Source organism: Oncorhynchus mykiss, chromosome 24 (genome assembly GCF_057628025.1).
Source record: "Oncorhynchus mykiss isolate SJ-2025 chromosome 24, ASM5762802v1, whole genome shotgun sequence".
In the NCBI taxonomy this organism is placed as follows: Eukaryota; Metazoa; Chordata; class Actinopteri; order Salmoniformes; family Salmonidae; genus Oncorhynchus; species Oncorhynchus mykiss.
Genome location: NC_143045.1, coordinates 38229754 through 38301842, shown reverse-complemented (window position 1 = coordinate 38301842; position 72089 = coordinate 38229754). Strand labels below are relative to the sequence as shown.

The following is a 72089-nucleotide window of genomic DNA, read 5'->3' as shown; positions in this document are numbered from 1 at the left end:
CAGAGTGCGAGAGAGAGAGAGAGAGAGAGAGAGAGAGAGACAGACACACAGACACACAGACAGACAGACAGACAGACAGATAGACAGACAGACAGATAGACAGAGAGAGCCAGGCAGACAGACAGATCGAGAGAGAGAGAGAATAAAAGTGATGCCATGATGCCAAAAGGCGTGCCAAGACAATGCAAGGTTACGTGCTGTTGTTTCTCTCTCTCTCTTTCTCTCTCTCAGTTCATCACTCAGAACTTGACTACAGGGTAGAAGCATACACATGTAACGGATGTGAAACGGCTAGCTTAGTTAGCGGTGCGCGCTAAATAGCGTTTCAATCGGTGACCTCACTTGCTCTGAGACCTTGAAGTAGTAGTTCCCCTTGCTCTGCAAGGGCCGCGGCTTTTGTGGAGCGATGGGTAACGATGCTTCGTGGGTGACTGTTGTTGATGTGTGCAGAGGGTGGTTCGCGCCCGGGTATGGGCGAGGGGACGGTCTAAAATTATACTGTTACACACACACCACGGAAACAGAAAGGAAACACAAAACTCTGGGATGGCACACCCACACGTACACACAAACACACCATAGTCCTGCAGGCCATCGTTTCTGGATGTCTGGTGTGTTTGAGACCCCTGATCTAAACCCGAGGACCCTGTAAAGCAGATCACCTATCATAATGACAACTTGTCAACATCTCTGGCTCCCCCTACAGCTGAGCTTTGGCTCTTTGTATCTGCTCTGTCTGCCTGTCTGTCTGTCTGTGTGTCTGTCTGTCTACCTGTGTGCCTGCTCTGTCTGCCTGTGTGTGTGTGTGAGCCAGATACAGACACTGAGTGGATTGTCCCCTGGGGCCCCATGTAGCAGAAACCTGTTACCCCCTGTAGCAGAAACCTACTACCACCTGTAGCAGAAACCTACTACCACCTGTAGCAGAAACCTACTACCCCCTGTAGCAGAAACCTGTTACCTCCTGTAGCAGAAACCTGTTACCTCCTGTAGCAGAAACCTGTTACCCCCTGTAGCAGAAACCTACTACCCCCTGTAGCAGAAACCTACTACCCCCTGTAGCAGAAACCTGTTACCTCCTGTAGCAGAAACCTGTTACCTCCTGTAGCAGAAACCTGTTACCCCCTGTAGCAGAAACCTACTACCCCCTGTAGCAGAAACCTACTACCCCCTGTAGCAGAAACCTACTACCCCCTGTAGCAGAAACCTGTTACCCCCTGTAGCAGAAACCTGTTACCCCCTGTAGCAGAAACCTGTTACCCCCTGTAGCAGAAACCTACTACCCCCTGTAGCAGAAACCTGTTACCTCCTGTAGCAGAAACCTACTACCCCCTGTAGCAGAAACCTGTTACCTCCTGTAGCAGAAAACTACTACCACCTGTAGCAGAAACCTACTACCCCCTGTAGCAGAAACCTACTACCACCTGTAGCAGAAACCTGTTACCTCCTGTAGCAGAAACCTGTTACCTCCTGTAGCAGAAACCTGTTACCCCCTGTAGCAGAAACCTGTTACCTCCTGTAGCAGAAACCTACTACCCCCTGTAGCAGAAACCTGTTACCTCCTGTAGCAGAAACCTACTACCCCCTGTAGCAGAAACCTGTTACCCCCTGTAGCAGAAACCTGTTACCTCCTGTAGCAGAAACCTACTACCCCCTGTAGCAGAAACCTGTTACCTCCTGTAGCAGAAACCTACTACCCCCTGTAGCAGAAACCTGTTACCTCCTGTAGCAGAAACCTACTACCCCCTGTAGCAGAAACCTGTTACCCCCTGTAGCAGAAACCTGTTACCTCCTGTAGCAGAAACCTACTACCCCCTGTAGCAGAAACCTGTTACCTCCTGTAGCAGAAACCTGTTACCTCCTGTAGCAGAAACCTACTACCACCTGTAGCAGAAACCTACTACCCCTGTAGCAGAAACCTACTACCCCCTGTAGCAGAAACCTGTTACCCCCTGTAGCAGAAACCTGTTACCCCCTGTAGCAGAAACCTACTACCCCCTGTAGCAGAAACCTGTTACCTCCTGTAGCAGAAACCTGTTACCTCCTGTAGCAGAAACCTACTACCCCTGTAGCAGAAACCTGTTACCCCCTGTAGCAGAAACCTACTACCCCCTGTAGCAGAAACCTGTTACCCCCTGTAGCAGAAACCTGTTACCTCCTGTAGCAGAAACCTACTACCCCCTGTAGCAGAAACCTGTTACCTCCTGTAGCAGAAACCTGTTACCTCCTGTAGCAGAAACCTACTACCCCTGTAGCAGAAACCTACTACCCCCTGTAGCAGAAACCTACTACCACCTGTAGCAGAAACCTGTTACTCCCTGTAGCAGAAACCTACTACCTCCTGTAGCAGAAACCTACTACCCCCTGTAGCAGAAACCTGTTACCCCCTGTAGCAGAAACCTACTACCTCCTGTAGCAGAAACCTACTACCACCTGTAGCAGAAACCTGTTACCTCCTGTAGCAGAAACCTACTACCCCCTGTAGCAGAAACCTACTACCTCCTGTAGCAGAAACCTACTACCACCTGTAGCAGAAACCTACTACCTCCTGTAGCAGAAACCTACTACCACCTGTAGCAGAAACCTGGAGTGTTATACCGCATTAAAGAGGTGCACCACAGACAGACAGACAGACAGACAGACAGACAGACAGACACACAGCCACACAGACACACAGACACACAGACACAACACGCACGCGCACACACAGACACACAGACACACAGACACACAAACACACAGACAACTAAACTAGCTCAAAAAGTCTCACTGTTTAGACCATCATCCATGTTTCTCAAAGTTATTGCAAACGTGCAAACATTTACTCTGAATGGTTAAGGTCAGGCATTAACTCTGAATGGTTAAGGTCAGGCATTAACTCTGAATGGTTAAGGTCAGGCATTAACTCTGAATGGTTAAGGTCAGGCATTAACTCTGAATGGTTAAGGTCAGGCATTAACTCTGAATGGTTAAGGTCAGGCATTAACTCTGAATGGTTAACTTCTTCGGGATAGGGGGCAGTATTTGGAAGTTTGGATGAATGAGGACTGTTACTCAGGCCCAAAAAGCTAGGATATGCATATAATTGGTAGTATTGGATAGAAAACACTCTACAGTTTCCAAAACTGTTAAAATAATGTAGAATTTATCGTTTTTGTAAGTCTCTCCCATTTTGGCTGTAGTGTTTGTCTTGTAGCGCATTCCGTCCGCACACTTACTTATTTATCTCAGGTAACAACAATACTATTCTCCATCTTAAATTGTATCATTTATTTACATATTAGGGTACCTGCGGATTGATTAGGAATGCTGCTTGACTTGTTTGGAAGAATTTTATTGGTAACTTACGGGATTCATTTTGTATGCATTTTGAACGAGGGAAACCGTTGGATTACTGAGTCAGCAACAAAACTGACTTTTTGGGGATATAAAGAAGGACTTTATCGAACAAAGCGACCATTTGTGATGTAGCTGGCACCCTTTGGATTGCAAACAGAGGATGATCTTCAAAGGTAAGTGATTTATTTTAGCGCTATTTCTGACTTTCGTGATGCATCTGCTTGGTTGGAAAATGTTTTTAATGCTTTTGAACGTGGGGTGCTGTCCTCAGATAATCGCATGTTATGCTTTTGCCGTAAAGCCTTTTTGAAATCTGACAAAGCGGCTGGATTAACAAGAAGTTAAGCTTTTAACCGATGTATAACACTTGTATTTTCATTAATGTTTAATATTACGAATTCTGTATTTTTGAATTTTGCGCTCTGCAAGTTCACCGGATGTTGGCTAGGCCGGGCGCTAGCAGTACGCCTTTCCCAAATTAAGGTTAGGCATTAAATCTGAATGGTTAAGGTTAGGCATTAAATCTGAATGGTTAAGGCAAGGGTTAAGGTTCGGGATAGGCTTAAAAACAAAAATATCAAAAACAACTTTTTATCGCTGGATTCAAACTCGCAAAAAATATGGTTTCAGAGTCACATGGTTTATGCCAGGTCACTTGTGATACAAGTCAGTATCCGAGGACGACAGGCGATGACTTGTAAACCGACCACTAGGGGCAACAGTGAGCTCTGTTACCTTCAAGTAGGTTTTGCTTTTGCTAGGGTGTGGGAATGGTGGATGGCTGTAAGAGTCTCTGGATAGAAAGGTTGCATGTGTGTGTGTGTGGTGTGTGTGTGTGTGTGTGTGTGTGTGTGTGTGTGTGTGTGTGTGTGTGTGTGTGTGTGTGTGTGTGTGTGTGTGTGTGTGTGTGTGTGTGTGTGTGTGTGTGTGTGTGTGTGTGTGTGTGTGAGAGAGAGAGAGAGAGCTCATTCAGTCAAAGCCGTTTCAGAACAGCAGGGAAGATGGATAAACAAATGTGGTGTGACCACTGTGCAGAGAACAAACAGCACAGCAGGAAACCCTCAAAACAACTACATGTCTGGACCACAGAGAAACACAGAACAACTACATGTCTGGACCACAGAGAAACACAGAACAAGTGACATCAGGGAAGGCCTGCATTTGTGTAAATACTTGGCCAATGAACAGAGACATGTGTTCAACCTGGTCTGTTAACTCAACCTCTTACATAACATCACAGCACAATTAAAACATATATGGCACATGGAATCCAATCAAGTGTTGTCTATGGTGATAGATGGGATGGGCTGAGAGGCTGATGGGTGGTCTATGGTGATAGATGGGATGGGCTGAAAGGCTGAGGGGTGGTCTATGGTGATAGGTGGGATGGGCTGAGTGTTGGTCTATGGTGATAGATGGGATGGGCTGAGATGCTGAGGGGTGGTCTATGGTGATAGGTGGGATGGGCTGAGAGGCTGAGGAGTGGTCTATGGTGATAGGTGGGATGGGCTGAGTGTTGGTCTATGGTGATAGATGGGATGGGCTGAGAGGCTGAGGGGTGGTCTATGGTGATAGGTGGGATGGGCTGAGAGGCTGAGGGGTGGTCTATGGTGATAGGTGGGATGGGCTGAGAGGCTGAGGGGTGGTCTATGGTGATAGGTGGGATGGGCTGAGAGTGGCTGAGGGGTGGTCTATGGTGATAGATGGGATGGGCTGAGGGGTGGTCTATGGTGATAGGTGGGATGGGCTGAGAGGTTGAGGGGTGGTCTATGGTGATAGATGGGATGGGCTGAGAGGTTGAGGGGTGGTCTATGGTGATAGATGGGATGGGCTGAGAGTGAATGAGGGATGGTCTATGGTGATAGGTGGGATGGGCTGAGAGTGGCTGAGGGGTGGTCTATGGTGATAGGTGGGATGGGCTGAGAGTGGCTGAGGGGTGATCTATGGTGATAGGTGTGATGGGCTGAGGGGTGGTCGATGGTGATAGGTGGGATGGGCTGAGGGGTGGTCTATGGTGATAGGTCGGATGGGCTGATAGTGAATGAGGGGTGGTCTATGGTGATAGGTGGGATGGGCTGAGAGTGGCTGAGGGGTGGTCTATGGTGATAGGTGGGATGGGCTGAGAGTGAGTGAGGGGTGGTCTATGGTGATAGGTGGGATGGGCTGAGAGTGGCTGAGGGGTGGTCTATGGTGATAGATGGGATGGGCTGAGGGGTGGTCTATGGTGATAGGTGGGATGGGCTGAGAGGTTGAGGGGTGGTCTATGGTGATAGATGGGATGGGCTGAGAGGTTGAGGGGTAGTCTATGGTGATAGGTGGGATGGGCTGAGAGTGGCTGAGGGGTGGTCTATGGTGATAGATGGGATGGGCTGAGAGTGAATGAGGGGTGGTCTATGCTGATAGGTGGAATGGGCTGAGAGTGGCTGAGGGGTGGTCTATGGTGATAGGTGGGATGGGCTGAGAGTGGCTGAGGGGTGGTCTATGGTGGTAGGTGGGATGGGCTGAGAGTGGCTGAGGGGTGGTCTATGGTGATAGGTGTGATGGGCTGAGGGGTGGTCGATGGTGATAGGCGGGATGGGCTGAGGGGTGGTCTATGGTGATAGGTCGGATGGGCTGATAGTGAATGAGGGGTGGTCTATGGTGATAGGTGGATGGGCTGAGGGGTGGTCTATGGTGATAGGTCGGATGGGCTGATAGTGAATGAGGGGTGGTCTATGGTGATAGGTGGATGGGCTGAGGGGTGGTCTATGGTGATAGGTGGATGGGCTGAGGGGTGGTCTATGGTGATGGGTAGGATGGGCTGAGGGGTGGGATTAGAGAGCTGAGGTCTATGGTGATGGGTAGGATGGGCTGAGAGTTGCTGAGGGGTGGTCTATGGTGATAGGTGGATGGGCTGAGGGGTGGTCTAATGTGATAGGTGGATGGGCTGAGGGGTGGTCTGTGGTGATAGGTGGATGGGCTGAGGGGTGGTCTGTGGTGATAGGTGGATGGGCTGAGGGGTGGGATTAGAGAGCTGAGGTCTATGGTGATGGGTAGGATGGTCTGAGAGTTGCTGAGGGGTGGTCTATGGTGATAGGTGGATGGGCTGAGGGGTGGTCTATGGTGATAGGTGGATGGGCTGAGGGGTGGTCTATGGTGATGGGTAGGATGGGCTGATCTAAGGTGATAGGTGGATGGGCTGAGGGGTTGTCTATGGTGATAGGTGGATGGGCTGAGGGGTGGTCTATGGTGATAGGTGGGATGGGCTGAGGGGTGGTCTATGGTGATAGGTGGGATGGGCTGAGGGGTGGCCTATGGTGATAGGTGGATGGGCTGAGGGGTGGTCTATGGTGATGGGTGGATGGGCTGAGGGGTGGTCTATGGTGATAGGTGGGATGGGCTGAGGGGTGGTCTATGGTGATAGGTGGGATGGGCTGAGGGGTGGCCTATGGTGATAGGTGGATGGGCTGAGGGGTGGTCTATGGTGATGGGTAGGATGGGCTGATCTAAGGTGATAGGTGGATGGGCTGAGGGGTGGTCTATGGTGATAGGTGGGATGGGCTGAGGGGTGGTCTATGGTGATAGGTGGATGGGCTGAGGGGTGGTCTATGGTGATAGGTGGAATGGGCTGAGAGTGGCTGAGGGGTGGTCTATGGTGATAGGTGGGATGGGCTGAGAGTGGCTGAGGGGTGGTCTATGGTGATAGGTGGATGGGCTGAGGGGTGGTCTATGGTGATGGGTAGGATGGGCTGATCTAAGGTGATAGGTGGATGGGCTGAGGGGTGGTCTATGGTGATAGGTGGGATGGGCTGAGGGGTGGTCTATGGTGATAGGTGGGATGGGCTGAGGGGTGGTCTATGGTGATAGGTGGGATGGGCTGAGGGGTGGTCTATGGTGATAGGTGGATGGGCTGAGGGGTGGTCTATGGTGATAGGTGGGATGGGCTGAGGGGTGGTCTATGGTGATAGGTCGGATGGGCTGATAGTGAATGAGGGGTGGTCTATGGTGATAGGTGGATGGGCTGAGGGGTGGTCTATGGTGATAGGTGGGATGGGCTGAGGGGTGGTCTATGGTGATAGGTGGATGGGCTGAGGGGTGGTCTATGGTGATGGGTAGGATGGGCTGAGGGGTGGTCTATGGTGATAGGTGGGATGGGCTGAGGGGTGGTCTATGGTGATAGGTGGGATGGGCTGAGGGGTGGTCTATGGTGATAGGTGGATGGGCTGAGGGGTGGTCTATGGTGATAGGTGGGATGGGCTGAGGGGTGGTCTATGGTGATAGGTCGGATGGGCTGATAGTGAATGAGGGGTGGTCTATGGTGATAGGTGGATGGGCTGAGGGGTGGTCTATGGTGATAGGTGGGATGGGCTGAGGGGTGGTCTATGGTGATAGGTGGATGGGCTGAGGGGTGGTCTATAGTGATAGGTGGATGGGCTGAGGGGTGGTCTATGGTGATAGGTGGATGGGCTGAGGGGTGGTCTATGGTGATAGGTGGATGGGCTGAGGGGTGGTCTATGGTGATAGGTGGATGGGCTGAGGGGTGGTCTATGGTGATAGGTGGATGGGCTGAGGGGTGGTCTATGGTGATAGGTGGATGGGCTGAGGGGTGGTCTATGGTGATAGGTGGATGGGCTGAGGGGTGGTCTATGGTGATAGGTGGATGGGCTGAGGGGTGGTCTATGGTGATAGGTGGATGGGCTGAGGGGTGGTCTATGGTGATAGGTGGATGGGCTGAGGGGTGGACCATTTAAGGACCATGTATGTAAAATGTGTACTCAAAATCTATATACATACAAAATAATACATGTTTTAAGATGTGTGTTCTCCGGGGAGGGGGGGGGGGGGGGGGGGGGGGGATGGGTTAATAAAAAAATAATAATAATAATAACTCTGCTATTTAAAGCAGAGAAAGAAAACAGTACATCTTGACATTTTGGCTAGTCTACCAAAGGTCACTGTGTTTTGGAGCATCAAGTGTGTGTGTGTGTTTGTGTGTGTGAGACAGAGGGAGAGACCTCAACCCAGAGTCTCTCAAAGCGTTCACAGTCAGCCCACTGACACCCCTATCAGATCACAGAAAAATCACAGACTACTTGAACAGAGCAATACTCAAATAATGAGGCATCAAAGCCAAAGGAACTGGATAACATTAAGAAGTGCTACAGATGGAAGGAAAGTAGTGTGGAAACCTTCCAAAAAAAACGTTAAACTGTAATATGATCCTCAATCAGGGACAACCAGGCTACCTAAGTATGATCCTCAATCAGGGACAACCAGGCTACCTAAGTATGATCCTCAATCAGGGACAACCAGGCTACCTAAGTATGATCCCCAATCAGGGACAACTAGGCTACCTAAGTATGATCCTCAATCAGGGACAACCAGGCTACCTAAGTATGATCCTCAATCAGGGACAACCAGGCTACCTAAGTATGATCCTCAATCAGGGACAACCAGGCTACCTAAGTATGATCCTCAATCAGGGACAACCAGGCTACCTAAGTATGATCCTCAATCAGGGACAACCAGGCTACCTAAGTATGATTCTCAATCAGGGACAACCAGGCAACCTAAGTATGATTCTCAATCAGGGACAACCAGGCTACCTAAGTATGATCCTCAATCAGGGACAACCAGGCTACCTAAGTATGATCCTCAATCAGGGACAACCAGGCTACCTAAGTATGATCCTCAATCAGGGACAACCAGGCTACCTAAGTATGATCCTCAATCAGGGACAACCAGGCTACCTAAGTATGGTTCTCAATCAGGGACAAACAAGCTACCTAAGTATGATTCTCAATCAGGGACAACGCTTGACAGCTGCCTCTGATTGAGAACCATACTAGGCCGAACACAGAAATCCCAAATTATAGAAAAACGAACATAGACAACCCACCCAACTCACGCCCTGACCATACTAAAAACAAAGATATAATAACAGAACTAAGGTCAGAACGTGACACCAACCATAAACATAGAGACCCAGAAAACCCAGAAAACCTGAATCACTGAAACAATACAGAAATACACTACGGAAAAAGAAGAAACAGTCAGAAATCAGCTCAATGTAATTGAAGAATCCATACACTCCATTCACCTCTGGGAAAATTGGAAAACACTAAACAAACAACAACATGAAGAGTTATCTACCCAAAACAGAGATGTATGGGTAAACCACTTCCCCAATCTTTTTTGCTCTATAACAAAGAACAAACAGCAAAAACACATACATGATAAAATACAAATCTTAGAATCAACAATTAAAGACTACCTGAAACCACTGGATTCTCCAATTACCTTCAATGAACTACAGGACAAAATAAAAACCCTCCAACCCAGAAAGGCCTGTGGTGTTGATGGTATCCTCATTGAAATGATAAAACATACAGACCACAAATTCCAATTGGCTATACTTAAACTCTTTAACATCATCCTTAGCTCTGACATCTTCCCCAATATTTGGAACCAAGGACGGATCACCCCAATTCACAAAAGTGGAGACAAATTTGACCCCAATAACTACCGTGGGATATGCGTCAACAGTAACCTTGGCAAAATCCTCTGCATTATCATTAACAGCAGACTTCTACACTTCCTCAGTGAAAACAATGTACTGAGCAAATGTCAAAATGGCTTTTTACCAAATTTCACCAACAAACAGCAAATTTAATTACGACTGTCCCAGAATGATACTGCAGATGTATCCGACACCACTTTGTGTGGAGGCATTTAAGGCTGTTATGAAAGGACATATAGTATCATATGAGGCTACCATGATAAAATGTAGGCAGAGAAGATTATTAGAAATCGATGCCCAGCTCCCGGTGCTTGAGAGAGACGACATGGAAGCGCCCTTATCTTCCAAGTTGAATAACATAACGAAAACTAAAATATGAATACAATACTATTCTCTCCAACCAAGTAAACACAATGCTATTAAAGATGAAATAAAAACACTTTGCAATGGGTGATAAACCGGATAAACTACTGGCACGCCAGCTGAGAGGTACACAGGCCAATAGAGCTATTCATAGAATTACACATAGTACTGCAGCTGTTACTGTCACGTTCTGACCTTAGTTCCTTTTTTATGTCTTTGTGTTAGGTTGGTCAGGGCGTGAGTTGGGGTGGGTAGTCTATGTTCTTCTTTCTATGTTGTTATATTTCTATGTGTTTGGCCTAGTATGGTTCTCAATCAGAGGCAGGTGTCGTTCGTTGTCTCTGATTGAGAATCATACTTAGGTAGCCTGGTTGTCTCTGATTGAGAATCATACTTAGGTAGCCTGGTTGTCTCTGATTGAGAATCATACTTAGGTAGCCTGGTTGTCTCTGATTGAGAATCATACTTAGGTAGCCTGGTTGTCTCTGATTGAGAATCATACTTAGGTAGCCTGGTTGTCTCTGATTGAGAATCATACTTAGGTAGCCTGGTTGTCTCTGATTGAGAATCATACTTAGGTAGCCTGGTTGTCTCTGATTGAGAATCATACTTAGGTAGACTTTTCCCCCATTTTGGTTGTGGGTGTTTCATTTATTTTTAGTGTCTGTTCACCTGGCAGAACTGTTTAGTTTTCTCTTCGTTGTTATTTTGTGTAGTGTTCAGTTTGTTCAATTAAAACATGACGAACACTTACCACGCTGCATTTTTGGTCCTCCTCTCCCTTCCACCAACTAGAGTCGTTACAGCTGAGAGGGATACAGGCAAATAGAACAGAATTACATATAGTACAGGAGCTGTTACTACGGACCCCAAAAGTTGGATCAACACCTCTACACCTCATAGACCACTGCAGATACCACAACAAAATGTCTGATTTCCTCCATTCCCTTTCCCTAAATGATGCAGTGCTGCTCAAATGGATCTAAATACAGAGAGAACCTTCGAAGATGTTGTCTCTGCAGTACGAAGCCATCCTGCCGTTGCTATGGAACCCCTAGCTGTCAGTACCAGAAGCCATCCTGCCGTTGCTATGGAACCCCTAGCTGTCAGTACCAGAAGCCATCCTGCCGTTGCTATGGAACCCCTAGCTGTCAGTATCAGAAACCATCCTGCCGTTGCTATGGAACCCCTAGCTGTCAGTATCAGAAGCCATCCTGCCGTTGCTATGGAACCCCTAGCTGTCAGTATCAGAAGCCATCCTGCCGTTGCTATGGAACCCCTAGCTGTCAGTACCAGAAGCCATCCTGCCGTTGCTATGGAACCCCTAGCTGTCAGTACCAGAAGCCATCCTGCCGTTGCTATGGAACCCCTAGCTGTCAGTATCAGAAGCCATCCTGCCGTTGCTATGGAACCCCTAGCTGTCAGTATCAGAAACCATCCTGCCGTTGCTATGGAACCCCTAGCTGTCAGTATCAGAAGCCATCCTGCCGTTGCTATGGAACCCCTAGCTGTCAGTATCAGAAGCCATCCTGCCGTTGCTATGGAACCCCTAGCTGTCAGTATCAGAAACCATCCTGCCGTTGCTATGGAACCCCTAGCTGTCAGTATCAGAAGCCATCCTGCCGTTGCTATGGAACCCCTAGCTATCAGTACCAGAAGCCATCCTGCCGTTGCTATGGAACCCCTAGCTGTCAGTATCAGAAACCATCCTGCCGTTGCTATGGAACCCCTAGCTGTCAGTATCAGAAGCCATCCTGCCGTTGCTATGGAACCCCTAGCTATCAGTACCAGAAGCCGTCCTGTCAATGCCCAACAATTGGCATTGTTGATCACCACATCTCGCTCTATTCAGATGACATCATCCTGTTCGTCTCACGCCCCCAAAGAGTCACTTCCACCACTGTTGAAGCTCATCGAGTGATTTGGAGAACTCGCTGGGTACACCAGAATTCATGCCTCTTAAAAGGTGACTTGAACACAGAGTTATTTAAACGTATACCTTTTAAAAATCACAGGAGACTAAATTAAATGTTTAGGGGTTGTCATCCCCAAGGACCGTAAATTGATTTATAAATTGAACTACCTCGACATGATAGAGAAGTTGAAGCGCAACATTGAGATCTGGAGAGTGTTGCCTCTATCTTTGATAGGCCGTGTTAACGCTATTGAAATGGTTACACTCCCCAGATTCCTTTATCTCTCTCAGAATCTGACTAAGTTTTTAAGTAAAGCTTTTTTTAAAATCCTTGGATTCTATTATCTTGCCTTTGTGTGGGGATACACCGTATCTCTAAAAAAAAACATACAATCAAGCCCAAAGAATTAGTTGGCCTGAGCCTGCCAAATTTTCTGCATTGTTATTGGGCAGCAAAATGCTAGAGCACTGGTTTATAGGCAGGATGCATACCCTAGTGTGGCAGGATGCATACCCTAGTGTGGCAGGATGCATACCCTAGTGTGGTAGATCCCTCCACCCCTTCATTGCTCGCTATTGAACAAGATGTACACAACACCTCTCTTCCAGAACTTCTCTTTTCATCAACTTAATCCCCTACAGATATTACTGGGAATAACTTCATGCCAAGAAAAATCATCAAAAATGTGTTATGAAATAAGGAAAATATTTGGTCTCCCGGAGACCTCTGTCCTTTTTGCCAGAACCATGCTTTCCCCCCTTCACTAACTGACTGTTATTTTGGAGGAGAAAGGGCCTTACTATTATTGCAGACCTTTACATCAATCATATTTTTGCCACATTCACACAGTTGAGGGAAATGTACAATCTCCCCGCATCTAACTTCTTCTGACGTCTTCAGATAAGAAACTACATTCGCTGAAATATACCGCAATTTGAGGCAATTTACACCTGCCGCGAAATGTATATTTTCATGAACCTCGCCCCTGACTCCAAGAGTTTGATCTCCAGATTTGTCGATCACTTTACAACATATTAGTCCGTATCCACACAACATTTGAAGGAGACCTGGGAGGAAGACCTTGGTTTGGAGATTACTGATGACCGTTGGACTGATTGCCTTCCAGGTATTCACTTGTGCTCGATAAACTCCCGACATCAAATTATTCAATACGAAGTGATTCACAGACTACACTATTCCTGTACCACTATTCCTGTACCACTATTCCTGTAAGTGCAAATCTGCCAAGTTTACCCTGGGTCACTTGTTATAGTCATGCCCCAAACTGCACATATTCTGGCAGGACATTTTTTAAGTGTTTCTCAGAAGTATACAGCTGTAACCTCATACCAGCCTCGGATACTGTTGTTTTAAGCAGGTCACAGCACCTAACGACTGTCACGCCCTGACCTTAGAGATCCTTTTTATGTCTCTATTTTGGTTTGGTCAGGGCGTGAGTTGGGGGTGGGCATTCTATGTTTTGTGTTCTATGTTTTCTATTTCTGTGTGTCTGGCCGGGTGTGGTTCTCAATCCGAGGCAGCCGTCTATCGTTGTCTCTGATTGAGAACCATACTTAGGCAGCCTTTTCCCACCTGTGTTTTGTGGGTAGTTGTTTTCTGTTTTTGTGTGTTTCGGCACAAGACAGAACTGTTTCGGTTTCGTTCGTTCTCTTCAGTGGTTTGTTATTCAGTGTTCAGTTCTATTAATAAATCATCAACACTTACCACGCTGCGCTTTGGTCCACTTCTTCATGCAACAATGACAGTTACAACGACTTTAACACACTGGGAACAAAAAAAACATTACAATATGGCATGGTTATTGCAAAAATAAAAAATGTAAGCCTTTGGAATAAGGAGACTGTACCTGTTTTAAAACCTGGTTAGCTGAAGTCACCACCTTGCTACATGTAGAAAGGACATGATATCTCTGGCAGATATAATACATTTGTTAAGATATGGCAGCCCTTTATCGCGTATCTTTGACGTGATGATTGGCAACACAACATGCAACCAACCCTGATCCACAGTAATTATTTTTAATGCCGAGTTTAGTCCTTATACTGTACAGTAGGTCAAATATCAATGAAGCAAGGTGCCAATTCCTTAACCTGTCTTTGTGATTGTCTCCACCACCCTGCAGTTGTCGCCCATCTTCCCCATTATCCCCTGTGTATTTATATCTGTGTTCTCTGTTTGTCTGTTGCCAGTTTGTCTTGTTTGTCAAGTCAACCAGCGTTTTTTTTCCCCTCAGCTCCTGCTTTTCCTCAGTCTCTTTTTCTCGTTCTCCTGGTTTTGACCGTTGCCTGTCCCATCTTTGAGCCCGCCTGCCTGACCACTCTGCCTCCCCCTGAGCCTGCCTGCAGTCCTGTACATTTGCCCCACCTCTGGATTACCGACCTCTGACTGATCCTGAGCCTGCCTGCCACCCTGTACCTTTCCCCTACTACTCTGGTTATCGACCCCTGCCTGACCCTTGACCTGTCGTTTGTCTGCCCTGTACCTTTCCCCTACTACTCTGGATATCAACCCCTGCCTGACCCCTGCCTGACCCTTGACCTGTCGTTTGTCTGCCCTGTTGCCGAAATAAACATTGTTACTCTGACACAGTCTGCATCTGGGTCTCGCCTTCAAACCTGGTACTTGCTGCCAAGGTATACTTATTTTCCACCATAATTTGCAAATAAATTCATAAAAAATCCTACAATGTGATTTTCTGGATTCTTTTCCCTCATTTTGTCTGTCATGGTTGAAGTGTACCTATGATGAAAATTACAGGCCTCTCTCATCTTTTTCAAGTGGGAGAACTTGCACAATTGGTGGCTGACTAAATACTTTTTTTTACCCCACTGTATGTTTAATAAATGTATCGTATAGTGTGTGTGTGTGGCAGGCTTACAAGGATGGCAAAAAAACAACATTTGAGAGTGTGCTGACCCTGGTGCTAGAGGGGGTACAGCTGACCCTGGGGCTAGAGGGGGTACAGCTGACCCTGGGGCTAGAGGGGGTACAGCTGACCCTGGTGCTAGAGGGGGTACAGCTGACCCTGGTGCTAGAGGGGGTACGTAGCTGGAGGTTGAATGTTTGAAGGGGTACGGGACTATAAAAAGTTTGGTAACCACTGCCCTAGAGCACACAAAAAACTATACCTTGGCCTAAACATCAGCGCCACAGGTAACTTCCACAAAGTTGTAAACGAGCTGAGACAAGGCCATAAGGGCACTCTATGCCATCAAAAGAAACATAAAAGTCAATATACCAATAAGGATCTGGCTAAAAATACTTGAATCAGTTATAGAACCTATTGCCCTTTATGGTTGTGAGGTTTGGGGTCCGCTCATCAACCAATCATTCACAAGGTGGGACAAACACCAAATTGAGACTCTGCATGCAGAATTAGGCCGATACCCACTAATGATAAAAATCCAGAAAAGAGCCGTTAAATTCTACAACCACCTAAAAGGAAGCGATTCCCAAACCTTCTATAACAAAGCCATCACCTACAGAGAGGTGAACCTGGAGAAGAGTCCCCTAAGCAAGCTGGTCCTGTGGCTCTGTTCACAAACACAAACAGACCCCACAGAGCCCCAGGACAGCAGCACAATTAGACCCAACCAAATCATGAGAAAACAAAAAAGATAATTACTTGACACATTGGAAAGAATGAACAAAATAACTGAGAAAACTAGAAGGCTATTTGTCCCTAAACAGAGAGTACACAGTGGCAGAATACCTGACCACGGTGACTGACCCAAAATGACTACGTACAGACTCAGTGAGCATAGCCTTGCTATCAAGAGAGGCCATAAAGTGCCAGCAGGTGGGGCTATTGTTTGCTTATTGGGCCTCTTCTCTTAATAATTAAGGACGAGGTAGACACGGTGTTCTGTTGAAATGACCAATGCAGTAACACAGGAGGTTGTGTGCTTCCCCATTAACACCAAGGCCACTGGTTTAAGTTTCGCTCTAAAACCACTACATACGTATAACCCATTTATTAAGCCTCATCTTCTAGAGTTACCATTCTGTTATTACATAACTGCCGAGGTTCCCTTATAAAGCACTCCTTTTCCCACCAACTATCCTGCTTCCCCTTGTTCTACTCATCATTATGGGGTTCTGTGTTCCAGAAGGAGTGTTGCCCATATTTATTTTGTCTACCCCTCCCTCCCTTCCTCCTTCCCTCCCTCACCTTCAGCTTTTCTCTCTCTTTTCTCTGATTATACCTGTTATCTATAAACTCATCCACCCCTTCTCTCTCTCTCTCTCTCTCTCTCTCTCTCTCTCTCTCTCTCTCTCTCTCTCTCTCTCTCTCTCTCTCTCTCTCTCTCTCTCTCTCTCTCTCTCTCTCTCTCCCTACTTTCCTTTAGAGGGAAACCTTGTAAACTTGACAGACACCTGTTCTCTTTGTCTCTCCTTCCTTTGAGGTTGATGTGGCAACAGCTATAAATTAGAACAAAGAAACAGAGAGAAACCAAGAAATAGAAAGAGAAGAGTCAGACAGACAGTCAGACAGACAGTCAGACAGACAGACAGTCAGTCAGTCAGACAGACAGTCAGACAGTCAGACAGACAGACAGACAGACAGACAGACAGTCAGACAGACAGACAGACAGACAGACAGACAGACAGACGAGTCTAACAGGTTGTCAGAGAGAGAGAGAGAGAGAGAGAGAGAGAGAGAGAGAGAGAGAGAGACAGTTTGATGATAACATGTACTGAATATGCAACATTTTCCTAGAAATGAAGGGCAACTTTTATTTCCTTCTCGGGAGTGTGCTTCCTGTGAAACTCAATTTCCTGCTCACTTAAAGGTCCTAAGACAAGGGCCAGAGTCTGTCTCCATAGTGAGGATGTCATCCCGCCCTTCCCTTTCATGATTAACCCCACAGTGAACAGCCACATATCTGTAACATACAGGAAGTAGGGTGGCAGCCTGTAGCTCTTTTCCTCCATGGTTGAATAAAATCCTGGTCTGTGGTGGTGTAATAACCCTCTGACTACCTCCACTAGTGCTTTTCTAAACATTTTTTTTAACCTTTATTTAACCTGGCAAGTCAGTTGCCATGATAGGTTGGATTGAACCAGAGGGTTGCAGGCAGACTTGTCCCCTGATCAGCTGTGAGGTAACAAAGAGAGAGAGAGAGACTTGAACTATTTGTACATCATTACAACACTGTATATAGACATAATATGACATTTGTAATGTCTTTATTATTTTAGAATTTCTGTGAGTGTAAATGTTTACTGTTAATTTTTATTGTTTATTTCACTTACTTACTATTTCACTTCACTATTTCGCTTACCTTTGCAATGCTAACATACGTTTTCCATGACAATAAAGCCCTTGAATTGAACTGAGAGAGAGAAAAAACACAAAAACAAACACACCCCACAGAGCCCCAGGACAGTAGCACAATTAGACCCAACCAAATCATGAGAAAACAAAAAGATAATTACTTGACACATTGGAAAGAATTTACAAAAAACAGAGCAAACTAGAATGCTATTTGGCCCTAAACAGAGAGTACACAGCGGCAGAATACCTGACCACTGTGACTGACCCAAACTTAAGGAAATCTTTGATTATGTACAGACTCAGTGAGCATTGCTATTGAGAAAGGCCGCCTTAGGCAGACATGGCTCTCAAGAGAAGACAGGCTATGTGCTCACTGCCCACAAAATGAGGTGGAAACTGAGCTGCACTTCCTAACCTCCTGCCAAATGTATGACCATATTACACAGACCACAAAAAAAATTGAAAACAAATCCAATTTGGATAAACTCCCATATCTATTTGGGGAAATACCACAGTGTGCAATTACAGCGGCAATATTTGTGACCTGTTGCCACAAGAAAAGGGCAACCAGTGAAGAACAAACACCATTGTAAATACAACCCATATTTATGTTGATTTATTTTCCCTTTTGTACTTTAACTATTTACACATGGTTAAAAAACTGTAGCCATTTGTACATTGTACATTGTTACGACACTGTATATATATATAGAGAGAGAGAGAAAGATGTATATATACATAATATGACATTTGTAATGTCTTTATTCTTTTGGAACGTCTGTGAGTGTAATTCTTACTGTTCATTTTTATTGTTTATTTCACTTTTGTATATTATCTACCTCACTTGCTTTGGCAATGTTAACACATGTTTCCCATGCCAATAAAGACCCTTGAATTGAATTGAGTTGAATTTAATTTAATTGAGTTGAATTGAGTTGAATTGAATTGAATTGAGTTGAGTTGAGTTGAATTGAGTTGAGTTGAATTGAGTTGAATTGAGTTGAGTTGAATTGAATTGAGTTGAATTGAGTTGAATTGAGTTGAATTGAATTGAATTGAGTTGAATTGAGTTGAGTTGAATTGAGTTGAATTGAGTTGAGTTGAATTGAATTGAGTTGAATTGAGTTGAATTGAGTTGAATTGAATTGAATTGAGTTGAATTGAGTTGAGTTGAGTTGAATTGAGTTGAGTTGAATTGAGTTGAGTTGAGTTGAATTGAATTGAGTTGAATTGAGTTGAATTGAGTTGAATTGAATTGAGTTGAATTGAGTTGAGTTGAGTTGAACTGAATTGAGTTGAATTGAGTTGAATTGGAGTTGAATTGAGTTGAGTTGAGTTGAACTGAATTGAGTTGAGTTGAATTGAGTTGAGTTGAATTGAGTTGAGTTCAGTTGAATTGAATTGAGTTGAATTGAGTTGAATTGAGTTGAATTGAATTGAGTTGAATTTAGTTGAGTTGAGTTGAACTGAATTGAGTTGAATTGAGTTGAATTGAATTGAGTTGAATTGAGTTGAGTTGAACTGAATTGAGAAAAGAGGGGTGGGGGGGAGGGGGGGGGGGTGTTACAGGGTCTAGCAGGTAAAAGAAAGCTAGCCAGTGGACACTCCCCCTGTAGCAGAGCCGAGGGCAGTAAGGAGAGCTGTGGAGTTGAGTTGAGTTGAGTTGAATTGAATTGAGATAAGGGCTGTGGAAGTCCTGGAGGTCCATATGCTAACGGGGAAAAGGAAAGTTAATGAAAAGGTCACACACTCCAGAAGCGATGGGGACACTATCTATCCCACATGGAGAAATGAAAGCAAAGGTTTCCAATGCGCTGTACATTCACACATATATACAAGCGTATAAACACAAACACACACACACACGCCCAGACGTAAGATACAATTATACAGCTGACCCTGTGCACAAACAAACAGAAAGGAAAGTGAACACCCCTTACCACTTTCCTATGCTGAAGCATGAAGGAGAAGAGACGAGGAGAAAATAACTTGAAAAAGAGGTGCAGAGAAACGGAATGGGGAGAGGGGAGAGGGGAGAGGGGAGAGGGGAAAGTAGAGGGATTTTGAACTCAATCGGGTGCATGTATACAGAGAGAGATAGCTGAGAAAGAGAACTGAGAGAGAGAGATAAAAATCAGAGAAACAGAGAGAGAAGAATGATAGCAGAGAGAGAGAGATAGCAGAGAGAGAGAGAGATAGAACATAGAGAAAAAGAGAGAGAAGAAAGATAGCAGAGAGAGACAGAGAGAACGTAGAGAAAAAGAGAGAGAAGAATGATAGCAGAGAGAGAGGGATAGAACGTAGAGAAAAAGAGAGAGAAGATGTCATGTACTGTCATGTTGTGTCTTGTCTCTGTCCTTTCCCTTCACCCTGTCTCCCTCTGCTGGTCGTTGTTAGGTTACCTTTTCTCCCCCGCTTTCCCCCAGCTGTTCCTTGTCTCCTCTTGACTACCTCGTCACCCCTTCTCCCACCTGTTCCCCTTTTCCCTCTGATTAGGTCCCTATATCTCTCTCTGTTTTTGTTCCTGTCCTTGTCGGATTCTTGTTTGTTGTGTTTCATGCCTGAACCAGACTGTCGTCATGTTTGCTGTAACCATGTCTTGTCCTGTCGGAATCTGCCGGTCCGTCTGAGCCTACCTATGTTTGGTAATTAAAGAAGCTCTGTTTAAGTTAATTCGCTTTTGGGTCCTCATTCACGCACCGTAACAGAAGAATCCGACCAAGAATGGACCCAGCGACTTCGGATCCTCTCCACTCAGCCGTCGGGATCCAGGGAGCGATGCTAGGCAGACACGAGCAGGAAGTGTCTGCTGCTCGACATGCCGTTGAGACCCTGGCCACCCAAGTCTCCAACCTCACAGAACAGGTTCACCATCTCCGCCTCGATCCACCGGCCACTTCCAGGGCTTTCGAATCTCCGGAGCCCAGAATCAATAACCCGCCGTGTTACTCTGGGGAGCCCACTGAATGCCGCTCGTTCCTCACCCAGTGTGATATTGTGTTTTCTCTCCAGCCCAACACTTACTCCAGGAGTACTGCTCGTGTCGCCTACGTCATATCTCTCCTTATTGGACGGGCTCGTGAGTGGGGCACGGCAATCTGGGAGGCAAGGGCTGAGTGTACTAACCAGTATCAGGACTTTAAGGAGGAGATGATACGGGTTTTTGATCGATCTGTTTTTGGGGAGGAGGCTTCCAGGGCCCTGTCTTCCCTATGTCAAGGCAATCGATCCATAACAGACTACTCTATTGAGTTTCGCACTCTTGCTGTCTCCAGTGGCTGGAACGAGCCGGCCTTGCTCGCTCGTCTTCTGGAGGGTCTCCGCGCAGAGGTAAAGGATGAGATTCTCTCCCGGGAGGTTCCTTCCAGCGTGGATTCCTTGATTGAACTCGCTATTCGCATTGAGCGACGGGTTGATCTTCGTCACCGAGCTCGTGGAAAGGAGCTCGCGCTCTCCGTCGCCCCCCTCTCCGCATCACTACCATCTTCCTCTGCCGGCTCGGGTGCTGAGCCCATGCAGCTGGGAGGTATCCGCATCTCGACTAAGGAGAGGGAACGGAGAATCACCAACCGCCTCTGTCTCTATTGCGGTTCCGCTGGTCATTTTGTCACTTCATGTCCAGTAAAAGGCCAGAGCTCGTCAGTAAGCGGAGGGCTACTGGTGAGCGCTACTACTCCTGTCTCTCCTTCAAGATCCTGCACTACCTTGTCGGTCCATCTACGCTGGACCGGTTCGTCAGCTTCCTGCAGTGCCTTAATAGACTCTGGGGCGGAGGGCTGTTTTATGGACGAGACCTGGGCTCGGGAACATGACATTCCTCTCAGACAGTTAAAGGAGCCCACGGCCTTGTTCGCCCTGGATGGTAGTCCTCTCCCCAGGATTCAGCGTGAGACGCTACCTTTAACCCTCACTGTTTCTGGTAATCATAGTGAAACCATTTCTTATTTAATTTTTCGTTCACCTTTTACACCTGTTGTTTTGGGCCATCCCTGGCTAGTTTGTCATAATCCTTCCATTAATTGGTCTAGTAATTCTATCCTCTCCTGGAACGTCTCTTGTCATGTGAAATGTTTAATGTCTGCTATCCCTCCTGTTTCCTCTGTCTCTTCTTCACAGGAGGAGCCTGGTGATTTGACAGGGGTGCCGGAGGAATATCACGATCTGCGCACGGTGTTCAGTCGGTCCAGGGCCACCTCTCTTCCTCCACACCGGTCGTATGATTGTAGTATTGATCTCCTTCCGGGAACCACCCCCCCCCGGGGTAGACTATACTCTCTGTCGGCTCCCGAACGTAAGGCTCTCGAAGATTATTTGTCTGTAGCTCTTGACGCCGGTACCATAGTCCCCTCCTCCTCTCCTGCCGGAGCGGGGTTTTTTTTTGTCAAGAAGAAGGACGGGTCTCTGCGCCCCTGCATAGATTATCGAGGGCTGAATGACATAACAGTGAAGAATCGTTATCCGCTTCCTCTTATGTCTTCAGCCTTCGAGATCCTGCAGGGAGCCAGGTTTTTCACTAAGTTGGACCTTCGTAACGCTTACCATCTCGTGCGCATCAGGGAGGGGGACGAGTGGAAGACGGCGTTTAACACTCCGTTAGGGCACTTTGAATACCGGGTTCTTCCTTTCGGCCTCGCTAACGCTCCAGCTGTCTTTCAGGCATTAGTCAATGATGTCCTGAGAGACATGCTGAACATCTTTGTTTTCGTTTACCTTGACGATATCCTGATTTTTTCACCGTCACTCCAGATTCATGTTCAGCACGTTCGACGTGTCCTCCAGCGCCTTTTAGAGAATTGTCTTTTTGTGAAGGCTGAGAAGTGCACTTTTCATGCCTCCTCCGTCACATTTCTCGGTTCTGTTATTTCCGCTGAAGGCATTAAGATGGATCCCGCTAAGGTCCAAGCTGTCATTGATTGGCCCGTCCCTAAGTCACGCGTCGAGCTGCAGCGCTTTCTCGGCTTCGCAAACTTCTATCGTCGTTTCATCCGTAATTTCGGTCAGGTGGCAGCTCCTCTCACAGCCCTTACTTCTGTCAAGACGTGCTTTAAGTGGTCCGTTTCCGCCCAGGGAGCTTTTGATCTCCTCAAGAATCGTTTTACATCCGCTCCTATCCTTGTTACACCTGACGTCTCTAGACAGTTCGTTGTCGAGGTTGACGCGTCAGAGGTGGGCGTGGGAGCCATTCTTTCTCAGCGCTCCCTCTCTGACGACAAGGTCCACCCATGCGCGTATTTTTCTCATCGCCTGTCGCCGTCGGAACGTAACTATGATGTGGGTAACCGCGAACTGCTCGCCATCCGGTTAGCCCTAGGCGAATGGCGACAGTGGTTGGAGGGGGCGACCGTTCCTTTTGTCGTTTGGACTGACCATAGGAACCTTGAGTACATCCGTTCTGCCAAACGACTTAATGCGCGTCAGGCGCGTTGGGCGCTGTTTTTCGCTCGTTTCGAGTTCGTGATTTCTTATCGTCCGGGCTCTAAGAACACCAAGCCTGATGCTTTGTCTCGTCTCTTCAGTTCTTCAGTAGCCTCCACTGACCCCGAGGGGATTCTCCCTGAGGGGCGTGTTGTCGGGTTGACTGTCTGGGGAATTGAGAGGCAGGTAAAACAAGCGCTCACTCACACTCCGTCGCCGCGCGCTTGTCCTAGGAACCTTCTTTTCGTTCCCGTTCCTACTCGTCTGGCCGTTCTTCAGTGGGCTCACTCTGCCAAGTTAGCCGGCCACCCTGGCGTTCGGGGTACGCTTGCTTCCATTCGCCAGCGTTTTTGGTGGCCCACCCGGGAGCATGACACGCGTCGTTTCGTGGCTGCTTGTTCGGTCTGCGCGCAGACTAAGTCCGGTAACTCTCCTCCTGCCGGCCGTCTCAGGCCGCTTCCTATTCCCTCTCGACCGTGGTCTCACATCGCCTTAGATTTTGTCACCGGACTGCCTTCGTCAGCGGGGAAGACTGTTATTCTTACAGTTGTCGATAGGTTCTCTAAGGCGGCTCATTTCATTCCCCTTGCTAAGCTTCCTTCTGCTAAAGAGACGGCACAAATCATCATCGAGAATGTTTTCAGAATTCATGGCCTTCCGTCAGACGTCGTTTCGGACAGAGGTCCGCAATTCACGTCTCAATTTTGGAGGGAGTTTTGCCGTTTGATTGGGGCTTCAGTCAGTCTCTCTTCCGGCTTTCACCCCCAGTCTAACGGTCAAGCAGAACGGGCCAATCAGACTATTGGTCGCATCTTACGCAGTCTTTCTTTTCGCAACCCTGCGTCTTGGTCAGAACAGCTCCCCTGGGCAGAATACGCCCACAACTCGCTTCCTTCGTCTGCGACCGGGCTATCTCCTTTTCAGAGTAGCCTCGGGTACCAGCCTCCGCTGTTCTCATCTCAGTTCGCCGAGTCCAGCGTCCCCTCCGCTCAGGCTTTTGTCCAACGTTGCGAGCGCACCTGGAAGAGGGTCAGGTCTGCACTTTGCCGTTATAGGACGCAGACTGTGAGGGCTGCTAATAAGCGTAGAACTAAGAGTCCTAGATATTGTCGCGGTCAGAGAGTTTGGCTCTCCACTCAGAACCTTCCCCTTAAGACGGCTTCTCGCAAGTTGACCCCGCGGTTCATTGGTCCGTTCCGTATTTCTCGGGTCATTAATCCTGTCGCAGTTCGACTTCTTCTTCCGCGATACCTTCGTCGCGTCCACCCGGTCTTCCATGTCTCCTGCATCAAGCCCGTCCTTCGCGCCCCCGCTCGTCTTCCCCCCCCCCCCCCATCCTTGTCGAGGGCGCACCCATCTACAGGGTCCGTAGAATTTTGGACATGCGTCCTCGGGGCCGTGGTCACCAGTACCTCGTTGATTGGGAGGGGTACGGTCCTGAGGAGAGGAGTTGGGTTCCCTCTCGGGACGTGCTGGACCGTGCGCTGATCGAGGATTTCCTCCGTTGCCGCCAGGTTTCCTCCTCGAGTGCGCCAGGAGGCGCTCGGTAAGTGGGGGGGTACTGTCATGTACTGTCATGTTGTGTCTTGTCTCTGTCCTTTCCCTTCACCCTGTCTCCCTCTGCTGGTCGTTGTTAGGTTACCTTTTCTCCCCCGCTTTCCCCCAGCTGTTCCTTGTCTCCTCTTGACTACCTCGTCACCCCTTCTCCCACCTGTTCCCCTTTTCCCTCTGATTAGGTCCCTATATCTCTCTCTGTTTTTGTTCCTGTCCTTGTCGGATTCTTGTTTGTTGTGTTTCATGCCTGAACCAGACTGTCGTCATGTTTGCTGTAACCATGTCTTGTCCTGTCGGAATCTGCCGGTCCGTCTGAGCCTACCTATGTTTGGTAATTAAAGAAGCTCTGTTTAAGTTAATTCGCTTTTGGGTCCTCATTCACGCACCGTAACAGAAGAATGATAGCAGAGAGAGAGGGATAGCGAGACAGAAAGAATGAGAGAGGCAGAGGGAGGGAAATACCTCAGTGTGCCATCACTGCAGCTAGATGTGTGACCTGTTGCCACGAGAAAAGGGCAACCAGTGAAGAACAAACACCGTTGTAAATACAACCCATATTTATGTTTATTTATTTTCCTTTTTGTACTTTAACTATTTGCACATCATTACAACACTGTGTATATACACTTAATATGTCATTTGGAACTTTTGTGAATGTAGTGTTTACTGTTAATGTTGTATTATCTATTTCACTTGCTTTGACAATGTCAACATGTGTTTCCCATGCCAATAAATCCCTTACATTGAATTGAGAGAGCGAGCAGAAATCGAGTGAGCTATAATAGAGAGGAAAGAAAGAGAGAGAGAGACAGACAGACAGAAAGGCAGAGGGAGTGAATCTCTTTCCTGGGCCCAGCAGAGCAGAGAGGAGACGAGGTATCTGTGACATTCTGCTGCTCTCTGAGACCTGCTGGGCTGGTTTCTGTGGGGTCATTAAAATTCCAGCTCCCTCCTGCACCTTCACCTTCACCACAGCTACAGCTCACAGCTACATGTTGGCTCTTGTCCACCGGCCTCCTCTCTCTGCTTCTGTCTCTCTCTCGCTCTCCCTCTCCCTCTGTCAAAGCTCAGCTCACTTTCTCTACGTCTATTGTCCCACTCTTTTTCCCTCAAATTCAATTCATTATTGCAATGACAGGAGTAAACAAATGTAAAAATATTGCGAAATATTTCATTTCTCTCTTTCTGCCTTTTTGTTTTTCACTCTCTTTGTGTCCCTTTTCTGTTTGTCTCTCTGTGTGTGTATTCCAGCTCAAGTGCAGGACATTGTTCCTTACTTCCTGCCCTCTTAAGCCTTGGCCTTTTGTTTTGGGTGACCCTCATCCCCCCTCTCCTCCGCTTATCCCCCCACCTCCCCCGCTTATCCCCCCCCACTTATCCCCCCTCTCCTCCACCTCCCCCTCTCATCCCCCTTCTACCCCTCACCTCCCCACCTCCCACTCTCATCCCCTTCTACCCCTCACCTCCCCACCTCCCCCTCTCATCCCCCTTCTACCCTCACCTCCACACCTCCCACTCTCATCCCCTTCTACCCCTCACCTCCCCACCTCCCCCTCTCATCCCCCTCCTACCCTCACCTCCCCACCTCCCACTCTCATCCCCTTCTACCCCTCACCTCCCCACCTCCCACTCTCATCCCCTTCTACACCTCACCTCCCCACCTCCCACTCTCATCCCCTTCTACCCCTCACCTCCCCACCTCCCACTCTCATCCCCTTCTACCCCTCACCTCCCCACCTCCCACTCTCATCCCCTTCTACCCTCACCCCCCACTCTCATCCCCTTCTACCCTCACCTCCCCACCTCCCACTCTCATCCCCTTCTACCCCTCACCTCCCCACCTCCCACTATCATCCCCTTCTACACCTCACCTCCCCACCTCCCACTCTCATCCCCTTCTACCCCTCACCTCCCCACCTCCCACTCTCATCCCCTTCTACCCTCACCCCCCACTCTCATCCCCTTCTACACCTCACCTCCCCACCTCCCACTCTCATCCCCTTCTACCCCTCACCTCCCCACCTCCCACTCTCATCCCCTTCTACCCCTCACCTCCCCACCTCCCACTCTCATCCCCTTCTACCCTCACCCCCCACTCTCATCCCCTTCTACCCTCACCTCCCCACCTCCCACTCTCATCCCCTTCTACCCCTCACCTCCCCACCTCCCACTATCATCCCCTTCTACCCTCACCTCCCACTCTCATCCCCTTCTACCCTCACCTCCCCACCTCCCACTCTCATCCCCTTCTACCCCCACCTCCCCACCTCCCTCTCTCATACTCTCATCCCCTTCTACCCCTCACCTCCCCACCTCCCACTCTCGTCCCCTTCTACCCCTCACCTCCCCACCTCCCACTCTCATCCCCTTCTACCCTCACCTCCCCACTTCCCACTCTCATCCCCTTCTACCTCTCACCTCCCCACCTCCCACTCTCGTCCCCTTCTACCCCTCACCTCCCCACCTCCCACTCTCATCCCCTTCTACCCTCACCTCCCCACTTCCCACTCTCATCCCCTTCTACCCCTCACCTCCCCACCTCCCACTCTCATCCCCTTCTACCCCTCACCTCCCCACCCCCCACTCTCATCCCCTTCTACCCTCACCTCCCCACCTCCCACTCTCTTCCCCTTCTACCCCTCACCTCCCCACCTCCCTCTCTCATACCCTTCTACCCCTCACCTCCCCACCTCCACTCTCATCCCCTTCTACCCTCACCTCCCACTCTCATCCCCTTCTACCCCCACCTCCCCACCTCCCCACCTCCCTCTCTCATACTCTCATCCCCTTCTACCCCCACCTCCCCACCTCCCACTCTCATCCCCTTCTACCCTCACCTCCCCACCTCCCACTCTCATCCCCTTCTACCCTCACCTCCCCACCTCCCACTCTCATCCCCTTCTACCCCTCACCTCCCCACCTCCCACTCTCATACCCTTCTACCCTCACCTGCCCACCCCCCCCTCTCATACCCTTCTACCCCTCACCTCCCCACCTCCCCCTCTCATCCCCCTTCTACCCTCACCTCCCCACCTCCCACTCTCATCCCCTTCTACCCCTACCTCCTCCTCACCCCTTACCTTCCTCTCTCTGGCCTTAACCTCTTACCTTTCTCAGCAGGCCAAAGAAAGCACACCACACTAACACATATGAAATATTACAAAATAAAATGGTTTGCTATGGCCATGATACATTCTGACTGATCTCTGTCTTGATGGTCATGGGAAGATATGGTTTGCTATGGCCATGATACATTCTGACTGATCTCTGTCTTGATGGTCATGGGAAGATATGGTTTGCTATGGCCATGATACATTCTGACTGATCTCTGTCTTGAGGGTCATGGGAAGATATGGTTTGCTATGGTTTGCTATGCTATCACCCCCAAAACCAATTCTTTCTTTGGCCGCCTCTCTTTCCAGTTCTCTGCTGCCAATGACTGGAACGAACTACAAAAATCTCTGAAACTGGAAACACTTATCTCCCTCACTAGCTTTAAGCACCAACTGTCAGAGCAGCTCACAGATTACTGCACCTGTACATAGCCCACCTATAATTTAGCCCTATCAACTACCTCTTTCCCAACTGTATTTAATTTATTTATTTATTTTGCTCCTTTGCACCCCATTATTTTTATTTCTACTTTGCACATTCTTCCATTGCAAAACTACCATTCCAGTGATTTACTTGCTATATTGTATTTACCTTGCCACCAAGGCCTTTTTTGCCTTTACCTCCCTTCTCACCTCATTTGCTCACATTGTATATAGACTTGTTTATACTTTATTATTGACTGTATGTTTGTTTTACTCCATGTGTAACTCTGTGTTGTTGTATCTGTCGAACTGCTTTGCTTTATCTTGGCCAGGTCGCAATTGTAAATGAGAACTTGTTCTCAACTTGCCTACCTGGTTAAATAAAGGTAAAATAAAATAAAAAAAATAAAGATATGGTTTGCTATGGCCATGATACATTCTGACTGATCTCTGTCTTGATGGTCATAGGAAGATATGGTTTGCTATGGCCATGATACATTCTGACTGATCTCTGTCTTGATGGTCATGGGAAGATATGGTTTGCTATGGCCATGATACATTCTGACTGATCTCTGTCTTGATGGTCATAGGAAGATATGGTTTGCTATGGCTATGATACATTCTGACTGATCTCTGTCTTGATGGTCATGGGAAGATATGGTTTGCTATGGCCATGATACATTCTGACTGATCTCTGTCTTGATGGTCATAGGAAGATATGGTTTGCTATGGCCATGATACATTCTGACTGATCTCTGTCTTGATGGTCATGGGAAGATATGTAATGTAGTGATATTACAATCACAAGAGAGTTAAGTATGTTCTGGCTAACCCTAGAACTTCAGAGTAGGTCAGTATCACCTTGGGGCGAAGGAGAGAGACCTAGCTATCCCTAGAACTTCAGAGTAGGTCAGTGTTACCTTGGGACGAAGGAGAGAGACCTAGCTATCCCTAGAACTTCAGAGTAGGTCAGTGTTACCTTGGGGCGAAGGAGAGAGACCTAGCTATCCCTAGAACTTCAGAGTAGGTCAGTGTTACCTTGGGGCGAAGGAGAGAGACCTAGCTATCCCTAGAACTTCAGAGTAGGTCAGTATCACCTTGGGGCGAAGGAGAGAGACCTAGCTATCCCTAGAACTTCAGAGTAGGTCAGTATCACCATGGGGCGAAGGAGAGAGACCTAGCTATCCCTAGAACTTCAGAGTAGGTCAGTGTTACCTTGGGGCGAAGGAGAGAGACCTAGCTATCCCTAGAACTTCAGAGTAGGTCAGTGTTACCTTGGGGCGAAGGAGAGAGACCTGGCTATCCCTAAAACTTCAGAGTAGGTCAGTGTTACCTTGGGGCGAAGGAGAGAGACCTAGCTATCCCTAGAACTTCAGAGTAGGTCAGTGTTACCTTGGGGCGAAGGAGAGAGACCTAGCTATCCCTAGAACTTCAGAGTAGGTCAGTGTTACCTTGGGGCGAAGGAGAGAGACCTGGCTATCCCTAGAACTTCAGAGTAGGTCAGTATCACCTTGAGGCGAGGCAGAGAGAGACCTAGCTATCCCTAGAACTTCAGAGTAGGTCAGTGTTACCTTGGGGCGAAGGAGAGAGACCTGGCTATCCCTAGAACTTCAGAGTAGGTCAGTATCACCTTGAGGCGAGGCAGAGAGAGACCTAGCTATCCCTAGAACTTCAGAGTAGGTCAGTGTTACCTTGGGGCGAAGGAGAGAGACCTAGCTATCCCTAGAACTTCAGAGTAGGTCAGTGTTACCTTGGGGCGAAGGAGAGAGACCTAGCTATCCCTAGAACTTCAGAGTAGGTCAGTGTTACCTTGGGGCGAAGGAGAGAGACTTCCATGAACTGGGATTCTGTAAAGGCGAAGGTTAACAACATACGTATGGCAGACAAAGAGAATTGATGCATATCCAAATGTGGTACAAGATCAAGATAAAAACAAATGTGTAGCAATATATTTACTGTTGAGATAGTGATATGCTGTGTAGATAATACACTGTGCTGGGGAATTCATCATCACAAATCTTATATTTCAGAGCAACAGATAATTTCACATAAGTGTCATAGTTATGTATTTCAATGTAACCTGACTGTCTAGCTCAGTGTGTGTGTGTGTGTGTGTGTGTGTGTGTGTGTGTGTGTGTGTGTGTGTGTGTGTGTGTGTGTGTGCGTGCGTGCGTGCGTGCGTGCGTGCGTGCGTGCGTGCGCGTGCGCGTGCGTGTGTGCGTGTGTGTGTGTGTGTGTGATCCACACAGTCCTAACAGGGTAAATACAGTGCCTTGCAAAAGTATTCGGCCCCCTTGAACTTTGCGACCTTTTGCCACATTTCAGGCTTCAAACATAAAGATATAAAACTGTATTTTTTGTGGGACACAATCAAGTGGGACACAATCATGAAGTGGAACGACATTTAGTGGATATTTCAAACTTTTTTCAAACTTTTTTAACAAATCAAAAACTGAAAAATTGGGCGTGCAAAATTATTCAGCCCCTTTACTTTCAGTGCAGCAAACTCTCTCCAGAAGTTCAGTGAGGATCTCTGAATGATCCAATGTTGACCTAAATGACTAATGATGATAAATACAATCCACCTGTGTGTAATCAAGTCTCCGTATAAATGCAGGTCCGAGATACTGTTGTGAAGAAGTTTAAAGCCGGATTTGGATACAAAAAGATTTCCCAAGCTTTAAACATCCCAAGGAGCACTGTGCAAGCGATAATATTGAAATGGAAGGAGTATCAGACCACTGCAAATCTACCAAGACCTGGCCGTCCCTCTAAACTTTCAGCTCATACAAGGAGAAGACTGATCAGATATGCAGCCAAGAGGCCCATGATCACTCTGGATGAACTGCAGAAATCTACAGCTGAGGTGGGAGACTCTGTCCATAGGACAACAACCAGTCGTATATTGCACAAATCTGGCCTTTATGGAAGAGTGGCAAGAAGAAAGCCATTTCTTAAAGATATCCATAAAAAGTGTTGTTTAAAGTTTGCCACAAGCCACCTGGGAGACACACCAAACATGTGGAAGAAGGTGCTCTGGTCAGATGAAACCAAAATTGAACTTTTTGGCAACAATGCAAAACGTTATGTTTGGCGTAAAAGCAACACAGCTGAACACACCATCCCCACTGTCAAACATGTTGGTGGCAGCATCATGGTTTGGGCCTGCTCTTCTTCAGCAGGGACAGGGAAGATGGTTAAAATTGATGGGAAGATGGATGGAGCCAAATACAGGACCATTCTGGAAGAAAACCTGATGGAGTCTGCAAAAGACCTGAGACTGGGGGACGGAGATTTGTCTTCCAACAAGACAATGATCCAAAACATAAAGCAAAATCTACAATGGAATGGTTCAAAAATAAACATGTCCAGGTGTTAGAATGGCCAAGTCAAAGTCCAGACCTGAATCCAATCGAGAATCTGTGGAAAGAACTGAAAACTGCTGTTCACAAATGCTCTCCATCCAACCTCACTGAGCTCGAGCTGTTTTGCAAGGAGGAATGGGAAAAAATGTCAGTCTCTCGATGTGCAAAACTGATAGAGACATACCCCAAGCGACTTACAGCTGTAATCGCAGCAAAAGGTGGCGCTACAAAGTATTAACTTAAGGGGGCTGAATAATTTTGCACGCCCAATTTTTCAGTTTTGATTTGTTAAAAAAGTTTGAAATATCCAATAAATGTTGTTCCACTTCATGATTGTGTCCCACTTGTTGTTGATTCTTCACAAAAAAATACAGTTTTATATCTTTATGTTTGAAGCCTGAAATGTGGCAAAAGGTCGCAAAGTTCAAGGGGGCCGAATACTTTCGCAAGGCACTGTATACCTGAGGACTGCATGTGCTGGGTAAAAGGAAGCCTCCAACCGGGCCTGTTTACTGGATGATGTCTCCTATAGCACCTTCTGCCATTACTATCAATAACACAGTCTCAGATGTCCCCCCCCCATCCCCCAACACACACACCACCCCTGGGCTCACACATTAAGCGTGGTGAGTGAGGCCTCATCAGGGTTCAAAGGTCAATCTAACCGTCATCTTTGATGTATAGACAGTGACATCTTTTTTCAACCATGGCTTTATCGCTCACAACCTGCGTGACAAAGTTCACACGGACTCAGGTAAGATAACATTTCCACCTGCCGTGACCGTTACTAGTGGATAAAGTCGTTGAAGATGTTCGGCCTTTTTCCGGTTCAGACAAGGGCACCATGGTCCCTTCACCTCATCCACGGATGGCTGATAAGTGGGTGGAACCGTTTTTAGAGGTAAATCACCTGACTAGCAGTGCGTGACATCATTATCTTTTATGTTTTCCATGAATTCACCTGTAACTCCAGCACCTGCAAAAAAAGTACCTTGATGTACTTGCATGTATGTTGTTCAGTTTTTATCCATTCACCTCGTGAGTCATGGACTACCACCACATGAATTTCAAGACTTCCCACTCAACTCAAATCAGATTATATGATTATAATACAACTAAAAGGTAGGGTGTGTGGAGGGAAAATTACAGAACATTATAAAAAATGTTTTTAAAAAGCGTTTCATCCCGAAAAACATTGATCCAATAAAAGTTTATGTGCTCTGGATAATAGCTTCTTGTAAAATATAATTTGGGTGGGAGTTAGATGATCCCAGACCGGAACACAAGTGTGTATCAAATGTGTAGGCCTGTCGATTTTTTATTAATTTTTTTCATTTTCTTCATAAAGCCCCATAGAGAGACATGTCAGAACGCAAACAACAGGATGTTACGCATGTTGGTTTGGCTGGAATGCTGGAAACATGTACACACACACACACACACACACGTACGCACGCACGCACACACACACACACACATACACACATACACACACACACACACACACACACACACACACACACACACACACACACACACACACACACACACACACACACACACATACACACACACACACACACACAGGCCTAGGTGTGTAATCAACCAATAATTCACTTGCGTCAGCTCAACGCGGTTAAAAGGTGAGACAGAGCTGTAATTTATGTGTGATGGAATCTGTTGACAGCATTGAAGGCATCGTTTGTCTGGGCGGTTGTTTTACATGGTCTGTTAACTGCACTTCTGAAATGTACAGCGACAGAATTCAGAACATGGGCCGTTCTTACAGTGTTCTCACTGTACACCAAGTCAGAACCGTAAGATAAATAAAGGGGGCATATAAGCAGACAATGAAAGCTCTTACAATATTCAATGACAACATTTCTCTAAAACAGGCTAAAGGCTACATGTGCACCACCAAGTCAGAACAGTTAAGAGGGGGAAAATTGATAAATTATTAGGGTAAGGCACATGGGCTACTAAACAACATACACTTAGTATTACTTTCTTAGCTACAGTATACATAGCTCCCTGGCATATTGCATAATTTATGCAGCAGCATACAAGACAATTTTGAACTCACCTTTTTGTGCTGTGCTCACTTGAACAGGAAGGTGGCTCTTCGGTTCTTCGTGGGCAAATGTTGTCAACAAACATTTGTCATCAAAGCCTAACATTCTCTGGATTTATGGTGCTTTCAAGACAACCCGGAACTTGGGAAAAAAACAAGGTTGAATCATGATGACGTCAGTGATCTTCAAGTCGGAGCTCTCGACTTCCGAGTTGGATCACTATTCTAAACGTAGTTCCCAGTTGTCTTGAACTCGGTGAAATCAGAATCCTCAGTGCTGAGTTTCCAGTTGTCTTGAACTCGGTGAAATCAGAATCCTCAGTTCTGAGTTCCCAGTTGTCTTGAACTCGGTGAAATCAGAATCCCCAGTTCTGAGTTTCCAGTTGTCTTGAACTCGGTGAAATCAGAATCCTCAGTTCTGAGTTTCCAGTTGTCTTGAACTCGGTGAAATCAGAATCCTCAGTTCTGAGTTTCCAGTTGTCTTGAACTCGGTGAAATCAGAATCCTCAGTTCTGAGTTTCCAGTTGTCTTGAACTCGGTGAAATCAGAATCCTCAGTTCTGAGTTTCCAGTTGTCTTGAACTCGGTGAAATCAGAATTCTCAGTTCTGAGTTTCCAGTTGTTTTAAGCGAGGTAGAAGTCATGCTGGATTGACAGCCAATGTTGAATGTTTATCCTTTTAAGCTTGGAAAAGAGACCCTTAAACCCAGACTTGGGACTACACAGCCACTCCACTGAAAAGCAGGCTAGGGATTGCTTTGCAATGCTTGCAGTTAGCCACTGATTCCTTCCAAACCACTCATTGTGGGGCGGCAGGTAGCCTAGTGGTTAGAGAGTTGTACTAGTAACTGAAAAGTTGCAAGATCGAATCCTTGAGCTGACAAGGTAAAAATAATTTGTTCTGCCCCTGAACAAGGCAGTTAACCCACTGTTCCTAGGCCGTCATTGAAAATAAGAATTTGTTCTTAACCGACTTGCCTAGTTAAATAAAGGTAAAAATAGTTGAATTTGCGATTTCCAACTTGTTGTGTTATGGCTGATGAGCACTGATACATTTTGTCTCTCATTTTTTATCTTCGTTATTTCTCTTCATATGACAAGGATTAAAAAGGTTTAGCCAGTAGACGTTGTTGACGTGATTCATGATGATGACTGCAAGCTTGCTAGCTAAGATCAGTCCAATCAAAGCTACTGTAGATACAACGTGATTTGACCATTTTATCTGTGGCCAATGATCTTGAGCCTTCTTGGATAGGCACTTCTAAATGTAACTCTATGGCTAACAGTCTCACAATCAATTTGTGCATATATGTACAAAATGCATTTCAGCAAATTTTTGTGCGTTTGTGTGTGTTTTTCTGGCTCAATTCGTGAGAAAAGACACACATTTATGTGCTTCTTAATTCGTGAGAAAAGACACACATTTATGTGCTTCTTAATTCTTGCGAAAAGACACAAATTGATTTGTGCGAAAAGACACAAATTTAACCAGTAGGCTACACACAAGCCTTTTCAACAACCATATAGACGCCATAGTTTCTATTTCATTTTTGTTCTTAAACTCGATGTAGGATCAGGCAAAATCCCTTGAGTTGCGCACCTTATGCAGGTTTGGTCCTCGGTTGGTTGCCATGTGTCCATATCGAGTGGTGCGGTCATAATGTCTAGGTCCGCTTGTCAACGGATGTGGGACAGCATAGTGCAACCTAGGAGTTTGGTTTCTAGTTTTGAGTTGGTTGATCCACTTCCATCTCTGACACGTGGAAACCTGAGGGGGGAAGGGAGAGGGTGCACTCCACACATATGCGGGAAGGCCGGAAGGGTCCGGGCACGGGCCGGCCAAAGTTGTGGGCCCCATGGTTGCCCACTTGTAGATTGACCCATTGGTTGGGTTAAAGAGTCCTCTGTCCGTAGGGTGGGGGTTAGGGTTAGGTCCAGTTGGAGTTAGGGTTAGGTATAGTTAGTAGAATGGTTAAGGTTAGGGTTGAGGTTAGGGTAAGGTATAGTCGCGTATATGGTTGTTGCAAAGGCTTGTGTGCCTACTCGTTAAATTTGTGTCTTTTCGCACGAATTAAGTAGCACGTAAATTTTTGTATTTTCGAACGATTTGAACCACACAAAAATGCACAAAAACGCACGAAATCTGCTGAAATACATTTTGTACATGTATGCGCGAATTGGATGTGAGGCTGGGCTGCTATGGCCGCACCAAAAGGGCTTTCATTTTCAAGCTCTACCCTTAGATTTGGCGCACTGTCCCCTTGAGCGACAGAACACCGAGCCAATCACGGTGCAACTAGAGAACATTACCAACCCCTAAGCTCTGTGTTTTCCGCTGACTGCCCAACCACCACAGAAAGCGCTGGGCTAGGCTGAAACACCTGCATTTTGGAGCTGCCGTACTCAAGAAATCAAAAAAGAGACCATGTTTGTATGCAGCTTTATTAACTCAATATAACTCTCTCTCTCTCTCTCTCTCTCTCTCTCTCTCTCTCTATATATATATATATATATATATATATATATATATATATATATATACATGGGAACTTGGGAAAAACAAATATATATATTAGCTAGAAAGGTGGGGCTCTGCCCTGAATAACCGGTCGCCACTGACATTTAGTAATTGCTTGCTTTTCTACCAACCTTGCCAGCAGGCATGCCAGCTAAGATACTGTAGTTAGACAATCTATCTTGATTGGTCACCTGAAATGGCTTCTTGGTAGCTAGTTGTGAGGTTGTGGGGTTGAGAACCTAATTGGGCTAAAGCCGAACTTCATAAAATGACTACAAGGACAATAGTATTACAGACAAAAAAAATAATAATTATGAACCTTTTAGATTTGTTTTCAACCCACAAAATGCCCTATGGGTATGACACCTCCGACTGTCATAAACCTACATCCTGCATGTGTTTGTTTTACCATAATCCACTCATCCTGTAGGCCTACCGGAAATGCTGTTTGAATATGCAAACAACCAGAAACCGTCCCTGTTACTCAATCAGTACGAGAAGAACCTCACTTCTAGTAAAACAAGGACAGGAGGGGTGAGACCACCTATCTCACTGTAAACACACTTAGAACGCCTACTACTACTGATCAGGCGCCTGACGAACACAGCACAACGTTCTGCTTTACCTCCCCCTATGACACACCAGTTTCGTTTTCTCCTCCTCTCTCTCTCTTCTCCTTTGATGCCAAGTCCCGCCCCTCGACCGGGGTGAGGAGCTTCGTGAGTGGCTGAGAGGACTGAGCGTTCCCTGCAACAGCTGCCTCTATCCACAACAGGAGTTGGCGGAACTGAGCCCAGTGGAGAACGACTTTTACAGCCGCTTTGTCACGCATTGCCTCAGCACCGTACCAGCAGGCCAAACGCAGATCACCTAGGACGACATATCTATACATTCATGACCGGACAAGGATTAAGTGGTTTAGAAGACAATTGCAAGGAAGAGATAGAACGGATTTTACACAGGTAGGAATAGGATCTGTGTGTGTTTGGACGCTTTGAATTGTAAACGGGCTCTGTGAAAGCAACGCTATAATAAATCACCTAGCCAGCCGGGGCACCTATGCAGTATGTGTGTTGGAGATCGACTTTATTGCAGTCCTTTTGCGCAGCGCACCAGATCTACATGACTCCTGGAAGGGATTTTTTTTGGTACAATTTAGAAATGATATAGCAGTGTGCTACGTTGCACAGTAATGTATTTGATGTCAAACACCCACCGTGTTTTCTGGATAAAACCTGCTGAAATGCGGGTTTTGCGCATAAACCTAATTTGTATGCGGAATATGTGCGTTATAACACCGTGTTATTCTAGTCGTTGACTAGGCTCAGACCTATAGGTGATTATATAGAGGATGAATGCCTTTTCGTGATCGTTACAACCAGGGAATGCAGTGGCTGGGTCGAGTCTTTGTGCGGTTCGCCGCAGTCCCCCTTCCCTCGGTGCGTGTCTGTGGATCGCTTTAACTGAGACCATAGGCCTACGTGCAAACTTGCTCGAGCAGCGATTTGTAATTTGCACGTATGCGGTAGACCCCCGTTTATCCTTCTCCGCTGATCAAAATACTCTTATCGAGAACGTTAAGGTTGGACACGGGTTGTTTCGCGCTGTAGGCTTATAGCCAACGCAGTGTAGATGCATCATGACGCTCGTCGTTGACTGAAAGTAATAATGTTTCTAAATTTGGGAGACTCCCCCCCCCCAGTTTCTATTCTAGCTTCTAGAAGGCTATATGGTAAGCAGGATACTTCCCGTCTCACTAGTTGTATCATTTTAACATGACCGAGGAAAATAAACGATTGGTTTCCAAAATTACGGTTATTGTTTATCACCCAATGAAACGCAATGGTTATTGACTCTGAATGGGCTGACTAACACCGTTGTTATCTAATGACACATGCCCAGGACTTTCGAAACCTATGAGGCATACATTTTAGGAGTGTTATTTCTCTCTCTCTCTCTCTCTTATCATTTATTTCCGCCTCTTTCAGGACTGTTGGGTTATAGGAGAGCCCCAGGCAACCATGGATACAACTTTGCATAGCCTGCAGAAACCGACAGCCTCAACCGACAAGGTCCTGGACGGTGGAACGGGACTCGCTTTGGATATGAGTATGGGGGACCGGGAATTCACGGAACAATCGATTAGACTTACCGACAAAATCCCGTTAGTGAAGCCCTATTTAAAAAAAAAAAAAGGACAGAGGAAACTAGACTCAAAATGCCTCCGTGCGCTCCAGGACCCGATCCTGACCACATTACTGAGTACAGATGCACTTGTTACCGGAGACGGGGTGTTTGTTCCCCGGAACCCTCCGACAAGGACAGCGGGGAACCTGTGCACTGCGGCGGTGGTCAAACAGGCGCGGATTGGTGGGCCTGTGTGTCTGAAAGATTCGGGAGCTACCGGAGTAACGGCTATGATTACCGGCGACACTGACACAGAAATGGCGGACACCGCCGCCGAGTTGGAGGAGACAGAGAGGGGGGTAACCAAGATACCGGTAGATCTCCAGCGCGTGACAATAGACTCTAACGAACGCAGATTCCAGCTCAAACGTGTCCCCCGGGAGCGCGAGGTGGGGGCGGCAACCCCCACACCAGATACCCCTCTAGTATCCCCTCCAAGCCAGGGGGGCAACACGATGAGTGACCTCTTCGCCTCTAAAGCCTTGCGGGGGCCAGATTGTCTGACCATCAAAGACAGTACGAACACCCCCAGTCTGCAGGCCGACAAAGGCGAGATATTTCAGGATAAAAGCGAAGAGGCCTCCCTGGATCTAGTGTTTGATCTGCTAACCCAGCTCCAGTATCACACGCACCAAGCCGACGCGGTTTCGATCTGCGTGGATTTCCTGCAGGGGTTGTGTGTGTACGGGAGTGACTGCGCTTACCACCATACTGTGCTCCCCTACCACTGGCAGATCCGCAGGAGTGATACTGAAAGCTGGCAAAGCGTGGCGGATGATTCGCAGGAACAGTTGGAGAGGCTTTACTGCAATCCGGACAATGAGCAAGTCAGGCTCAAATATCAGTAAGTGCTTTTCTTTTGTTCTGTGTAAAAGTAGCCTAACAGAGCTGAGATTGTATTTACAGTTTTAAGATAGGAGTGCTTTGATATGAGAAAACTGTGTTGTTTGCTATAGACAAGGAGAGTGGCACTCTCTAGGAGCTTAGACACAGTAATTGAATAACCTAATAGCCAACTGTTTGGACAGACAAACTGTCTCTCATCAGGCTACAATGACAAACACCGTGGGTCACTAGTTTATATAGCGTCATAGGACATACACAGGTGTCTGTAATCATGGCCTGGGTGTGGCCTGATGTCATTGGTTAATTATATTATATTATATAAGAACATACAAAAACATGAATGAACTATAGATTATAGATCATATTATAGATACAATTTCTCTGCATAGCCTGCTGTTTGATATATCTGTTTCTGTAAGTGTGTGTGAGTGTGTGTGTGTGTGTGAGTGTGTGTGTATGGTAATATTTAACTGACTGAGTCGTTTTGGTTCTCTGACTTCCCGTATCTCAGTTCTTCTTCGAGTATCATTTGTTATGGCACTTTTAATTCCTGCAATAGAGTGAGTCTGCGTTTTCTGCTCCCAAACCTAGCTTTCTCATTGGTTGAAACAGCTCAAACCAGGAAGTGCTGTTAGAGCTAGGAACTTGCATGACCTACTGCTGCCTGGTGCGGTCACTGATATACAGGCACTAGCTCTCTCTCTCTCTCTCTCTCTCTCACACACACACAAGCACTTGGCAAGCGATAGCAGACAGGCATACAAAGCGTGCTGTGGTTCAAGCTATACACTGCACAATGACACAGTTAGCTATTTCACCACATACACGCATGTGTGTGACCTGCGTGTGCGTGTTGTTGATTTTTAAGTTCTAAACTGAAACTGCATGCATACCTTCCCACCCACAGGATACTCCCTTTTCTGTGAGAACCCAAATGCAGCCAAGCTTCTATTGAATATGCAAAGCGTATTCTGTGGGTGGGATATTAGGCCTAGCGATATTAGGCTTTCCTGGTAAGAACTTGGTATAGTAGTGTCAGATTCCCAAACATGATTATTTTTAACATTTTTTTTAATTGAACCTTTATTTAACTAGGCAAGTCAGTTCAGAACAAATTCTTATTCACAATGACGGCCTACACCGGGCCAAATCCGGACGACGCTGGGTCAATTGTGCGCCGCCCAATCACGGCCGGATGTGATACAGGCTGGATTCGAACCAGGTACTGCAGTGTCGCCTCTTGCACTGAGATGCAGTGTCTTAGACCACTGCGCCACTCGGGAGCCCCCCATTCCAAAATAACGTAGTAACTACCAGTGTAACAACCTGTATAGTTACTGTGTATCAGACTAGTAAATACAATATAAATAAAATACCGTAGTCATTGGTTACATTTTTAAGAAACATCTTCTTACGTTCTCTCAGAAAACCCAAAGTAGCCATGGTAACTATCGGTATTAGGACAGACCGTAGGACTTTTATTTTAAGTTTAAAATGCTTTCCCAGTTAGTTTACACCTCTCTTTTAAAGGGCATTTCTCTTCTTCTTTATGGGTTTCTTTTGGGAAGTGTTAGACCATCAAAAATCTCCGGGAGAATTTCAAACAACGGCCCCCAACACACCCCCGACATGCTCTGAATTTGAATTCACATATAAGCAAGTAACGTCAGATGTACATTTAGCTATACTGTAACTGCCCCCCCCCCCCGAGATATTGTGTTGCCATAGTAACTGAATACAGTTGATAACAGCTGTTATCTGAAGAGCAGGACAAAACAAGCCCGACCGTCGACATGGCAACAGACTTATTTGGCAGCCGTTGCTGTGTGTGCGTGTGTAAATATGCCAGTGTGTGTGTATATATGCCAGTGTGTGTGCGTGTGTGTGTGAGGGGTGGGGAGGTCCATCATGGTGGTATTAGATTCTAGATGAATCCCATCCATATGACACCTAGGAAATACTAACTAAATACTAAATACTAATCCTCTTCTCTCCGGATCCCTCTGGCCAGCAACAGTTACATAGAGAGAGGAATACTATCACTGTTTACACACACTCACCCCTATCCCGTGACAGGAATATGTTGTGTGTGTGTGAGTGTATATATGCCAGTGTGTGTCTGTGTGTGTGTGTGTGTGTGTGTGTGTATATATATGCCAGTGTGTGTGTGTATATATGCCAGTGTGTGTGTGTGTGTGTGTATATGCCAGTGTGTGTGTGTGTGTGTGTGTGTGTGTGTGTGTATATATATGCCAGTGTGTGTGTGTATATATGCCAGTGTGTGTGTGTGTGTGTGTATATGCCAGTGTGTGTGTGTGTGTGTGTGTGTGTGTGTGTGTGTGTATATATATGCCAGTGTGTGTGTGTGTGTGCGTGTGTGTGTATATGCCAGTGTGTGTGTGTGTGTGTGTGTGTGTGTGTGTGTGTGTGTATATATATGCCAGTGTGTGTGTGTGTGTGCGTGTGTGTGTATATGCCAGTGTGTGTGTGTGTGTGTGTGTGTGTGTGTGTGTGTGTATATATATGCCAGTGTGTGTGTGTGTGTGTGTGTGTATATGCCAGTGTGTGTGTGTGTGTGTGTGTGTGTGTGTGTGTGTGTGTGTGTGTGTGTGTGTGTGTGTGTGTGTGTGTGTGTGTGTGTGTGAGCCTTTTGTTGAACAGGCAGTAAAAACTTCACACGTCATTAACTGACACAGTGTCACTGAGCACCAAGGGCAGAGTGACCAGACACCAAGGTGTGATTTCTGTCCCACGTGCACAACTGCCAGTGTGTGTGTGTGTGTTGTGTCTTTGTACCGTTGTTTGTCAGAGAATATAATTTCTCAGACAATGTGTAGCCTATCTTGTGTGTGTGTGTGTTACCTGTGTTCGTAATTGTTTGTGTACGTGAATGTTTCCTTGCGTGTGAATGTTTCCTTGTTTCCTTGCGTGTGAATGTTTCCTTGCGTGTGAATGTTTCCTTGCGTGTGAATATTTCCTTGCGTGTGAATGTTTCCTTGCGTGTGAATGTTTCCTTGCGTGAGTGTGTTTCCGTGTGTGTGTGTGAGGAGATAACGTGTCAGACCGCTTATGAAATGATTCACTGGGGCGAGGTCTGGGTCGCCCTGCCTTTCATCACTCAGCCTCTACCTTTCTCTCTGTCTCTCTCCCTCTCTCTCTCTCTCTCTCTCTCTCTCTCTCTCTCTCTCTCTCTCTCTCTCTCTCTCTCTCTCTCTGTGTCTATCTGTGTGTGGCCGTGAGTGTTCGTGCTTGCAGGCTTTTTCCTCTCCTCCCTATCGTCAACCTGTGGGAACTGAAGAGGGTGATGTGAGTGTGTGTGTTGGGGTTTCTAAAGCTGAGAACCTGAACCAAAACAGGACACGTCTTTACTCTCCTATATGAGGAAGTGAGAAATACCCAGTGTGTGTGTGTGTGTGTGTGTGTGTGAGAGAGTGTGTGTGTGTGTACACACATTGTCCTCCTCAACTAACCAAAGTGAGTGTGTGTGTGTGTGTGTCGTGGTATACCTTTTGGAACCCGCATCAATTTCATTAGGTTCTGTGTGTGTGTGTGTGTCGTATAGGACTGGATTTAGACCCCTTGTGTATATGTTTTTGCTGTTTGTTCTTTGTCTCTCTCTCTCTCTCTCTCTCTCTCTCTCTCTCTCTCTCTCTCTCTCTCTCTCTCTCTCTCTCTCACACACACACACACACACACACACACACAAACACACACACACACTCTCTCTCCGCACTCAGAGACCGCAAACCACAGCCGCCCCAGAGGTGCTTGTTAGGTGTGTGTGACAGAGTGCTGAAGAAGGAGGAGGCTAATTATCAGAGCGTTTTTCACACCTCCTCTATTTGAAACTCTAGGCTTGAACTCATTACAGCCGTTATTTCAACTGCTGTCTGTGTGTCTGTGTGTGTAAATCCAAATTTCAGTTGACTGTGCCCTGCACTTAAGGAGTGTGTGTGTGTGTGCGTGCGTGCTTGCCCTGATTGTTTCACCTGGCACTATTGTGTCACCATGGTTGGTCAGTTGTTGCCCCTGTTGCCGTGGTGATCCCGGTACTGCTTTGTGATTGGTTCGTTGGGTGTAATGACCATGACCTTCCTCCAAGTTGACTCCACACTCTTAACGTCTGCCTACACTCCTCTTTTCATCCTCCTCTCTCTCTGTTCTTCTCTTCACACACTCTGACACTGTTCTCAGGATATGACCTGAAATGAATTTTAGAGGTGTGTGTGTGTGTGTGTGTGTGTGACTGTTCAGTAAGGGTGTGTCTTTGCACCCCTGGAAAGACCACATTTTAATCCAAGCTTCGAGTTCTGTCTCTCCCAAAAAGGGGTGTGTCTTTGGACTGTGTCTGGCATTTGATTGGCTCTCTTAAATGAACTCCCAGACTTACGCTGTGAACTTCATTTAGCAAGCAGAATTTCATTTTGAAGCTGCTTACCTGGCCCGTAGAGAAAGAGAGACGGGAAAGACTGGAGGGAGAGAGAGGAGGAGAGAGAGGGGGACAGACTGGAGGAGAGAGAGCGGAGAGAGAGAGGGGGACAGACTGGAGGAGAGAGAGCAGAGAGAGAGAGGGGGAAAGACTGGAGGGAGAGGGGAGAGAGAAGGGGAAAGACTGGAGGGAGAGAGGAGAGAGAGAGAGGGAAAGACTGGAGGGAGAGAGGAGAGAGAGAGGGGGAAAGACTGGAGGGAGAGAGGAGAGAGAGAGGGGGAAAGACTGGAGGGAGACAGAGGAGAGAGAGGGGGAAAGACTGGAGGGAGAGAGAGAGGGGGACAGACTGGAGGAGAGAGAGCGGAGAGAGAGAGGGGGACAGACTGGAGGAGAGAGAGCAGAGAGAGAGAGGGGGAAAGACTGGAGGAGAGAGAGAGGAGAGAGAGGGGGAAAGACTGGAGGAGAGAGAGAGGGGGACAGACTGGAGGAGAGAGCAGAGAGAGAGAGGGGGACAGACTGGAGGAGAGAGAGCAGAGAGAGAGAGGGGGGAAGACTGGAGGAGAGAGAGAGGAGAGAGAGGGGGAAAGACTGGAGGAGAGAGAGCGGAGAGAGAGAGGGGGAAAGACTGGAGGAGAGAGAGAGAGGGGGAAAGACTGGAGGAGAGAGAGAGGAGAGAGAGGGGGAAAGACTGGAGGAGAGAGAGAGGGGGAAGGAGAAGGGGGGTAGAGGATTGAAGACTGAAGACCTCATATGAGAGAACAAAGTGGGGAAACTGAAAAAGTGTAATATTCTAAACTTGTATATTATTATTTCTAAAATATTGTAGACTGAATATTCACAGTTAAAATGAACACTTGTTCCCTTTTAAAAATGTGTTGATCTTTTTATTTTCTAGAGCTTGGTTCTGTCTTGTTATAACCCATTATTTTCATCTTGGTTGGCTGCGGCTTCTCTAGGTGTGTTTATATGAACAGAAGGAGAATTCTCTGTAGTGAAAGTTATTGTGATGTCTGTAATGAGAGGAACTAATTGGAGGCCGTGTGTGTGTGTGTGTGTGTGTGTGTGTGTGTGTGTGTGTGTGTGTGTAGTGAGAAAGAGGGTAGCGTGATCGGGGAAAAGACAGTTGGTGAATCTATGGCTGGTGTCTAGTTCTATTCTGCTCATAAATGTGATAGTTCACACATTCCTCATGATTATGGCCTTGTGGCTGTCTGTTCTGACGCACGCACACACACACACACACACACACACACACACACACACACACACACACACACACACACGCACAGTCTTGTTTTACTAACCTTGTGGGGGGACACACATTCAAAATCCTATCCTAACCTCAACCCCCAAAAACCTCACACTAACGCCTAATCATAAACCTGACCTCTAACCCGCACTGATTGTAACCCTAGACGGCCTAGAAATAGCACGTTTCCTTGTGCGGATGGGCCGACTGACTTCTAGTGCCCACAAGTGTAGTTCAATCAAAACAGATCTAATGTTATTTGTCACATGCTTTATAAACAACAGGAGTAGTGTAACAGTGAAATGCTTACTGACGGGCCCCCTTCCCAACAAGGCAAAGAGATGTCCACTCACAGACACACTCAAACACAGAGCCCTGCCAGAGGGCAGAGACCGTTCTGAACAGAGAGAAGAGGGGTGGAATGAGAATAGGGAAGACAGGGTGGGCAGAATACAGAAGAGGAGAGAACCGAGGGTGAGAACGGAACAGACTCTACTTTGACAATGCAGCCTGTTCCCATCGCTCACCCTCTCCTGTTCTCTCTCTACTCTACCTGTTCCTCTCCCTCTCCTGTTCTCTACTCTACTCTACCTGTTTCTCTCCCTCTCCTGTTCTCTCTCTACTCTACCTGTTCCTCTCTCTCTCCTGTTCTCTCTCTACTCTACCTGTTCCTCTCCCTCTCCTGTTCTCTCTCTACTCTACCTGTTCCTCTCCCTCTCCTGTTCTCTCTCTACTCTACCTGTTCTTCTCCCTCTCCTGTTCTCTCTCTACTCTACCTGTTCCTCTCCCTCTCCTGTTCTCTCTCTACTCTACCTGTTCCTCTCCCTCTCCTGTTCTCTCTCTACTCTACCTGTTCTTCTCCCTCTCCTGTTCTCTCTCTACCCTACCTGTTCCTCTCCCTCTCCTGTTCTCTCTCTACTCTACCTGTTCCTCTCCCTCTCCTGTTCTCTCTCTACTCTACCTGTTCCTCTCCCTCTCCTGTTCTCTCTCTACTCTACCTGTTCTTCTCCCTCTCCTGTTCTCTCTCTACTCTACCTGTTCCTCTCCCTCTCCTGTTCTCTCTCTACCTCTCCCTCTCCTGTTCTCTCTCTACCTCTCCCTCTCCTGTTCTCACTCTATCTGTTCCTCTCCCTCTCCTGTTCTCTCTCTACCTGTTCCTCTCCCTCTCCTGTTCTCTCTCTACCTCTCCCTCTCCTGTTCTCACTCTATCTGTTCCTCCTTTGCTTGATAGCTTCTCTCACCTCTGTAATGTATTATTAGGTGTGTTGCTGGTAACCTACTGTCCAATCATTTTTTGGGGAAACCTTACCCAAAAGACCTGCGTCCAACATAGTTTGTGAATGAAATAGTTTTCTTGCAACGTGAACGAAACAATGTATTCTTGACCAAAATCTAAAATGGACCCATATGATATGAATAGATAGCATGACGTTGGTCTCAGGCCGGTGGTTGTTGGTTGTGTTTTCCGCATGAACCATGAAAACCCTATTTTAGTTCATCACACGGACCGCCAGACTCCAATTTACCGGGAACACTAATGTTAATCAATCTGTGTGTGTGTGTGTGTGTGTGTGTGTGTGTGTGTGTGTGTGTGCGTGCGTGTGTGTGAAGACATTAGATGACTTGACTCTATTCCAATTCGAAACCAATGACTGTGTAGCAATCTAGTCTGTGTGTGTGTCACAGAAACCTATGACTGATTTCTTGAATTGGGTGAAACTATGACTTGACACCTTTTTTGGTAAATTAATTTCTATATTGGTCTGTGAGGTTCACTTCTCTCTGCTGTCCTTAGTCAATACAATCCAGTATATCACGTGTGGTGTGTCATCTGCGGTTGGGCTGGAGCTGCACATAGGATGGTGTGTTGGCTCATTTTGACAGATTCATTCCTAGGATTCTCTGTTTTAGGATTCAAACGCACGATTTTGTGGAGGCTAAAATAGGTAACTGAGCTGGGAAAAGAAAACAGGTCCTGGAATAGAGTCTAGTGGGGAGCTGAGCTGTGAAAGGAAAATGTCTCTTGTAAGCTACACATACCACACAAGTCACCAAAACACACACACACACACACACACACACACACACACACACACACACACACACACACACACACACACACACACACACACACACACATGCTGTCACACCTCTCACACACTAACCTCTGAACCCTGCATGTCTCTCTACCTGTCCAGGCTTCTGACCTTTAACCTCAAATCCCATTAGACTCCCAGCCACGAGCAATCAGTCCATTAACACAGCCACAGCTCAGCTAGCCTTGTGTGCATGTGTGCATGACATATTTGTGTGTATGCCTGCATGCGTTGACCATGCATGTGTAAGGGGCATGTCTGACCCAGAAAAGGCCTTTTCAGGGGCCCTGAGGTCAGTGGTAGGGGAGGGGTTGGGGCTCAAACACTGAGTGATCAGAATGAGGATTTGACCAAGACTAGCACAGACAAACAAGGGTCTCTGTCTCTCTGTCTCTCTCGCTCTTTCTCTCTCTCTCTCTGTCTCTCTCTCTCTCTCTCTCTCTCTGTCTCTCTCTGTCTCTCTCTCTCTCTCTCTCTCTCTCTCTCTCTCTCTCTCTCTCTCTCTCTCTCTCTCTCTCTGTCTCTCTCTCTGTCTCTCTCTGTCTCCCTTCAATTCAATTCAATTCGATTCAAGGGCTTTACATTGCCAAAGCAAGTGAGGTAGACAACATACAAAGTGAATATATAAAGTGAAAAACAACCAAAATTAACAGTAAACATTACACATACAGAGGTTTCAAAACAGTAAAGACATTACAAATGTCATATTATATATATATATACAGTGTTTTAACAATGTACAAATGGTTAAAGGACACAATATAAAATAAATAAGCATAAATATGGGTTGTATTTACAATGGGGTTTGTTCTTCACTGGTTGCCCTTTTCTCGTGGCAACATGTCACAAATCTTGCTGCTGTGATGGCACACTGAGGTATTTCACCCAGTAGATATGGGAGTTTATCAAAATTGGATTTGTTTTCTAATTCTTTGTGGATCTGTGTAATCTGAGGGAAATATGTGTCTCTAATATGGTCATACATTTGGCAGGAGGTTAGGAAGTGCAGCTCAGTTTCCACCTCATTTTGTGGGCAGTGAGCACATAGCCTGTCTTCTCTTGAGAGCCATGTCTGCCTACGGCGGCCTTTCTCAATAGCAAGGCTATGCTCACTGAGTCTGTACATAGTCAAAGCTTTCCTTAATTTTGGGTCAGTCACAGTGGTCAGGTATTCTGCCGCTGTGTACTCTCTGTTTAAGGCCAAATAGCATTCTAGCATTCTATGCTCTGTTTTTTTGTTAATTCTTTCCAATGTGTCAATTAATTATCTTTTTGTTTTCTCATGATTTGGTTGGGTCTAATTGTGCTGTTGTCCTGGGGCTCTGTAGGGTGTGTTTGTGTTTGTGAACAGAGCCCCAGGACCAGCTTGCTTAGGGGACTCTTCTCCAGGTTCATCTCTCTGTAGGTGATGGCTTTGTTATGGAAGGTTTGTGAATCGCTTCCTTTTAGGTGGTTGTAGAATCTCTTTCGCTCTGTCTCTCTGTCTTGGTCTCTCGCTCTGTCTCTCTCTCGCTCTGTCTCTGTCTCTCTGTCTGTCTCTCTCTGGCTCTGTCGCTCTCTCGCTCTGTCTCTCTCTCTGTCTCTCTCTCTCTCGCTCTGTCTGTCTCTCTCTGGCTCTGTCGCTCTCTCGCTCTGTCTCTCTCTCTGTCTCTGTCTCTCTGTCTCTCTCTCTCGCTCTGTCTCTCTCTCTCTGTCTCTCTCTCTCTCTGTCTCTCTCTGTCTCTCTGTCTTGGTCTCTCTCGCTCTGTCTCTGTCTCTCTCTCGCTCTGTCTCTCTCTCGCTCTGTCTCTCTGTCTGTCTCTCTCTGGCTCTGTCGCTCTCTGTCTCTCTCGCTCTGTCTGTCTCTCTCTCTCGCTCTGTCTCTCTCTCTCTGTCTCTCTCTCGCTCTGTCGCTCTCTCGCTCTGTCTCTCTATCTCTCTCTGTCTCTCTTTCGCTCTGTCTCTCTCTCTGTCTCTCTCTCTCTCTGTCTCTCTCTGTCTCTCTGGTGATCTGTCTTTATTATGATCATTACATAAGGCTTGTGTTGACAGCACATTCACAGAACTCCAATGACAGTTGACAACAGCGTGTGGTATCTGGTGGTTTTGTGTCAAGTGATACTGACCGTGTTCTCTCGTCTCCTAGGGGTCATGTGTTGTCCTTAGACTTCAGTGATACTGACCGTGTTCTCTCGTCTCCTAGGGGTCGTGTGTTGTCCTTAGACTTCAGTGATACTGACCGTGTTCTCTCCTCTCCTAGGGGTCGTGTGTTTTCCTTAGACTTCAGTGATACTGACCGTGTTCTCTCGTCTCCTAGGGGTCATGTGTTTTCCTTAGACTTCAGTGATACTGACCGTGTTCTCTCCTAGGGGTCTTGTGTTGTCCTTAGACTTCAGTGATACTAACCGTGTTCTCTTGTCTCCTAGGGGTCATGTGTTTTCCTTAGACTTCAGTGATACTGATCGTGTTCTCTCCTAGGGGTCGTGTGTTGTCCTTAGACTTCAGTGATACTGACCGTGTTCTCTTGTCTCCTAGGGGTCGTGTGTTTTCCTTAGACTTCAGTGCCATGCGTGTATGTGACCTGGAGTTCGACCACGTCAGACGGTTGACCACTCCCTCCAGCCCTGCCTCCCCACCCCCAAACACAAACCCCGCCCCTAACTGCCACACAGTGTGGAAATACTACTGCAGAGACAACTTCGGCTGGAGAGAATATTCTGAGGTGAGTGTCTCTGTGTCTGTGTTTGAGTTAGAGGCTATTAAAGGAGACACATTAACCCCCAAGACACATTAACCCCCAAGACACATTAACCCCCAAGACACATTAACCCCCAAGACACATTAACCCCCAAGTCACACCAGATCAGTTGTCTGCCCACTGTCAAGAGATCAATACATCAATGAAGGTTTACACACACACACAACACACACACACGTGCGCACACGCGCACGCACGCGCACACACACACACACACATACACACACACACACACACATGTTATGTTTAGATTACAGGGTCTAGTTCTGTGTGTGTGTATGTGTGTGTGTGTGTGTGTGTGTGTGTGTGATCAAAGCAGGGGTTGGAACCAAAATTATTTTCCAGCAAATTAAAGTACTCTGAACTGGTCCGAACTAGCAAATTACAGTACTCTGAACCGGTCCGAACCAGCAAATTACAGTACTCTGAACTGGTCCGAACCAGCAAATTACAGTTCTCTGAACCGGTCCGAACCAGCAAATTACAGTACTCTCAACTGGTCCGAACCAGAAAATTACAGTACTCTGAACTGGTCCGAACCAGCAAATTACAGTACTCTGAACCGGTCCGAACCAGCAAATTACAGTACTCTGAACTGGTCCTAACCAGCAAATTACAGTACTCTGAACCGGTCCGAACCAGCAAATTACAGTACTCTGAACTGGTCCGAACCAGCAAATTACAGTACTCTGAACCGGTCCGAACCAGCAAATTACAGTACTCTGAACTGGTCCGAACCAGCAAATTACAGTACTCTGAACTGGTCCGAACCAGCAAATTACAGTTCTCTGAACCGGTCCGAACCAGCAAATTACAGTTCTCTGAACCGGTCCGAACCAGCAAATTACAGTACTCTGAACCGGTTCCGAACCAGCAAATTACAGTTCTCTGAACCGGTCCGAACCAGCAAATTACAGTACTCTGAACCGGTCCGAACCAGCAAATTACAGTTCTCTGAACCGGTCCCAACCAGCAAATTACAGTACTCTGAACCGGTCCGAACCAGCAAATTACAGTACTCTGAACCGGTCCGAACCAGCAAATTACAGTTCTCTGAACCGGTCCGAACCAGCAAATTACAGTACTCTGAACCGGTCCGAACCAGCAAATTACAGTACTCTGAACCGGTCCGAACCAGCAAATTACAGTACTCTGAACCGGTCCGAACCAGCAAATTACAGTACTCTGAACCGGTCCGAACCAAAAAATTACAGTACTCTGAACCGGTCCGAACCAGCAAATTACAGTACTCTGAACCGGTCCGAACCAAAAAATTACAGTACTCTGAACCGGTCCGAACCAGCAAATTACAGTACTCTGAACCGGTCCGAACCAAAAAAAAAAGTATCTCTTTATGTCATTCCTTTATATTCCCTTTTAAACTTGTAAAACCAACAGCTTTTTAGGTGTAGCTCATTAAATGACTTCACCAATCAGTGTGGATAGAGCAGTTTGTTACGGAGGACATGGACAGACTAGTGTATAGGGTGGGAGATGCCACAGCGAGAGAGGATTGACGAGGTGCCTTGGCTTGAAGCGTTGGGTATCTTATTATATGATATGCTTTATGTGAATTAGGCAGAATTAAACCTAGGATTTAAAAAACAACGCAACAAAGGGCCTATGTAAAACCCTCTGTCACTCTGAACTTCTTCCAGTGTCTGTCTGCAAGCTGAACGTCTTTTCTCAGTTGGCTTGTGTCGACTACCTGGCCCCCTTGCTTGTGTCGACCACCTGGCCCCCTTGCTTGTGTCGACTACCTGGCCCCCTTGCTTGTGTCGACTACCTGGCCCCCTTGCTTGTGTCGACTACCTGGCCCCCTTGCTTGTGTCGACCACCTGGCCCCCTTGCTTGTGTCGACCACCTGGCCCCCTTGCTTGTGTCGACTACCTGGCCCCCTTGCTTGTGTCGACTACCTGGCCCCCTTGCTTGTGTCGACTACCTGGCCCCCTTGCTTGTGTCGACTACCTGGCCCCCTTGCTTGTGTCGACCACCTGGCCCCCTTGCTTGTGTCGACTACCTGGCCCCCTTGCTTGTGTCGACTACCTGGCCCCCTTGCTTGTGTCGACTACCTGGCCCCCTCCCCCACTCAGAAGTATAAGCTACTGACGTTACGAGCATGATTCAGAGGATGGGGAGAGATTTCTAATGAGAAAAATAATCAATTTCGCTGTTTCAGGTCGAGTTAATTGATATTTTATAGTTATTCAATTTCCCTTTTGATTTAATTAACTACGAAAGGTAAGCCTTGTTTTTAGTCATTTCTTATCAGGTTTTCTGTTCTGTTTCCTGAACCGGTTCCAACTCCTGGTTCAGTGTTCTCTCTCTCAGTGTGTGTGCGTGTTAATTTGTGTATTTCCTGTGCTACAATTCATTTGTATATGTTTTCTTAGAATGAAACCTGTTAAAAGCAGATTCAAGTGTTAGTTTCACAATGTTACACATGATTCAAACGCTCGGGGGGGGGCAGGGTAGCCTAGTGGTTAGAGCGTTGGACTAGTAACCGGAAGGTTGCAAGTTCAAATCCCCGAGCTGACAAGGTAACGACAATCTGTCGTTCTGCCTCTGAACAGGCAATTAACCCAGTTAATTTGTTCTTAACTGACTTGACTAGTAAAGGTAAAATAAATAAAATAAAATAAATAAATAAATCACCACCTATAAGTAATATATCTAACTAAATCTCTCATCCCTCATCCTCCTCTCATCCCTCATCCTCCTCTCATCCCTCATCCTTCCCTCTCCTTCCACCCTCTCTCCCTTTCCCTCCAGCCGGTGGTGCGTCTGATAGAGGAGGCTGGTGGTCGTGGTCTGAAGGAGGTCCGGTTCATCACCCTACAGAACCACTACATCCTCAACATCAGAGAGGGCTTCCAACAGAACGCCGTGTTCGGCTTCAGACGCCAGATCAAGAAACGCCCCCTCTTCCTGTCCTCCGTGGTCCTCACGCCACACCTACAGTGAGTACTGGAGTACAACTACACTGAGTGTATAAAACATTAAGACTGCTCTTTCCAGGACACAGACTGCTCTTTCCATGACATAGACTGCTCTTTCCAGGACACAGACTGCTCTTTCCATGACACAGACTGCTCTTTCCAGGACATAGACTGACCAGATGAATCCAGGTGAAACTATGATTCCTTATTGATGTCACTTGTTAAATCCACTTCAATCAGTGTAGATGACGGGGTTAAAGAAGGATTTGAGACAATTGAGACATGGATTGTGTATTTGTGCCACTCAGAGGGTGAATGGGGCAAGACAACATATTTAAGCGTCTTTGAATGGGGTATGGTAGTAGGTAACAACCAACCGTACACTGGAGACTGCTGCTACCATAACAACCATAGTACACTGGAGACTGCTGCTACCATAACAACCATAGTACACTGGAGACTGCTGCTACCATAACAACCATAGTACACTGGAGAATGCTGCTACCATAACAACCATAGTACACTGGAGACTGCTGCTACCATAACAACCATAGTACACTGGAGACTGCTGCTACCATAACAACCATAGTACACTGGACACTGCTGCTACCATAACAACCATAGTACACTGGAGAATGCTGCTACCATAACAACCATAGTACACTGGACACTGCTGCTACCATAACAACCATAGTACACTGGAGAATGCTGCTACCATAACAACCATAGTACACTGGACACTGCTGCTACCATAACAACCATAGTACACTGGAGACTGCTGCTACCATAACAACCATAGTACACTGGAGACTGCTGCTACCATAACAACCATAGTACACTGGAGACTGCTGCTACCATAACAACCATAGTACACTGGAGACTGCTGCTACCATAACAACCATAGTACACTGGAGACTGCTGCTACCATAACAACCATAGTACACTGGAGACTGCTGCTACCATAACAACCATAGTACACTGGAGACTGCTGCTACCATAACAACCATAGTACACTGGAGACTGCTGCTACCATAACAACCATAGTACACTGGAGACTGCTGCTACCATAACAACCATAGTACACTGGACACTGCTGCTACCATAACAACCATAGTACACTGGAGAATGCTGCTACCATAACAACCATAGTACACTGGAGACTGCTGCTACCATAACAACCATAGTACACTGGAGACTGCTGCTACCATAACAACCATAGTACACTGGAGACTGCTGCTACCATAACAACCATAGTACACTGGAGACTGCTGCTACCATAACAACCATAGTACACTGGAGACTGCTGCTACCATAACAACCATAGTACACTGGAGACTGCTGCTACCATAACTACCATAGTACACTGGAGACTGCTGCTACCATAACAACCATAGTACACTGGAGACTGCTGCTACCATAACTACCATAGTACACTGGAGACTGCTGCTACCATAACAACCATAGTACACTGGAGACTGCTGCTACCATAACAACCATAGTACACTGGAGACTGCTGCTACCATAACAACCATAGTACACTGGAGACTGCTGCTACCATAACTACCATAGTACACTGGAGACTGCTGCTACCATAACTACCATAGTACACTGGAGACTTCTGCTACCATAACAACCATAGTACACTGGAGACTGCTGCTACCATAACAACCATAGTACACTGAAGACTGCTGCTACCATAACTTGTCTTGTATGGATGGTACCATAACACACTGTGGTTGGACATGAAAGGCCAGCACGGTGACCACACCAAACACTCACTTCTGTCCTGACTTAGTGTCAGTATTCAACAGTTCTATAGAGACAGTCATTCCTCCCTGGAAGTAGCAGACAGACAGTCAGTCAATCATTCTCTCCCTGGAAGTAGCAGACAGTCAGTCAATCATTCCTCCCTGGAAGTAGCAGACAGACAGTCAGTCAATCATTCTCTCCCTGGAAGTAGCAGACAGACAGTCAGTCAATCATTCTCTCCCTGGAAGTAGCAGACAGACAGTCAGTCAATCATTCTCTCCCTGGAAGTAGCAGACAGTCAGTCAGTCAATCATTCTCTCCCTGGAAGTAGAAGACAGTCAGTCAGTCAATCATTCTCTCCCTGGAAGTAGCAGACAGACAGTCAGTCAATCGTTCTCTCCCTGGAAGTAGCAGACAGACAGTCAGTCAATCATTCTCTCCCTGGAAGTAGCAGACAGACAGTCAGTCAATCTTTCTCTCCCTGGAAGTAGCAGACAGACAGTCAGTCAATCATTCTCTCCCTGGAAGTAGCAGACAGACAGTCAGTCAATCGTTCTCTCCCTGGAAGTAGCAGACAGACAGTCAGTCAATCGTTCTCTCCCTGGAAGTAGCAGACAGACAGTCAGTCAATCATTCTCTCCCTGGAAGTAGCAGACAGACAGTCAGTCAATCATTCTCTCCCTGGAAGTAGCAGACAGACAGTCAGTCAATCATTCTCTCCCTGGAAGTAGCAGACAGACAGTCAGTCAATCATTCTCTCCCTGGAAGTAGCAGACAGACAGTCAGTCAATCGTTCTCTCCCTGGAAGTAGCAGACAGTCAGTCAATCATTCTCTCCCTGGAAGTAGCAGACAGACAGTCAGTCAATCGTTCTCTCCCTGGAAGTAGCAGACAGACAGTCAGTCAATCGTTCTCTCCCTGGAAGTAGCAGACAGACAGTCAGTCAATCGTTCTCTCCCTGGAAGTAGCAGATAGTCATTCCTCCCTGGAAGTAGCAGACAGTCAGGACCTAGTGTAGTGTAGCACATAATGCTAACTACCAGAACACAGTGCTGCCCTGTCCCTGCCCCTGCCCCTGTCCCTGTCCCTGTCCCTGCCCCTGCCCCTGCCCCTGCCCCTGCCCCTGCCCCTGCCCCTGCCCCTGCCCCTGCCCCTATCCCTGTCCCTGCCCCTGTCCCTGCCCCTGTCCCTGTCCCTGCCCCTGTCAGTCCTATCAGTCCAGTACTACTGCTACTGGGGGCAGCTAGACTGTCCTTCTCCAACCAGGCCTGGAACAAACAGATGGAAAGCGAGCGCGAGAAAGGGAGACAAAGGAAAGAGAGATAAAGAGAGAGATAAAGAACAAGGAAGAAGGAGGGGCAGAAGGGAACGGATGGAAAAGGAGGAGAGGGGGTCTAGAGGTCTTCCAGACAGCAGCATGACTGAACGCGTGTGAAACGGGACTGTGGGGAGTTGGAATGTGAGCAAGGGATTTGTCCCCGGGACTTTTTCATTTGTTTTCTTCTTTCCATCTACGGCTGATGCTTGACTGTTGTATTCTCCTCTGCTCCTGAGTCTCCTCTGCTCCTGAGTCTCCTCTGCTCTAGTCACCGAGTCATGAGTCTCCTCTGCTCTAGTCACCGAGTCATGAGTCCTCTGCTCTAGTCACCGAGTCATGAGTCTCCTCTGCTCTAGTCACCGAGTCATGAGTCTCCTCTGCTCTAGTCACCGAGTCATGAGTCTCCTCTGCTCTAGTCACCGAGTCATGAGTCTCCTCTGCTCTAGTCACCGAGTCATGAGTCCTCTGCTCTAGTCACGGAGTCATGAGTCCTCTGCTCTAGTCACCGAGTCATGAGTCTCCTCTGCTCTAGTCACCGAGTCATGAGTCCTCTGCTCTAGTCACCGAGTCATGAGTCCTCTGCTCTAGTCACCGAGTCATGAGTCTCCTCTGCTCTAGTCACCGAGTCATGAGTCTCCTCTGCTCTAGTCACCGAGTCATGAGTCCTCTGCTCTAGTCACCGAGTCATGAGTCCTCTGCTCTAGTCACCGAGTCATGAGTCTCCTCTGCTCCTGAGTCTCCTCTGCTCTAGTCACCGAGTCATGAGTCTCCTCTGCTCTAGTCACCGAGTCATGAGTCCTCTGCTCTAGTCACCGAGTCATGAGTGTCCTCTGCTCTAGTCACCGAGTCATGAGTCTCCTCTGCTCTAGTCACCGAGTCATGAGTGTCCTCTGCTCTAGTCACCGAGTCATGAGTGTCCTCTGCTCTAGTCACGGAGTCATGAGACTCCTCTGCTCTAGTCACCGAGTCATGAGTCTCCTCTGCTCCTGAGTCTCCTATGCTCTAGTCACAGAGTCATGAGACTCCTCTGCTCTAGTCACCGAGTCATGAGTCCTCTGTGGGTGCGTGTCTGTGTGGGTGCGTGTCTGTGTGGGTGCGTGTCTGTGTGGATGCGTGTCTGTGTGGGTGTGTGTATGTGTGGGTGCGTGTCTGTGTGGATACGTGTCTGTGTGGATGCGTGTGTGTGTATGTGTGGGTGCGTGTATGTGTGTATGTGTGGGTGCGTGTCTGTGTGTATACGTGTCTGTGTGGGTGTGTGTATGTGTGGGTGCGTGTATGTGTGTATGTGTGGGTGCGTGTCTGTGTGCTTTAGGAATGTCCTGCTGACCACACGGGTGGAAGTCATTAGCTTGATTGGCTCTGTAGCTGCTTGGGAGATAGTTCTCACTTGGGCAAACACAAACACAAACACACGTGTCCGTTCACCTTGCTGAAACACATCCCCCCTCCTTCACGCTTTCCCCTTTTCCTCTCTTCCTCTCCTCCTGCATCTATCCATCTCTTTATCTTCCCCCTTCCCTTGTGCTATCTGGTTCTTTCATTACAGTCTCTCTCTCTCTCTCTCACTCTTCCCTTGTGCTATCTGGTTCTTTCATTACAGTCTCTCTCTCTCTCTCTCACTCTTCCCTTGTGCTATCTGGTTCTTTCATTACAGTCTCTCTCTCTCTCTCTCTCTCTCTCTCTCTCTCTCTCTTCCCTCGTGCTATCTGGTTCTTTCATTACAGTCTCTCTCTCTGTCTCTTCCCTGTGATCTTCTCAGAAGACATGGGAGAATTAAGTACCTGATTGTGGGGACAGATTTCAGCGTGACACTCAAACAAAGCAAGACAGAACTGAGATGAAAGATGAGACTGTCAGGGGAGAGAGAGGGAGGGAGAGTGAAAGAGAAACTGTCACAGTGAAGCAGAGAATCACACACACAGACACGGAGATGAGGCCAATACCATTAAGACGTGGAGTCTGAGCCAGAGAGAACATGTCAGTGATCTTACTGTTGGTGACTCAAATGACAGATGGGCCATCAGACAGCCTCCTGCTTTGTGTTTTTCTCATCCTGTGTCAGCTCCTCATTTCTGTGAATGTCATAGTCTTCTCCTTGGCTGCTGCTGCTGCTGTAGTAGTGTATCGCTCTGCTTCTAGCACTATGACACCATCGTGGGTGACAGGAACTATGACACCATCGCAGGTGACAGGAACTATGACATGATCGTGGGTGACAGGGACTAGGACACCATCGTGGGTGACAGGGACTAGGACACCATCGTGGGTGACAGGAACTATGACACCATCGCAGGTGACAGGAACTATGACACCATCGCGGGTGACAGGAACTAGGACTTTGTGGGTGACAGGGATCATTTTGGTTATAATGCAGGATGTGGTGGAGATGCAGTTTTATTGGTTATTCAGCGTTAGCGTAGCTTCTAATGAAATAAAATATTGTTGTATTGTTCCGGATGTGGTTTATAATTCTAAAAGTGAGCAATATAATATTCCCAGGACTGGTGTATAAATCTGTCTCTCCCCTCCCTCCCATCCTTCTCTTTTCCAGGACTCTTGGTGGCCTCTCCTCTTTCCCCATCTCCTCCTCCACCCTGGATCTGTCTGTCTCTCTCCCCCTCTCTCCCACCTTCACCAACCCTCCCAGCGTATTCCCGGAAACATGGTTACCCATGACGACCAGCCAGGACTTCCTGCAGGTTCCGGTATCCCGTGACGACCGGAGCTATCGGACCGTCTACACCCTCTTCCACAAGACGGTGTCCGAAACCAAGTTCCGCATCCTGAAGATCCTCCGCGTCCAGAACCCCTTCCTCTGGGAGAAATACAAGCGGTGAGTTATCATAGTTATTACACAGTTATTAAATGGGTATGTTATTACACAGTTATTAAATGGGTATGTTATTACACAGAAATTCACCTGGGTCCTGGTGGAGGTAAGGAGATGGTTGAGTTAGTAGCTACACACTTATTAGCAGTTAGTTTGTTATGAATGTCTGAATCACGGCTCTTGTGTTCCTGTAGATAGATGGCTGCTACACTGGTCCTGCTTTAGATCAGACCTAGGGGAAAGACGGATGTCTGACCCTGCTTTAGACCAGACCTAGGGGAAAGACTGATGTCTGATCCTGCCTTAGACCAGACCTAGGGGAAAGACTGATGTCTGATCCTGCCTTAGACCAGACCTAGGGGAAAGACTGATGTCTGGTCCTGCTTTAGACCAGACCTAGGGGAAAGACTGATGTCTGATCCTGCCTTAGACCAGACCTAGGGGAAAGACTGATGTCTGATCCTGCCTTAGACCAGACCTAGGGGAAAGACGGATGTCTGACCCTGCTTTAGACCAGACCTAGGGCAAAGACGGATGTCTGATCCTGCCTTAGACCAGACCTAGGGGAAAGACTGATGTCTGATCCTGCCTTAGACCAGACCTAGGGGAAAGACTGATGTCTGATCCTGCCTTAGACCAGACCTAGGGGAAAGACTGATGTCTGATCCTGCCTTAGACCAGACCTAGGGGAAAGACTGATGTCTGATCCTGCCTTAGACCAGACCTAGGGGAAAGACTGATGTCTGGTCCTGCTTTAGACCAGACCTAGGGGAAAGACTGATGTCTGATCCTGCCTTAGACCAGACCTAGGGGAAAGACTGATGTCTGATCCTGCCTTAGACCAGACCTAGGGCAAAGACTGATGTCTGATCCTGCCTTAGACCAGACCTAGGGGAAAGACTGATGTCTGATCCTGCCTTAGACCAGACCTAGGGGAAAGACTGATGTCTGATCCTGCCTTAGACCAGACCTAGGGGAAAGACTGATGTCTGATCCTGCCTTAGACCAGACCTAGGGCAAAGACTGATGTCTGATCCTGCCTTAGACCAGACCTAGGGGAAAGACGGATGTGTCTCTGCTATGGCCCTGAATATGAATGCTCTGGAAGGGGTCTGTTCCAGGCTAAATGGCTCTGATGCCAGAATGCACCAGCATGTTTTCAATTGGGGCCAAAAAAGAGGTCATTGGTGTTGTTGTGGTTAGTGTTGTGTTTCAATGTGACTGAATGCTGTGGGTGCTTTGTTCTGTACGAATAGTGAGAGCCAAGCTGTGTGTGTGTGTGTGTGTGTGTGTGTGTGTGTGTGTGTGTCTGAACACACAGCTGGGCTCTCACGATTAGTGTAACCCACTTGTGAAGGTGAGACCGTGAGAACCGGGATTCAGAAGCACAGGAAGTGGGTCCTTGATTTTTTTTTTTATACAGCCCGTTGCCATAGATACGGCAGAAGGGAATAGAGCACAGAAAGGATAAGTCAGGGGGTGGTGTTGTGTGTGTGTGTGTGTGTGTGTGTGTGTGTGTGTGTGTGTGTGCGTGTGTGTGTGTGTGTGTGTGTGTGTGTGTGTGTGTGTCGTACTTTGTAGAATCAGTGAATCAAATAGACTAGACTGTAGAGTTAAAGCTGTTTCACTGTATCTGGTTCAAAAGTGTAAACATTCAATCACTAAATATGTCAAAAATAACACACATACGATCACTAGACTGAAGACATCATTAATAACCCCCCCCCCCCCCTCCTCTCCCCCTGACAGGAAGAAGGAGTACATGTCTCGTCGTCTCTCGGAGATGGACAGGATGCTGAGCGAGCGTCACCTTTTCCACGGCACCTCCACTGAGGTGGTAGAGGGCATCTGCAAACACAACTTTGACCCGCGTGTCAGTGGCAAACACGCCACCATGTTCGGACAAGGCTCCTACTTCGCCCGCAAGGCCGTCTACTCCCATAACTTCTCCAAGCGCTCTCCTAAAGGGATCCACTCCATGTTCCTGGCCAAAGTGCTCACCGGCAGGTTAGTAGTCTTTATGGGATTACTATGTCCTCACTAACAGTCTTTATGGGATTACTATGTCCTCGCTGACAGGTTAGTAGTCTTTATGGGATTACTATGTCCTCACTAACAGGTTAGTAGTCTTTATGGGATTACTATGTCCTCACCGGCAGGTTAGTAGTCTTTATGGGATTACTATGTCCTCACCGGCAGGTTAGTAGTCTTTATGGGATTACTATGTCCTCACTAACAGTCTTTATGGGATTACTATGTCCTCGCTGACAGGTTAGTAGTCTTTATGGGATTACTATGTCCTCTCTGACAGTCTTTATGGGATTACTATGTCCTCACTGACATGTTAGTAGTCTTTATGGGATTACTATGTCCTCGCTGACAGGTTAGTAGTCTTTATGGGATTACTATGTCCACACTGACATGTTAGTAGTCTTTATGGGATTACTATGTCCTCACTGACAGGTTAGTAGTCTTTATGGGATTACTATGTCCTCACTAACAGTCTTTATGGGATTACTATGTCCTCACTAACAGTCTTTATGGGATTACTATGTCCTCACTAACAGTCTTTATGGGATTACTATGTCCCCGCTGACAGTCTTTATGGGATTACTATGTCCTCACTGACAGGTTAGTAGTCTTTATGGGATTACTATGTCCTCACTGACAGGTTAGTAGTCTTTAAGGGATTACTATGTCCTCTCTGACAGTCTTTATGGGATTACTATGTCCTCACTGACAGGTTAGTAGTCTTTATGGGATTACTATGTCCTCACAGACAGGTTAGTAGTCTTTATGGGATTACTAGGTCCTCTCTGACAGTCTTTATGGGATTACTGTGATTTATAGCATCACACAGAAATGTGGTTGAAGAAAACTTTTCCTGAACTCAGTAGACCACTCAGTAGACCACATCCATGATTGTTCCATTTGGTGAGCACTCACAGAACTTGACATTGTTCCTCTCTCCTCTGTGTCTCCAGGTTTACAGTGGGGAACCCCTCTATGCGTCGGCCGCCCCCACTCAGCCCCCGCGACCCTTCCAGTGACCTCTACGACTCGTGTGTAGACAACTGGGTGGACCCCCAGATCTATGTTATCTTTAACGACGACCAGAGCTACCCCTACTTTATCATCCAGTACGAAGAGGTTCCCAGTACCGTGGCTATCTGACACAGAGCAGACTGAACCAGACCCAGTACTGTGGCTGAGAACAGACCAGACAGAACCAGACCCAGTACTGTGGCTGAGAACAGACCAGACCGAACCAGACCCAGTACTGTGGCTGAGAACAGACCAGACAGAACCAAACCCAGTACTGTGGCTGAGAACAGACCAGACAGAACCAGACCCAGTACTGTGGCTGAGAACAGACCAGACAGAACCAGACCCAGTACTGTGGCTGAGAACAGACCAGACAGAACCAGACCCAGTACTGTGGCTGAGAACAGACCAGACAGAACCAGACCCAGTACTGTGGCTGAGAACAGACCAGACAGAACCAAACCAGAGCTACCTCATACTGCATCATCAGTATGAAGCGTTAACCAGTACTGTCAACATCTGAGATCTATTGGTTCCTCCCTACACCCGTCAACCACAGCAGCTTCCATCTGTATGCTGTTGGTTTGAAGCCCTTAAATTGGACAGTGGATGGCGTTTCATTTGGATACAATGCTGTGTGAATAGACATTAGTGTCTGCCATTTTGGGTCTGAACAGTTTCATTTGGACACAATGCTGTGTGAATAGACATTAGCGTCTGCCATTTTGGGTCTGAACAGTTTCATTTGGACACAATGCTGTGAGAATAGACATTAGCGTCTGCCATTTTGGGTCTGAACAGTTTAATTTGGACACTGCTGTGAGAATAGACATTAGTGTCTGCCATTTTGGGTCGGAAAAGTGGACAGTTTAATTTGGACCCAATGTTGTGTGAATGGATAATTGCCTTGGCGTCTGCCATTTTGGATCCCCATCGGGACTGAACAGTGGACAGAGTCACTGAGACTCAGTGCTGGAGTGACCACATTACGTTTCTGTTTAAAACATAACCCCAATCTCTCTCTCTCTCTAAGACCTCTTTCTCTCAGAGGGCAGACATATTTGGTGAGATAAGCTACGTACGTTCTTCTTGTTTATATTTGAACTGTGTGCCTTTTGTTCATAAAAATGTTTATTTATGTTAGTTAATGTAACATTGAGTAAATAAATAATCTAAAAGAGAAAATCATAGCGCTGTCCAGGCTGCTTTTATTGCCCAGTTTTATATTTCATTGGCAGTTGAGTACACTCTTTCTACAACCTCAGCAAACACAGGTCCTGTTTTATGGGACTACTGTAAGTAGCCTAGATGCAGCCAAGACAGAAAGATAAACGCAGTCATAAGAGCATAATATACAAGGAATTTCTCCAAGCTGCTAATGAGAACCTTGACGACCTTGCACCTAGCCGGTGGGAATTCTGGTGGGGTGACCCCACCCAGGCAGTGGCAGTGGTGGCAACACTGAAATCCATGGTGAGGGGGGTCACACTCTGACAATCAGAGAGGGGGCAAATTATTGTGGCCCTGGTGGCACAAAATCATCAAAGGTCTGACTGCACAGAGATTCTTGGGGAAATTGTCACAACAGCATGTGTGTGTTTCAGGGTAGGGGGGTGGGTCTCAGAACCATCAGCTAGGACTTGACATTGGTTAATCAAACCTTCCATTTTTGGTCAATGTTGCATGCCCTCTCAAACAGCTACAACTGTATTTGCATTCACACATTAAGTCTTCTCTTGAGTTGGGCTCAGGGATGGAACAACTGTTGAACGTCTGAGCTTGTGGCTGTTTGTGGTGGGAGAGGAGTCGAGTGTGTGTGTGTGTGTGTGTGTGCGTGTGTGCGTGCGTGTGTGTGTGTGCGTGTGTGTGTCCCACATCTGTTGCTATGGGGTAATTCAAGGGTTTTTCTTTATTTTTACTATTTTCCACATTGTAGGATTATAGTGAAGACATTAACATTATGAATGGTTCTGGGATTTTTGCTCACCGTTCTTGTGATCATTTTGACCCCACGGGGTGAGATCTTGCGTGGAGCCCCAGATCGAGGGAGATTATCAGTGGTCTTGTATGTCTTCCATTTCCTAATAATTGCTCCCACAGTTGATTTCTTCAAACCAAGCTGCTTACCTATTGCAGATTCAGTCTTCCCAGCCTGGTGCAGGTCTACAATTTTGTTTCTGGTTTCCTTTGACAGTTCTTTGGTCTTGGCCATAGTGGAGTTTGGAGTGTGACTGTTTGAGGTTGTAGACAGGTGTCTTTTATACTGATAACAAGTTCAAACAGGTGCCATTAATACAGGTAACGAGTGGAGGACAGAGGAGCCTCTTAAAGAAGAAGTTACAGGTCTGTGAGAGCCAGAAATCTTGCTTATTTGTAGGTGACCAAATACTTGTCTTCCACCATAATTTGCAAATAAATTCATAAAAAATCCCACAATGTGATTTTTTCATATTTTTTTTCTCATTTTGTCTGTCATAGTTGAAGTGTACCTATGATGAAAATTACAGGCCTCTCTCATCTTTTTAAGTGGGAGAACTTGCACAATTGGTGGCTGACTAAATGCTTTTTTGCCCCACTGTACATGCAGGTTTAAATACCTCTGACCTAGTGAGATATACATGGAGGAGGTTTAATATCCTGACTTAGTGAGATATACATGGAGGAGGTTTAATCTCCTGACCTAGTGAGATATACATGGAGGAGGTTCAATCTCCTGACCTAGTGAGATATACATGGAGGAGGTTTAATACCCTGACCTAGTGAGATATACATGGAGGAGGTTTAATACCCTGACCTAGTGAGATATACATGGAGGAGGTTTAATACCCTGACCTAGTGAGATATACATGGAGGAGGTTTAATACCCTGACCTAGTGAGATATACATGGAGGAGGTTTAATACCCTGACCTAGTGAGATATACATGGCGGAGGCTCAATCAAGCTAGTCGTCTTGACTACTTTCTCATGTCATTCAAATGAAATGTTTTTAGTCACATGCGCTGAATACAAGCCCCTAACCAACAATGTAGTTTAAAAAAATACGGATAAGAAAACAAAAGTAACAAGAAATTAAAGAGCAGCAGTAAAATAACAATCTCGCTTGCACCAAAAGTTTAAAAAGTGATGATAGGAGACAGAATGCGGTCTGAGATATACAATGCATTCAGAAAGGGTTGCTAGGAGACAGAATGCGGTCTGAGATATACAATGCATTCAGAAAGGGTTGCTAGGAGACAGAATGCGGTCTGAGATATACAATGCATTCAGAAAGGGTTGCTAGGAGACAGAATGCGGTCTGAGATATACAATGCATTCAGAAAGGGTTGCTAGGAGACAGAATGCGGTCGGAGATATACAATGCATTCAGAAAGGGTTGCTAGGAGACAGAATGCGGTCTGAGATATACAATGCATTCAGAAAGGGTTGCTAGGAGACAGAATGCGGTCTGAGATATACAATGCATTCAGAAAGTGTTGCTAGGAGACAGAATGCGGTCTGAGATATACAATGCATTCAGAAAGGGTTGCTAGGAGACAGAATGCGGTCTGAGATATACAATGCATTCAGAAAGGGTTGCTAGGAGACAGAATGCGGTCTGAGATATACAATGCATTCAGAAAGGGTTGCTAGGAGACAGAATGCGGTCTGAGATATACAATGCATTCAGAAAGGGTTGCTAGGAGACAGAATGCGGTCTGAGATATACAATGCATTCAGAAAGGGTTGTTAGGAGACAGAATGCGGTCTGAGATATACAATGCATTCAGAAAGGGTTGCTAGGAGACAGAATGCGGTCTGAGATATACAATGCATTCAGAAAGGGTTGCTAGGAGACAGAATGCGGTCTGAGATATACAATGCATTCAGAAAGTGTTGCTAGGAGACAGAATGCGGTCTGAGATATACAATGCATTCAGAAAGGGTTGCTAGGAGACAGAATGCGGTCTGAGATATACAATGCATTCAGAAAGGGTTGCTAGGAGACAGAATGCGGTCTGAGATATACAATGCATTCAGAAAGGGTTGCTAGGAGACAGAATGCGGTCTGAGATATACAATGCATTCAGAATGTGATCGGATCCCTTCCCTGTTCCCACATTTTGTTACTTTATAGCCTTATTCTAAAATGTATTAAAATATTTTTTCCCCCTCATCAATATACACACAATACCACATAATGACAAAGCGAAAAAAGGTTTTTAGATTTTTTTTGCAAATGTTCAGAAAACAAACAGAAACCTTTGCTATGAGAGTCGAAATTGATCTCAGGTGCATCCTGTTTCCATTGATCATCCTTGAGATGTTTCTACAACTTGATTGGAGTCCACCTGTGGTAAATTCAATTATTTGGGCATGTTTTGAAAAGGCACACACCTGTCTTATATAAGGTCCCGCAGTTGACAGTGCATGTCAGAGCAAAAATCAAAACATGAAGTCGAAGGAATTATCCGTAGAAACAGGATTGTGTCGAGGCACAGATCTCTGGAAGGATACCAAAAAATGTCTGCTGCATTGAAGGTCCCCAAGAACATGGTGGCCTCCATCATTCTTAAATGAAAGAAGTTTGGAACCACCAAGACTCTTCCTAGAGCTGGCTGCCTGGCCAAACAGCAATCGGAGGAGAAGGGCCTTGGTCAGGGAGGTGACCAAGAACCCGATGGTCACTCTGACAGAGCTCCAGAGTTTCTGTGTGGAAATGGGAGAACCTTCCAGAAGGAGAACCATCTCTGCAGCGCTCCACCAATTAGGCCTTTATGGTACAGTGACCAGATGGAAGCCACTGCTCAGTAAAAGGCACATGACGGCCCGCTTGGAGTTTGCCAAAAGACACCTAAAGGACTCAGACCATGAGAAACAAGATTTGCTGGTCTGATGAAACGGTAGGGACTAGTCAAGATCGAGGGAAAGATGAACGGAGCAAAGTACAGAGAGATCCTTGATGAAAATCTGCTCCAGAGTGCTCAGGACCTCAGACTGGGTCTAAGGAAATGATGCAGACAATTACATTGATGGAAGCCACAAGCTATCTGAAATATTAAAGCTGATCTTCCCCTAAATTAAAAAAAGAAAGAGTTTAAGGGTACATGAGATTAGTGATAATGCCAGAGAAGCTAGTGTTTGGAAGATATATTTCCTTGGTGGCCGGTAAACCGTGCCAATATATCCTCCAAACACAGGATTTGAGGGCATTGTCACTTTTATACAACAGGTTACCGACATATTCAAATAATAACTGACAGATTTTCACTAGAAACTTTATTTGTATTAATTTGTTCATACTATTTTTTTGTCCCGCTCGCTATCCTCAAACTCCCTGTCATAAATCGACCAAGGCGCAGCATGCATGTAGTTCCACATCTTTTAATGAAAGTGAAATAACCAAAAAACAAACAGGTAAACAGCAAAGGACCGGGGTGCACACAAACACACACAGAAAAATAATTACCCACAAAACACAGGTGGGAAAAGGCAGACAGCTGCCTCTGATTGGGAACCATACCAGGCCAAACACATAGAAATAGAAAACATAGAACACAAAACATAGAATGCCCCGCCCCAACTCACGCCCTGAGCAAACCAAAATAGACATAAAAAAGGAACTAAGGTCAGGACGTGACAATTTTGTCCTTCCACTAGATAAAGTTCCGACACAAATCTAGGGTTTCTTCCCAAGCCGGCCGGCTGGTCATTCATCCTTTCGTTTCAAATCAAATGTTATTGGTCACATACACATGGTTAGCAGATGTTATTGGTCACATACACATGGTTAGCAGATGTTAATGGTCACATACACATGGTTAGCAGATGTTATTGGTCGCATACACATGGTTAGCAGATGTTATTGGTCACATACACATGGTTAGCAGATGTTAATGCGAGTGTAGTGGAATGCTTCTAGTTCCGACAATGCAGTAATAACCAATGAGTAATCTAACCTAACAATTCCACAACTACTACCTTAGACACACAAGTGTAAAGGGAAAAATAATATGTACATGAAGATATCTGAATGAGTGATGGTACAGAGCGGCATAGGCAAGATGCAGTAGATGGTATCGAATACAGTATATACATATGGGGCGGCAGGGTAGCCTAGTGGTTAGAGCGTTGGACTAGTAACCGGAAGGTTGCGAGTTCAAACCCCCGAGCTGACAAGGTACAAATCTGTCGTTCTGCCCCTGAACAGGCAGTTAACCCACTGTTCCCAGGCCGTCATTGAAAATAAGAATTTGTTCTTAACTGACTTGCCTGGTTAAATAAAGGAAAAATAAATAAAAATATACATATGAGATGAGTAATGTATGTAAACATTACATTACATTAAGTGGCATTGTTTAAAGTGGCTAGTGATACTTTTTTTTACATCAATTTCCATTATTAAAGTGAGCTGGAGTTGAGTCAGTATGTTGGCAGCAGCCACTCAATGTTAGTGGTGGCTGTTTAACAGTCTGATGGCCTTGAGATAGAAGCTGTTTTTCAGTCTCTCGGTCCCTGCTATGATGCACCTGTACTGACCTCGCCTTCTGGATGATAGCGGGGTGAACAGGCAGTGGCTCAGGTGGTTGTTGTCCTTGATGATCTTTATGGCCTTCCTGTGACATCGAATGGTGTAGGTGTCCTGGAGGGCAGGTAGTTTGCCCCGAGATGATGCGTTGTGCAGACCTCACTACCCTGTGGAGAGCCTTACGGTTGTGGGCGGAGCAGTTGCCGTACCAGGCGGTGATACAGCCCGACAGGATGCTCTCGATTGTGCATCTGTTGAAGTTTGTGAGTGCTTTTGGTGACAAGCCTAATTTCTTCAGCCTCCTGAGGTTGAAGAGGCGCTGCTGCGCCTTCTTCACCACGCTGTCTGTTTGGGTGGACCAATTCAGTTTGTCCGTGATGTGTACGCCGAGGAACTTAAAACTTACTACCCTCTCCACTGCTGTCCTGTCGATGTGGATAGGGGGGTGCTCCCTCTGCTGTTTCCTGAATTCCATGATCATCTCCTTTGTTTTGTTGACGTTGAGTGTGAGGTTATTTTCCTGACACCACACTCCGAGGGCCCTCACCTCCTCCCTGTAGGCCGTCTCGTCGTTGTTGGTAATCAAGCCTACCACTGTAGTGTTGTCCGCAAACTTGATGATTGAGTTGGAGGCGTGCATGGACACGCAGTCTTGGGTGAACAGGGAGTACAGGAGAGGGCTCAGAACGCACCCTTGTGGGGCCCCAGTGTTGAGGATCAGCGGGGTGGAGATGTTGTTACCTACCCTCACCGCCTGGGGGTGGCCCGTATCCAGTTGCACAGGGCGGGGTCGAGACCCAGGGTCTCGAGCTTGATGATGAGTTTGCAGGGTACTATGGTGTTAAATGCTGAGTTGTAGTCAATGAACAGCATTCTCACATAGGTATTCCTCTTGTCCAGATGGGTTAGGGCAGTGTGCAGTGTGTTTGCATTTGCATCATCTGTGGACCTATTGGGGCGGTAAGCAAATTGGAGTGGGTCTAGGGTGTCAGGTGGGGTGGAGGTGATATGGTCCTTGACTAGTCTCTCAAAGCACCTTATGATGACGGAAGTGAGTGCTACGGGGTGGTAGTTGTTTATCTCAGTTACCTTAACTTTCTTGGGAACAGGAACAATGGTGGCCTTCTTGAAGCATGTGGGAACAGCAGACTGTGATAGGGATTGATTGAATATGTCCGAAAATGTTATTTTTGTAATCCGTGACTGACTGTAGACCCTGCCACATACCTCTTGTGTATGAGCCGTTGAATTGCAACTCTACTTTGTCTCTATACTGACGCTTAGCTTTTTGCTTTGCTACACTGCTTGTATTCGGTCATGTTTCCGGTCACCTTGCCCTGGTTAAAAGCAGTGGTTCGCGCTTTCAGTTTCGCGCGAATGCTGCCATCACTACACGGTTTCTGGTTTGGGAATATTTTAATAGTTGCTGTGGGTACGACATCGCCGATCCACTTTCTAATGAACTCGCTCACCGAATCAGCATATTTGTCAATGTTGTTGTTGGACGCAATGCGGAACTTATCCCAATCCACGTGATCGAAGCAGTCTTGAAGCGTGGAATCAGATTGGTCGGACAAGCGTTGAACAGACCTGAGCGCGGGAGCTTCCTGTTTTAGTTTCTGTCTGTAGGCTGGAAGCAACAAAATGGAGTCGTGGTCAGCTTTTCCGAAAGGAGGGCGGGGGAGGGCCTTATTTGCATCGCAGAAGATAGAATAACAATGATCCAGGGTTCTACCAGCTCTGGTTGCCACAGACGTAATCCAGTCGTGTTCTATATCTATGTACCCAGTCGTTGGTTCTAAATGTTCCGTTGCCGTGCTGACTGGCAACATTCTTATCCTGCGCTTGCTAGCTAGCCAACTAAGGCTAACACAGTCATGTCAAACATTCTTATCCTGCGCTTGCTAGCTAGCCAACTAAGGCTAACACAGTCACGTCAAACATTCTTATCCTGCGCTTGCTAGCTAGCCAACTAAGGCTAACACAGTCATGTCAAACAGTGCAGCCAGAATAACAGCAAAGTAGCTGTTTCGTGACATTTATTCAGATACATCCATTACAATTTATATGTGCTCTCTCATCAGGACACTGTTCAGAGGAGCTAGCCAACTACACGGCTAATGCAATCACTTGAAACTGAAGCTGGAAAGATGGCACACTAGGTGTATTTTGTTTCATTTGACTTTCTTTTTTGACATGTTAATCCTCAAATTGGACAGTAGAGACAGAATTTCAATGTTGAAATGATGTTGAAAAGGTCAGAGAGACGGGCAGAAAGGCCTATACAAATCTCTGCGGTTGAAAGCAAATCCTAGTCTAAAAAAATGGAAGATAACGTTAAAAATAAAATAAAAATAACTTTTTACAGTGGAAATCAGGTTTATAAATTGCCTGGCTGGGTTGATGAGATAGTGGATTGCTCAGTGAGATGGATCAGTAAATAAGCGTTTCAACGTCATAGGCTTGTCAAATAGACACTGGCTGGAAAGCGGTTTTAACCAATCAGCATCCAGGATAAGACCCACCCATTGTATAAAATAATATAATGATGTGTGATATTTGATACATTATAGCAGAAAACCCTGGTCATGGTTTTATGTGTCTGTCTGATCACCCTGTTCTCATTTGAAGAATGTGGAGGCAAACAACGAGTAAATAATTTCCCTACCCATCCCGTCCAATCCTTACTGCCAACACAAACCCTCTCTTCTCTCACTTCCCTGTCCCCTCTTTCTTTCCCTCCTCTTTCACCTTTCTCCCCCATTCCCCAGAGTGCCTGAGCTCTGAGTTTAATGGAGTCCAGAACTCCAGAGAGCAGGCCTGGCAGAAGAAGCAGCCTTCCCCAGCCTGGAGGCAGTGTGCTGGGGTAACAACAGCAGGCCTCTTCCCCTCTCCTGGATCCTCTCCAACCAAGCTCCTCGGCCAACCTTCCCTCTGCTTGATTTATTTATGAAGTTTATTTGAACAATGTACAAAAAAACCATAAGTCTCAGAAATTAGAAGTGATGTGTCGCACCAGATTTATCTAACAACTAAGTGATTTATATCTGCAGTCCCTCTCTATTTATCTTACTTTCTCTTGTTGTTTACATAAAGGTCTATTTTTCACATTATGTCCCACCCATCCTTTTTGTTTTCTTTACTGGCCCTGTTCTGCTATAGCATTCCCTGTCTCTCTCTCCTCTGTCTCTCTCTCCTCTGTCTCTCTGTCTCTCTCTCCTCCGTCTCTCTGTCTCTCTCTCCTCTGTCTCTCTCTCCTCCGTCTCTCTGTCTCTCTCTCTCCTGTATCATCTCTTTCTCTCCCTCTCTGTCTCTCCGTCTCTCTGTCTCTCTCTCCTCTGTCTCTTTCTCTCTGTCGCTCTCTCACTCTCTCCTTATCTCTCCTCTGTCTCTCTCTTCTGTCTCTCTCTCTCTCTGTTTCTCTCCCTCGCTCTGTCTCTTATTCACTCTCCTGTATCATCTCTCTCCCTCCCTCTCCGTCTCTCTCCGTCTCCCTCTCCGTCTCTCTCTCCCTGTCTCTCCGTCTCCCTCTCCGATTCTCTCTCTCCCTGTCTCTTATTCACTCTCCTGTATCATCTTTCTCTCTCCCTCTCCGTCTCTCTCCGTCTCCCTCTCCGTCTCTCTCCCCGTTTCTCTGTCTCTATCTCTCCCTGTCTCTTATTCACTCTCCTGTATCATCTCTCTCCGTCTCTCTCCGTCTCTCCGTCTCTCCGTCTCTCTCTCCTCTGTCTCTCTCTCTCTCTGTCGCTCTCTCACTCTCTCCTTATCTCTCCTCTGTCTCTCCCTTCTCTCTCTCTCTCTCTCTGTTTCTCTCCCTTGCTCTGTCTCTCTCTCCCTCCCTCTCCGTCTCTCTCTTTCCTTCTCTCTCTCTCCGCCTCTCTCTCTCTCTTTCTCTGTCTCTCCTCTTTCTCAGGTCACTGTGTATTGTAAGTCTGCCATGCTAAGCTCTCCTCTTCAGGCTGGAAAGGGGGAGGAGAAAGAGAAAGAAACTAAGGGAGGAGTTATTTTCTCTCCCTCTTCGTGCCTCTGTAAGCTGCGTGCCTGTCAGCTCTCCTCGAGTGCATGCAAGAATGTGCAGGTTGCCTTCTTTTCTCTTCACCCCTCCTCCCCCTCTCTTCTTTTCTCTCCTCCGCCCATTTTCTCTGCTCAATCCCTTGTTTCTGTCCTTTCTTCTACCTTCCTATTTTCTCCCCCTCTCTCCTCCTTCTACCTTCCTATTCACCCTCCCCTCTCTCCTCCTCCTTCTACCTTCCTATTCACTCTCCCATCTCTCCTCCTCCTTCTA

At 46.7% G+C, this 72089-nt stretch overlaps 1 protein-coding gene across 2 annotated transcripts; it reads left to right on the top strand.

The window, feature by feature from the left end:
- Positions 1 to 36387: 36387 nt before the first annotated feature.
- Positions 36388 to 62483, top strand: tiparp (TCDD-inducible poly(ADP-ribose) polymerase). 2 transcript variants are annotated; one of them, XM_036961404.2, is made up of 7 exons: positions 36388 to 36836; positions 37863 to 38905; positions 49196 to 49382; positions 52191 to 52378; positions 57975 to 58256; positions 60003 to 60260; positions 61238 to 62483. In XM_036961404.2, exons 2-7 carry the CDS (start codon positions 37896 to 37898, stop codon positions 61425 to 61427), a joined length of 2115 nt encoding a protein of 704 aa, XP_036817299.2. In that variant the 5' UTR covers positions 36388 to 36836; positions 37863 to 37895; the 3' UTR covers positions 61428 to 62483. The 2 variants fall into 2 exon arrangements, with proteins under 2 accessions (XP_036817299.2, XP_090075071.1); XM_090218945.1 differs by lacking the exons at positions 49196 to 49382; positions 52191 to 52378; positions 57975 to 58256; positions 60003 to 60260; positions 61238 to 62483 and adding an exon at positions 48921 to 49045.
- The last annotated feature ends 9606 nt before the right edge of the window (positions 62484 to 72089 follow it).

What these genes read in the sequence shown, in the direction of transcription:
- tiparp (XM_036961404.2), top strand. Translation starts at nt 37,896, where the DNA reads ATGGATACAACTTTGCATAGCCTGCAGAAACCGACAGCCTCAACCGAC. An exon ending in CAAGTCAGGCTCAAATATCA is followed by an intron (nt 38,906 to 49,195) that starts GTAAGTGCTTTT and finishes CTTGTCTCCTAG; the next exon opens with GGGTCGTGTGTTTTCCTTAG. An exon ending in GCTGGAGAGAATATTCTGAG is followed by an intron (nt 49,383 to 52,190) that starts GTGAGTGTCTCT and finishes CTTTCCCTCCAG; the next exon opens with CCGGTGGTGCGTCTGATAGA.